At 42.6% G+C, this 71,267-nt stretch overlaps 5 protein-coding genes and 1 long non-coding RNA gene across 10 annotated transcripts in view; 4 read left to right on the forward strand and 2 right to left on the reverse strand.

Moving 5' to 3' along the window:
• LOC106609521 (zinc finger protein 79) overlaps window positions 1-2,089 on the forward strand; it is a 7,084-nt gene extending 4,995 nt beyond the window's left edge. The window contains exon 8 of the mRNA XM_014208438.2: window positions 1-2,089. This exon is cut by the window's left edge and continues 1,095 nt beyond it. The gene's annotated coding sequence lies outside the window, so the exon portion shown is untranslated.
• Window positions 2,090-7,741: 5,652 nt separating this feature from the next.
• LOC106609523 (zinc finger protein 718) lies at window positions 7,742-12,494 on the forward strand. 4 transcript variants are annotated; one of them, XM_045722184.1, is made up of 9 exons: window positions 7,742-8,040; window positions 8,174-8,376; window positions 9,200-9,304; window positions 9,413-9,508; window positions 9,828-9,938; window positions 10,110-10,230; window positions 10,341-10,640; window positions 11,271-11,536; window positions 11,594-12,494. In XM_045722184.1, the coding sequence occupies exons 1-9, from the start codon at window positions 8,007-8,009 to the stop codon at window positions 12,398-12,400; spliced, it is 2,043 nt and encodes a 680-aa protein (XP_045578140.1). In that variant the 5' UTR covers window positions 7,742-8,006; the 3' UTR covers window positions 12,401-12,494. The 4 variants fall into 4 exon arrangements, with proteins under 4 accessions (XP_045578140.1, XP_045578138.1, XP_045578139.1 ...); XM_045722182.1 differs by having other exon boundaries at window positions 11,271-12,494; XM_045722183.1 differs by having other exon boundaries at window positions 8,180-8,376; window positions 11,271-12,494.
• An 896-nt stretch (window positions 12,495-13,390) lies between these two features.
• On the reverse strand, window positions 13,391-44,076 carry LOC106609522 (ras association domain-containing protein 8). Of its 2 annotated transcripts, none has more exons than XM_014208440.2 (5): window positions 43,833-44,076; window positions 26,866-27,040; window positions 24,362-25,299; window positions 17,260-17,389; window positions 13,391-16,972 (listed from the first exon to the last, which is right to left on the reverse strand). In XM_014208440.2, exons 2-5 carry the CDS (start codon window positions 26,975-26,977, stop codon window positions 16,857-16,859), a joined length of 1,296 nt encoding a protein of 431 aa, XP_014063915.1. In that variant the 5' UTR covers window positions 26,978-27,040; window positions 43,833-44,076; the 3' UTR covers window positions 13,391-16,856. The 2 variants fall into 2 exon arrangements, with proteins under 2 accessions (XP_014063915.1, XP_014063914.1); XM_014208439.2 differs by having other exon boundaries at window positions 26,866-27,056.
• An 8,766-nt stretch (window positions 44,077-52,842) lies between these two features.
• Window positions 52,843-65,957, forward strand: LOC123743854 (uncharacterized). Its single transcript, XR_006770720.1, has 3 exons — window positions 52,843-52,905; window positions 65,530-65,638; window positions 65,868-65,957. It is a non-coding gene; the product is annotated as an uncharacterized lncRNA (long non-coding RNA).
• A 56-nt stretch (window positions 65,958-66,013) lies between these two features.
• LOC106609538 (lamin tail domain-containing protein 1) lies at window positions 66,014-67,652 on the forward strand. The gene is made up of 4 exons (XM_045722558.1): window positions 66,014-66,359; window positions 66,545-66,720; window positions 66,849-66,985; window positions 67,346-67,652. The coding sequence occupies exons 1-4, from the start codon at window positions 66,312-66,314 to the stop codon at window positions 67,459-67,461; spliced, it is 477 nt and encodes a 158-aa protein (XP_045578514.1). The 5' UTR covers window positions 66,014-66,311; the 3' UTR covers window positions 67,462-67,652.
• Window positions 67,653-69,011: 1,359 nt separating this feature from the next.
• The window catches only part of LOC106609525 (E3 ubiquitin/ISG15 ligase TRIM25), a 4,419-nt gene continuing 2,163 nt past the window's right edge, over window positions 69,012-71,267 (reverse strand). The window contains exons 3-7 of the mRNA XM_014208444.2: window positions 71,213-71,267; window positions 70,827-70,986; window positions 70,678-70,722; window positions 70,483-70,545; window positions 69,012-70,377 (exon numbers count right to left, since the gene is read on the reverse strand). The exon at window positions 71,213-71,267 is cut by the window's right edge and continues 179 nt beyond it. Coding sequence (XP_014063919.2) covers window positions 69,860-70,377; window positions 70,483-70,545; window positions 70,678-70,722; window positions 70,827-70,986; window positions 71,213-71,267 — 841 coding nt within the window. The 3' untranslated portion in view covers window positions 69,012-69,859. The remainder of the gene's footprint in view (window positions 70,378-70,482; window positions 70,546-70,677; window positions 70,723-70,826; window positions 70,987-71,212) is intronic.

The raw sequence follows: 71,267 nt of genomic DNA on the forward strand, positions 1-71,267 counted from the left end.
TTATCATATCAAAATATGTTTTTCAATAAACTTTAAATCAAGGTTTGTCACATCTAAACATGATATTTGCACTGCAAATAATGATTTTAGAAGTGGAATGATGATGATGATGATGACATTTACCAAATTTAAACTGTTTGACCAACCAGATTCCTTAACACTTGTAAGATATACATATACAAAGTGTCCCGACTACCTCCAGAGGTCTTCAGGAAGATTTGATCACACTCGGTTCACTATGCGTCAATTGAATTTGCTACATGAGTTTATTTCCAAAAAATGCTATATCCACCAATTTTTCACATTGGTGTTTTTTCACCTGAAATTATTGCATGTGGGTACCTTCATGTGTGTGCCAAATGCTAATGTTCTCATATTTTTTGATTCATTGATTTTAGGTGTATATTAAAACTATTGTTTTTATGCAAAACATTATATATCCATTGTTTAGTTGAAATGGAATGTTTGAATACGGTATTTTACTGTGATATGTGGTGGTTGTCTCACCTAGCCATCTTAATAAGGGCGCTTTAACCTCTACGGGATTGGTGTCCCTCAACCAAGACAGTTGTTGCTCAAAATGCGATAATGTGACTAGAATTATGTTGTAAACAACAGCCAACTTTCCGGGACATAGACTTGTCTTATATGGGCAGAAAGATTAAATTCTTGTTACTCTAACAGCAGTGTCCAATTTACAGTAGCTATTACAGCAAAAAAATATCATGCAATTGTTTGAGGATAGTGCACAACAACAAAACACTTATCACGGCAACTGGTTTGATACATTCACCTATGAAGGTAAATAATGTACTTACATTCAGTAATCTTGCTCTGATTTGTCATCCTGAGGGTCCCAGAGATAAAATGTAGCATAGTTTTGTTTGATAAAATACATTTTTATATTCAAATGTAAGAACTGGGTTTTACAGTTTGACCCCACTGCTGTCTCTGGCTCAACACCCACCCCGCCCTGCCATCTAGATGTGAAGTTTAGTGTATTTTCTGTAGGGATGCTAATGATCCATCATTTATGACATTCCTGGGAGTACAATTATTACCATAGCATTTTTGTATGTTCTCTAAAGTTATGTATTTGAAAATGTATACATTGACCAATTCGGCACATTTGGGCAAACTCCTGGCAGACTTCATACAAAATATTGTGTTGTGATTCTTCACTGGATCAGTCAAACTTTGCACACACCGCTGTCATCTGGTGGACAATATCTAAATTACACCTAGAATCATATCTCAATGTATGGCCTTTCTCTTGCATTTCAAAGATGAGAAAATGCATGTTTTTTTGTTTGTATTGTCTTTCACCAGATCTAATGTGTTATATTCTCCTACATTAATTTCACATTTCCACAAACTTCAAAGTCTTTCAAATGGTATCAATAAAATGCATATCCTTGCTTCAGGTCCTGAGCTACAGGCAGTTAGATTTGAGTATGCCATTTTAGGCAGAATTTTTTTTAAAGAGTCCGGATCCTGGAGTGTTTGGTAACCTTATCCACACTATAAGTCATATGTGAAATCCAAATTAACCCTGGCTGAAAGGAATCCTAGACCTGCGTGAGTAGCGGGTCCAGGACCAGAGTGCCAGGTATTGTGACGCAGCAGTGCGAGTCGCGTGGAACATTTTTGCCAGGTGTAAACAAGCTAGCTAGCTCACTAACATGTAGAATGTGCGTCTTGTGTACTAATTGTAAATCGCTCTGGATAAGAGCATATGCTTAAATGACTAAAATGCCAAATGTAAATGTTTTACATACACATCTCATTATGGTATTGATTCATTTTTTAATTATTGATGTCACAAATGTATCATTTGTACAGTTAAAATCGACTACATAGCAGTAATCTAGGCCTACTGCTTATTTATCTGAGATTAAGGCGATATAGTGTTTTGCAAAAATATATATTATTTGTCTCTGAAATGAAACCAAGTGATAGATTTCAAACAAATATATATGTAATTCAACAACCCCATGCCATGATTAGATAGCCTAGTGAAAAAACACCAATGTATTTCATAAGTTCTTTAAACAATAAAAGCTAATTTACCAACATTTCTGAAAATGGATATTGGCCTATAGCGTTTTGAAAATAAAAATGTGAATGTCAAATGTGGGCACAGTCAGACTGTGGCCAAAATCAGGGCAGGATTTACAGTATGTTAGCGCAAGATATAAATGGCGTTTAGGAGTGGGGGAGCTTCGTGCTTTTTCAATTTCAGTCAAGGGGATATTGGTTTAGTATTTGTTTAAACCTAGGCCAGGGGATGGCCATGTAATTGACTAAATGTATAAATTTCTCAGTGTTTTAGAATTAGTTACTTATTAGGCTATATATCGATGTGCGCGATGAAGCCCCTCATCTCTGATTCTCCACTGGGCGCGCAATATCAAGTGCGCCTATAGGCTATTTGTGTGGTCTCAATCAAATTATTCTTAGCCTATAGTCTACGAAGTGCATGTTCAGAGAAGCACAGAGCAAAGTTATATTTCAAACAGTCGCGACGCGTCATTCAAGGCAGGTGAGCCCCACCTGTTTTTGTTGTTGTTGGTGTGTGCCTGTTTTGCATGTTATTTTGGCATTAATACGTGTCACATATCAGTTCGCAAACAATGTAAAAAAAAAAGTATAATCCTTGAGTCGGTGGTGGAAAAAGTACTCAATTGTCATAATTGAGTAAAAGATAACTTAATAGAAAATGATTCAAGTTAAAGTGAAAGTCACCCAGTAAAATACTACTTGAGTAAAATTATTTGGTGTTAAATATACTTAAGTATCAAAAGTAAATGGAATTGCTCAAATGTACTTAAGTATAAAAAGTAAAAGTATAAATCATTTCAAATTCCGTATATTAACCTCTACAGGATCGGTGTTTCCCCCCCTACTGGACGGTTGAGCTAATTTGCGGTAATGGGATTAGCATGATGTTGTAAGTAACAACAACATTTCCCAGGACATAGACATGTCCTATATGGGCAGAAAACTTAAATTCTTGTTACTCTAACTGCACTGGCCAATTTATAGTAGCTATTACAGTGAAAAAAATACCATGCTATTGTTTGCGCCGTGATTGGCTCAGTGTTCTGTCACTCATTGGAACACTACGCCACCACAAAATCTAGAGGTAAAATCTAGCCCCTTGGGTGCTGCTATAGACTTACATTATAATTGCCTATCCAAGAAGGCTCAAGGTCTTTGGCCACAGATACAATTACGTAAAATCACGTTATATCTACCGTAGCATTGATTGGACTGAAATTATTTACAATCCTTGTCATATGAAAATAAATTATAGATAAAACATGTCCGTGCTTATCAGACATGGGACATAAACATTACACAACAAGTTGGACATTTCTAATTCAACAATGAGTGCTAAGGCGACACTGCAGCCCCGGGTTCGATTCCAGGCTGTGTCACAGCTGGCTATGACCGGGAGACCCATGAGGCGGCGTACAATTGGCCCAGCGTCGTCTGGGTTAGGAGAGGGTTTGGCCAGCCGAGATGTCCTTGTGTCATCGTGCTCTAGCGACTCCTTGTGGCGGGCCGGGCACCTGCAAGTTGACTCCGGTCATCAGTCCGACAGTGTTTCCTCCGACACAATGGTGCGGCTGGCTCGGGGGTTAAGCAGTGCTGCTTGGCTCTCGACCGTCGCCCAGTCCGATGGGGAGTTGCAACGATGAGACAAGATCGTAACTACCAATTGGATATAAAAAAAAATTGGGCTAACACCATGGGCCAGAGGAGTTTGAATATATTGGCCATGCTGTCAATCCAGCATGACTTCTGCCGCGTTTCAAAGAACTGGAAATGGTGAACTCGGAAATCTCAGACTTCAGTGAGTTCAAGACAATTGGGAACTCGGATAAAACTAGCTCAGACTGGGAAAATACGGAAAATTCCAAGTCGGGATTTTGTGCCTCTTTCTAGAGCCCACAAGAAGGACTGCCGCGCCACCTTCCTGTTCAAGTGAGCATAGCACAACAAGGTGAGTCCAAAAATGTCTTGTATGCTGCTGCATAATGTAATATGCCAGGGAGATACGTGTACTGTATCTAAGAAAGTAATACTAAGTGTATGTTGTCCATCCATTAATGTCTTAATTGAAATTATGGAATTACGGAAATTACGGATTGCCTCTTATCTGCTCGTCGTTTACTTATGCCATCATTTGTACATCTCAATTGTCAGTAGAAACCACATTGGTAAGCAAGTCAGTCATATCAGCTATGTTTTTTAAAAAGGCAGTAAATGAGACTGAATGAACTGTTTTGTTGCCAGACAAGGCTCTGCTGACACCCAGGTGTAGCAGTGGTAAGAATTCACTATGGTGCGGTTGGGACAGCTTTATGTAGGCCCTAACAGTTTGTGGGCACCGTTTGTCACCGTTATAGTGCAATGAATGTATTGTTTAGTGTTGTGTTGTGTAGTGGTTTTGCTGGCAAGCATATTTTATTTTTTTTTGCCCCACCAACATTTACATGCTCAAATCACCACTGATTTCTAAGATAGCTGCTGGGATGGTGTAAGTAAAACTGGGCTGCATTATACACTGCAATGGATATGCCAAACCTGAAGCCCGGCCGGCTCTGCTATCACTGATCAAAAACGTTTTTATTTGCTGCCTAACCCAATGGTTGTGTTGTGTATAGGTCTACAGTGGCTGTTCAGGAGGAGAGTCTTGTATCTTGAACAATCCTACTGTACTATGCCACGAGGATCGGCAAATTTGTTGAGTCATTGTGTATCTCAGTAACCCAATACAAGATAAGAAGACAAGGATTTGAACCCTGGAAATCAAATAAAATTGTATTTATGTGCTGAATACAACTGGTGTAGACTTTACCATGAAATGCTTGCTTCCCAACAATGCAGAGTTTAAAAATAAAATAGTAACACGAGGAATAAAAGAAAATACACAAGTGGAGTACCAGTACCAGATCAATGTGTAGAAGTACGAGGTATTTGAGGTAGATATGTACATGAAGGCAGGGTAAAGTGACTGTAGCATTGAAGGTCCCCAAGAATGTCTGCAGCATTGAAGGTCCCCAAGAACACAGTGGCCCCCATCATTCTTAAATGGAAGAAGTTTGGAACCACCAAGACTCTTCCTAGAGCTGGCCACCCGGCCAAACTGAGCAATCGGGGGAGAAGGGCCTTGGTCAGGGAGGTGACCAAGAACCCAATGGTCACTCTGACAGAGCTCTAGAGTTCTTCTGTGGAAATGGCAGACCCTTCCAGAAGAGCAACCATCTCTGCAGCACTCCACCAATCAGGCCTTTATGGTAGAGTGGCCAGACGGAAGCCACTCCTCAGTAAAAGGCACATGTGACAGCCTGCTTGGAGTTTGCCAAAAGGAACCTAAAGACTCTCAGACCATGAGAAACAAAATTCTCTGGTCTGATGAAGCCAAGTTTGAAATCTTTGGCTTGAACGGCAAGCATCACGTCTGGAGGAGAACTTGCCCCATCCCTACGCTGAAGCATCATCCTGTGGGGATGTTTTTCAGCGGCAGGGACTGGGAGACTAGTCAGGATCGAGGGAAAGATGAACGGAGCAAAGTAGAGAGCGATCCTTGATGAAAACCTGCTCTAGAGCACTCAGGACAGACTGGGGCGAAGGTTCACCTTCCAACAGGACAATGACCTTAAGCACACAGCCAAGACAATGCAGGAGTGGCTTCGAGGACAGGTCTCTCAATGTCCTTGAGTGGCCCTGCCAGAGCCTGGACTTGAATCTGATCAAACATCTCTGGAGAAACCTGAAAATAGCTGTGCAGCAATGCTCCCCATCCAACCTGACAGAGCTTGAGAGGATCTGCAGAGAAGAATGGGAGAAACTCCCCAAATACAGGTGTCCCAAGCTTGCAGCGGCATACCCAAGAAGACTCGAAGCTGTAATCGGTGCCAAAGGTCCTTCAACAAAGTATTGAGTAAAGGGTCTGAATACTAATGTAAATGTGATATTTAATTAATTTTATTTTTTATAAATTAGCAAACATTTCTACAAACCTGTTTTTGCTTTGTCATTATGGGATATTGTGTGTAGACTGATGAGGAGAAAAAATAATTCAATCAATTATAGAATAAGGCTGTAACTTAACAAAATGTGGAAAAAGTCAAGGGGTCTGAATACTTTCTCCACTATTTTTTTTTTATTCCTCGTGTTACTATTTTATTTTTATTTTAAAACTCTGCATTGTTGGTTAGTAAACATTTCATGGTAAAGTCTACACCAGTTGTATTCAGCACATAAGTACGATTTGATGTCCAGGGTTCAAATCCTTGTCTTCTTATCTTGCATTGGGTTATTGAGATACATAATAACTCAACAAATCTGCCAATCCTCAAGTGGCATAGTACAGTAGGATTGTTCAAGATACAAAATCATGTGTGTACAGACAAGATCGTAGCTTAATCTAATCCTGTCAGTTCCTAATTTCTTTACATTAGGTAATATAATTAATTGAATGAGTCAGCTATGCCTTAATATTATTGCTGCAGGTCAACAAAATGAGTTCTTGCAGTCCAAAAGTTCAAATATTGTCTTTTCATATTTTGAGATGAAATGCGCTACAATAGTAACAAACACAAGAAAGGGCAAACTTTCAACACTGGTCTAAATGTATTAATTAAGCATTTCATATTATAACATCAGCTTATTACAATGTTGCCATAGACGTGGCAAAGTAATTTCTCTCAGATGTTTGTGGGGAAAAGGGAGTAGATAATGTAATTCTCATCCACGACAGCTCCGACATAGAGAGCAATAGCAAGGGTGCATTTTTGTAGGCACAACTCCGCCATGGTCCATTGGACGAAGCTTATGGGAAATTAGTGGAGTTTTTGGAGGGTTTTTGGATAAACGGCAAAAATGTGTTCTGTGGTAAACACAGGCTTGGGAGATCTTATACGTTTTGTTCTATGAGATCATCTTCATCAGCTAAAGTCACTTTTTGTGAATTTTGAAGGACTTACGTAATAAAAAAAAGCACAAAGCACATAATTGCTTCATAATTCATTAAGGTCATGTTAAATGACTGATGTTATCTCATAGAACAAAACGTTCAAGATCTCCTAAGCCTGTGTTCACCTCAGACCTCATTTTTGGCATTTATCCCAAAACCCGATTCTTTCCCCATCCATTTTCCCCATGGGAATGGCTGAACGTATGAGAGTTAACTAATTTCCGGCTTTTAGGACTACAAGCCGGCGAGCTCTATTATCATCCCTATTAATTGATGTTGATGGTTGAGAGACAGCTCCTCTATTGTGTCCCCAGAAAACTGCAGATGACTTTGACCTCCATCTGACAAGGCAAGTAGGCTGGACAAGCCTACAGCACAATGATGAGCGCTCAAATTTTCTTAATAAGATAGCAGGACAGTAACGGCAATTTTGTTTACATTTGAAACAAAAATATGAACCATTAATAATATTTAATTCATTTTAATTACGGAAGTGGAGCTGTCTCTCAGTCAGGGTTTTAACTAGGTGGTATACAGGAATTATTTTGTAGCAGGTTAGGAGAACTTATGCAGCAGGTTAGGAGAATTAGGCTATTTTGGTGGGCAATATTATAAACCCTCAATTAAACTAAATGATATATTGCAATGACTAAATACAAAGAGAATAATCTTTTGTGGTATGCGTCTTTCTTTTTTAAATGAGGACCTTTATTCTGAAGGATTGTTTTTAAACGTCACCCGGAAGTACAGTACTTCGTCGTGGTCAATGATTTGTTTGTTGTTAGTAAAAGCACAGGATGTGCAAATGTTGGCTATCTATAGAAAACGGGTTTAGTTTGCTAGCTAACTAGTATAGTATTAGCTAGCTTGCATAAAGAGATCAACCTTTTTAGCTACGTTGTAAGCCCTCAGTGTATATTCCAGGCTTGGTCACTCCTAACGTTAGAATCAAACTCTTTAGCTAGCTAACAGTAGCTTGTTTCAGTGGCTTTTATTTCTTTTTCTTTGCAAACTAGCTATGGATAACATTATTGATCCAGCATCAGAACAAGGTTAGTTTGTGTTAAATGTAGAAAAATTATGTCCATTCAAATATGTCCTATAGCCTACACATAGCTTGTAATAATATTAACTAGCTGAGTTATGGAATGTATTTGTTTATCTGTTAATTTCTCTTCCCTTCAGGGACAGATCTCCCTCTGTTCTCCTTGCGTCTCCTGGTTCCACCTCTACGCCTGATGTCTGCTTTCATGTGGCAAGTGACTCAACAGCGTAATGTGATGCAGTATGAGAAGCTGGAGGAGTTTGTTACTTTAGTGACAGAGATGGTTCCAGAGCTGCTGAGTTCCAGGCAGAGGACCCAACTCATCCTGGGACTGAGAGCAAGGGTGAGAGAGGTGGAAATGTTGAGGGTTGGGATGGAAAGAGTCTTATAATGGAACAAACTATGGGCAGCCACTAGCTGTAATTACTGTACGTCTGCCCTGCTCTGATTAATCAGGCTGTAATACACAATTAATTGGTACATACAGCCAGCAACTAATGCCTGCAAAATCGTATAAATGTTCATTACAAGCCAGAATGTTGAATAAAATAACATTTAAACTTACTCTACCAGTTGTCTGGCAGATTGTCCTTCAGCATTTGTGACATACATTTCCACAGGAAAGTATTGTTTACTCAACCTTTTAGAGATATGGTTCGGCACCTAGGTAAAATTTGTTTATATTGGATATTTGTTTTTCTCGTCAATAGCTATAGAACCAATATTCTGAATCAGGGGAGGATGGAGAACAATCCACACCTTTTTTTGTGTGTGAATATTTTTCAATATTTCTTTCCCCTACAATTCCACACAAGAAAATTCTCCATCCTCCCGATTCAGAATATACAATTTTCATTGTCATGGCAAGCTTGGAGAGAGGGAAAAAAATCCAGTATATAATTAACTTCACCTTAGTAGGCCCTAGACAATACTTTCCTATGGATATTTTCTCGAGTTTCAAGCATCTGAAGGACAAACCACACAGACAACTGGTAGAGTAAGTTTACATTTAACTTTATTCAACATTCTGGCTTGTAAGGAACACTTACACAATTTTGCAGGCATTCATTTCAGGCTGTATGTACCAATAAATTGTGTATTACAGCCTGATTAATCAGACTACCCTGGCCCTAGTCCTGCTTTTCACATATCCACCTCTGTTCCAGATGGTTTTAGAGTTGTGTCGCAGTGCGGGCACAGCTGACCTCCTGATCATCCAGGCCCATCTGGACATAATCCACACGTTGACACACAACTCCTTACACAAAGAGGTAGTTTAAATTGGCAACACTTTATGAATGAGACACTGGGAAGAACTTTATTTCTGAAAGATGCATTCCTGTACATTTGACTGATGTTTTGTTTGCGCCTAATGACAGAGTCATGGTGATGAATTGGAGGCTTCAGATTCTAACTTTGTGGAGCTAGTCCAAACGCTGCTGGAAGACCCTTCTGAGAGGGAGCATTTCTTCCAGGTGAGGAACTTTCTCTCTAGACTTCTTTATGATCCTTTTGCTTGAATATATTTCTGAAATTGGCTACTAGTTGAACATCTACTTAGATCAACTGCTCCTCCATTGTTCCCACAAGTAAGGGTGGGGGCTGATGACACATCAGACCAACTCCTTGAATGGCCTACTGCTTGTAGTTTGCACCCTTACATGTGTGTACATTACTGTACTTATACTTGGGATATTGTTTCTCAACAGGAAAAGTTCCAAAATAGCTGGAGTGCATCTTTAATGGAGACATTTGGCACTAGACCCATTTCATGCTAAATTGTCTATTTCACAGGAGGTGTTCCCAGTCCACTATGGCCCTCGGTATGACACAGCGCTGCAGACACTGGTGTGGGAGTTCCTCTCCAGACTGGAGGAGCTGCTGCCTGTACCAGACCTCACGCAGGTACTGAGGAAAACATCTCTGTTCTAAAAGATTGACGGAACATGGCGTCATGTGGCTCTACAGATGAATTGAATGGTGTTTTTGGTCATTTCAAAACTTGTCTAAAACCTCAAGTGGCTGGTACAATGTATTTGAATTCTTTATTATCATGTATTGCCCTGCTCCTCTTAGACAACAGCATGGCTCGGTGCTGCCCCCTCTGTCCTGGAGGGATGTGGACAGACTGTCTTTGACCCTGAACAACTGAAGACAGTGCTGCAGCACCATCAGCGTCATGGAAACCTGAACAAGAGTAAGTCTCCATCCAGATAATGGCTATGAAGTAAATAGTCAAATTGGACACCGCTTGTATTTTTTACTTGCCAATGTAGGTGAGTTTAACTGATGTTCTCTCCTACCCAGGTCATGTCTCTAAATACACTGCAGATACCATCCTGTCCACACTGTCCCTCCCTCCAAAAATGAGAGTTGTTATTAACTACGAGCCAGACAACTCTGACAATGTGAGGCCATACTCAGATGACGCTGAATGCATAGATAATGGGGTAGAGGTCTGTGAATATGAAGACCACAATGAAATCCTGGATGAAGGCACTGATAGATGTTTGGAGGATCTAGGACTGTCAACATCAGAGGAACAGGAACAAGAGGGTCTGTCACCTGCAGAGACCTCAGTGTTGGTTACTCCAGTACCCTGTGAAGGTAAGGAAAATAAAAATGTCAAACACTCATCCATTGTTTATGAGTAATAAAGTATATGAATTACAATGTGCAAGTAACTGCCAAAATAATGAAAACACTTGAGTAAATGAGGCATACGAAGTAAGCATGTGCTTCCACACAGGTGTGGTTCTTGACTTAATTAAACAATTAGTCACATCATGCTTAGGGTCATGTATATTTTGCCTATCATAGGATGGCAATGCCCCCATCCACAATGCACGAGTGGTAACTGAATGGTTTGAGCATGATAACGATGTTAACTATGTGCCATGGCCATCAGGCACAGATCTCAACCCAATTGAACACTTATGGGAAATTATGGAGAGGTGCCTGAGGTAGCATTTTCCACCACCATCAACAAAGCACAAAATGATGGAATTTATTGTCGAAGAATGGTGTCGCATCCCTCCAATAGAGTTCCAGACACTTGTAGAATCTATGCCAAGGTGCCCAACTCCCTTTGAAAACATTTTATATTGGTGTTTCCTTTAGTTTGGCAGTTACCTGTGTAAAAATATGAATCTATATATATATATATATATATATATATATATATATATATATATAAGGTGGTTATGTAATCTTATCTCCTGTATTTTCTCCTTACAGAATTGAACTTGGATCATTCTCTCAACGTAATGGTGAATGCTGACGAGCCATCCCAGGTTCTTACCTGCACTCTGCCTCCATTCTCTCACAGTGAAATGGCCAACCTCTGCAAGGACATCAAGACCGACCAAGTAGAAGAGGACAGAAAGCAGGTTGACGAGAAAGAAGAGGTGGTCAGAAAGGGGGACAAAAAGAGGGTGATCAAACAGGTTGACAAGAAAACAAAGGTGGTCAGAAAGGGGGACAAAAAGAGGGTGATCAAACAGGTTGACAAGAAAACAAAGGTGGTCAGAAAGGGGGACAAAAAGAGGGTGATCAAACAGGTTGACAAGAAAAAAGAGGGATCCCCAGCACCCAAAAACAGGACTCATACATGTGAGTGTGGGAAGGTTTTCAAAAAACCATCACTGCTGACGCTACATATGGGAGTTCACACGATGCCATATCATTGTGACCAGTGTCCCAAGCGATATGCTACTCCTGGGGCTCTGAAAAAGCACCAGCTACTTCACACAGAAGAAAGACCATTTGCATGTGAACACTGTGACCGGGGGTACAGGAGTGCTTATGATCTCAAAGTGCACGTACGCATTCACTCTGGGGAGCGCCGTCACATGTGTACTGTCTGTGGTAAGAGGTTTACCCAGCAGTGTGCACTAGTGAGACACACGCGAATGCATGCTGGGGAGAAGAATTATTTATGTAGCATATGTGGTAAGGCATTCCTTACCTCAGGAGAACTGCGGTTACATACACGAACGCACACAGGAGAAAACCCCCACACCTGTAAACATTGTGGAAAGGGTTTCAAAGTATCATGCCATCTTATGGTTCATCTGCGATCTCACACAGGCGAGCGTCCTTACACCTGCACCCAATGCCCCAAATCTTTCACTACCTCGGACTCTCTTAGAACGCACATATATACTCACACTGGGGAGAAACCTCACCAATGCTCAGAGTGTGGGAAAACATTTACTCAAAGGGGTAATATGGTAAATCATATGAGAAGAGTTCATAGACCGGTTAAGATTCTCCAAAAGTACTCCCAACAGAAAGACAGACAAAGTCTCGTAAAAAAAAAAAAATTGAGAACAAAAGAAACTATGTCGGAGTTAATTCCATTGTAAATGCTAGCAGTATACACATGATTTTACAGGTCCTCTTTTGTATATCAGATTATCATACCAAAACATGTTTTTCAATAAACTTCTTCAGATTTTATGTCTACACATGATATTCCAGACTACAAATAACGATAATGATTTTAGAAGCGCGATTATGATTGACATTGACCCAATTTAAAACGATTTACACCTCCAGATTCCAGACACTTGTAAAATATGCAGAAACAATGCATCCCCAACTACCTCCCATGGTGTTTTTTTAAATAAAAAATTAATACAAATATTTCAGCTTTATTTAACCAGGTAGGCAAGTTGAGAACAAGTTCTCATTTACAACTGCGATCTGGCCAAGATAAAGCAGGGAGATCTGAAAACATTCGGCTCAAGAGGTCTTTTTAATTGTGTACACATCTAAAAATGTGGGCACAATCAGAATGTTGAAGAAGATCAGAACTTATGTTAGAGCAAGGTATAAACGGGCTTGATTCAATATGTATTGCAGAAGATTCGCGTTATAGGTCGATTAAAATTGAAAGGCAATGTTACTGTGTTTGCGGAGACTGTGTTCATGGTAAACACTGCATATGTCGACTCAATCGGAAATAACCTTTACATTTGAACACAGATCTTCTGTGATACGGATTGAATCCAGCCATAGTCTATACATTTCTCTCCCAGATCTGCAAAACCAGTGGTCCAGGGTTCAAATCCATCTTTTCTTGTGTGTTGGATTAGTGAGATACACACTATGACTCAACAAATCTGCCAATCCTCAAGTGGCGCATTAGGATTGTTCCAAGACACAAAATCATTTGTGGACAGACAAGATTGTAGCGTCTAATACTCTGTTCCTAATTTCTTTACATTAGGTAATATCATTCATTGAATGAGTCAGCTATGACATAATATTAGTGCTGCAGGACAACACAAGTTCAAATATTGTCTTCATTTGAGTTGAAATCTGCTACAATAGAAATCACCACAAGGACAAACTTTCAACACTGGTCTAAATGTATTAAGCATTTCATATAATAACAGCAGTTTATTACAATGATGTCATGGATGTGGCAAAGTCATTTCTCTCAGATGTTTGTGGGGAAAAGGAAGTAGAACATGTCATTCTCATACATGACAGCTCCGTACGACATGTTGGCAGAATTTCCTTCCAATCATTTACTCTTTGGGCTGGTTTCCCGGACATATCGTCAGCCTTGTCCTAGACTAAAAACTGTGTTCACTGGAGATTCTCTATTAAACGTCTTTCTCAATCCAAAACTAGGTTTAAGGCTGTATTTAATCCGTATCGCTGTAGAGCTGCGCCAGTTTCTAAACCCAGACTTCCGGGAACGCTTGCGAAACAGACCAAGCAACCCAGGCTGGGGTTTGAGAAGTCAATGAGAGAAGTGAAAAATTATGAATTAGTTGTTCTCAATTTAAAGGCACAACCTAGCTTCGAGACAATATCTTAAGAAATTGAACATGTTATTACTCCAACCTCGTGAAAGTGAGAAACTGACACGTTTTCATTTTTGAGCCTTTGATTGGAGGCCTGCACATGCGCAGTACGGTGCGAGACGACCGTTAGACCCGATGACGTGTTTCCAACGTTGCCATGACATCGCCTACAAGTGTGGGCAGGTATTTCTTTTGAAGAAGCAGTTTATGCCTACGTTACTGTCTTTGGCTGCATAATAGAAATGTAAAGGTAATGTTCGTGGAGACCGAATTCATGGTAACCACTGCATATGTCGGCTCAATCAGAAATTATATAAACATTTCAATCGCGTTAGAGCGCTACAGATTTAATCCAGCCCTTCATCTGTGTCTGGAAAACCGTTGATTTCAGACATGTTTACGAAGACGGACCCTTAAAAGACTAGAGAGAACACCATACTCAGTTGGTGCAACATTTAAGAACAGTCCTAATAGATGCATAGAGTAGATTAGATTTCAGTGCAGAGTCATTCCATGTCATTTCAGCGAGCAATGACACCCACCATCTCAGATTGTTCAGAAATAGTTTGTTAGAAACAGGTAAGATTGGCATTCCTAAAACATTATGTTATTGAAATAGAATTGAATGAAAATAATGTTTCAGGAATGCTAATCGTATCTGTTACTCACTACAGAAACGATTTCAGAAAAATCTGAGATGTGGGTGTCGAAATCCTCATGTGCTTTTTGAGGTGAAACGACCCTGCATCTTTGGGACTTTATTGGTAGGTTGTGTCTAATAACCACCAAAAGATAGGGTTTTTAAAACCCTAAAAAGTGCCCCATTTGTTTACAGTTTGCATTTCGGTGTCCTCTGACATATGAGTGAATGCACTGGTCTGGGACCAAGACATGCCACCGTAGAAGACAGACCATGCAGTCAGTAATATACATTGTGATAAACATTATACTTCCATACTTATAACTCCACTATCATCCTAAGCCTCCGGTCATCTCAACAATACAAAAACGTCAATGAAACCAAGCCATCAGTGCATGCACCAAGCTGGCCACAGAGTAGCAGGATAAAACAAAAGTTCATTCATATTATCTACAACTATTGTCTTTGTCAGCATTATGCAATATTTTAAATATTGTAAAATATTCCAATACTATGTAGTGATTATCTACAATTCAGTAAGGCATGCTAGTCTCTGCTGTGTACGTTGTTAAGAGCCATTGTTCTTGTGTTAGTGGGTTACAGTTCGGTTACATTTCGGCGACACAGCTCAACCCTTCATGATCCAAACTAGGACATCAATAATACTGAATGGAACGAGCTTCAGGTCAGTCTGTTGACCTTGACGTGCGTCCACCGGCTTTGCTGTTGGTGGGTTCCCTGGTATCAACTAGTCCACAATCAAACAACAACCTCTTATCTCACACAGTCCTCTCTCCACGAGGCTGAAGAGCCACAGAGTGGAGTTCGATCTATTGACAGATACAGTCCAATAACTCTTTTAACAAATTAAGTACATTCAGGTTGACCGCTACCAATCACATTGTCTAACTTGCTTTGGTTCATGTGAGACATCTTTTTAACTTCATAAAAATGATTAGCCATGTAAGACAATATACAAACCCACAATTATTCAAGAGGTTACAAATGAGAAAAGAAAACCACTCAACACAAACAAGGCATTATCTATAAAAACTGTAAGTGGTAAGTACAAATTCTGTAGGCCCTTCCAAAGTAAAAGTGCAACAGTAAACTTACAGCATAATGAAATATTCCAACGATGAAAGTGAGTAACCACATAAATTGCATAATGTAAAATTTTTGCATGTATAATCAATATGAAATGACCAATATTAAGATCCTAGCGAAATGTTTTCTGAGATGTATTCTGCCACCCAGTGGCAGACCAGATTATACAGCTATTGACATCAGTCACAAAAAAAATCACAATCTGATCAACAATTAGTCACTAGACTGCTGTGTTGACCATAAATGGTGCATCGGATCTCTGGAGTATAGCTGCCATGTCTATAAGTATCTGTTATAACAGCCTTTACTGTTCTTAGTCTTTAAAACAGAAAAATACTTATAATGCAGTCAGATATGGCTCTATTAAACAACAAAGGTCTCACACAAGGTGGCCTATCTGTGTAAAATGTGGTTTTCTGACCCATTCTGTTTCTGTAACAAATGGCCAATAGACTTTTGAGACCTCTGTCTTTGTAAATCATGGTTGTCTGAAGATATTTTCATTTCCTCTATATTCGCCTGATCTCAAAGGGACTTTCTTCAGTCTCAACCCCTACAAACATCTGGATTTCCTCATGGTTGTCCAGGGGCAGCAGTTGACTCTTTAGTTAAGTCATCACATGACTGTGATTGTGCACTTTACTAGTCCATCAGCTTGCTATATGAAGGTAACAGAGTGCTAGGTGGTGTTAATACCATATTTCTCACATCTACTCAGTCCTTGTAGATCTTTGAGAGGAAATAGAGAAGTGCACAGAGGTGAGGCTAAAACGTTCTGTTTGAAATTGGGCTTCTGTACCTCAAGGATGCATGACTGTTTGAAAAGCATAGCAAGGACATGGTCGAGCTCTCCAGCTATCTACCAGTGGCAGAACAGCCAAAACGAGGCAAACATTCTAAATCCTATAGTCTTGACAAAACTGTTGGGGGTCTCTGTGTGTTCTCATGGAAGATAGAGGAAACTCAGCAGAGAGAAGGGGAAGGATGGCATTGTGGGAGGACAGGGTGGAGATCAGAGGAGGCTAAGGGGATGAGCTGCCAGCGCAAATGCTCATTCTAATGGTTGTTTCCATGTGTTTGGTACCATTCCATTTATTCCATTCCAGCCATTACATTGAGCCCTTCCTCCTATAGCTCCTCCCACCAGCCTCCTCTGGTGGAGCTCCAATGGAGATAAGAGATGGATCCTCCAGGGGAGAAGCCGACTCAACTCCAGCAGGTCACTGGTGGTAGGCAGCAGAAGGTAAAGGTCAGGGGTCAGACGTAGATGCCCTCAGGGTTGAGGCCTGAAGACACTGGACTCTGCAGAGCTCGGAGGTCACTGGGGAGGAGGCGGGAGGAGCCCAGCCGTTTCAGCGAGCCTGATTGGAGGTCTGGAGAGAGAGGGGAGGAGGAAAGAAGTCTACGTTAAGTCATCAAGAAGTCTACGTTAAGTATTATTTTTTTATTTTAAATTATACTTTTTACTTTCAGGTTGAGCAGTTACTGTGTGGATTAGACTGTGGCGTGACATTACTAGCCAAATAAGAGCTTTCCAAAAACCTGACAAGGTGTACTAACTTCCACTAGGGGGTAGTGTTGGATAATACAATGTTTGAAATGTCTGAGCCCAGATTGGGCAGAAAATCTGACTATGAAACTTTGTAATGCTTGTGTGTACCCGTGTTATTTTCCTGGTCATTGGGCTGGGCTGGTAGAACGGTGACCTTGGTGCCCGTCTGATGGATGAACTGCTGAAGGTTCACCTGTCTCAGCTCCCTGGTCAGCTGCTCCAACTCCTGCTCTTTCTCCTGCAACAAACAACCACTCAGCTAGTCATTTACTTCCCCTGCAGTTTCTACTGTCAGTTCCACTTCCCTGTATACTCTGTTTGTCCACTGATGGGGGCTCACCTGGCCACTCGCGCATAACAAGCAACTTTATAGATTCATACGATGTTTCAAATATTATATTTTTCTCGTGGAATTTTATTCCTTTACATTTAAGGCTATTTTCAGGTGGAATTGTTGCATTGAGAAGAACCTTTAAAATCAGACAGTTTACGGTTACATACATGTTGCAGGTGGTTAAACCCAATAAAGGAGCAGTCATTCTAGGGCCCAGCTAAGGGTAGAGTTGGTTCTAGGGAAAGAGTAATGTGGAAGTAGATCTGCAGTTCTTTTCAGGCCCCAAAATCATCAGTAGTATATAACTCACCACCCGAATCTTTAAAATAACTGTTTTACCTCACGCCCACACTATGGCTGCATTTAGACAGGCAGCCCAATTCTGAGGTTATTTCCACTAATTGGTCTTTTGACCAATCACAACAGATATTTTCACATCAGCTCTTTTTCAGAGCTGATCTGATTGGTCAAAAGACCAATTAGTGAAAATAAGATCAGTATTGGGCTGCCTGTCTAAATGCAGCCTGTGTGGTGTACTCCACCCTGTAAGTAAACGTTACATCATGAAGACTAATAAGAGGCCTCCAAAATGTTCCTACTAAAAACACAGGGCCGTTTTCAATCAAACACAGTAACTCCAAAAACATTCTTCCCAAGCAGTGAGAAACCATGCTTGAATTAATAAACAGTTATGTTTCATTGTAAACATGGTTTTGTCAAGGACATGAATCCAAACGAATATAAATTCAGCGCCAGACGAATGTAAAATATATATATATATATATACAGTACCAGTCAAAGGTTTGGACACACCTTCTCATTCCAGGGTTTTTCTTTATTTTTACTATTTTCTACGTTGTAGAATAATAGTGAAGACATCAAAACTATGAAATAACACATATGGAATCATGTAGTAACATGATTGCATTTCAATTAACAGGTGTCCCTTGTTAAAAGTTCATTTGTGGTTTTCTTTGAATTAATAATGTGTCAGTTGTGTTGTGACAAGGTAGGGGTGGTACACAGAAAATAGCCCTATTTGGTAAAAGACCAAGTCCATATTACAGCAAGAACAGCTCAAATAAGCAAAGAGAAATGACAGTCCATCATTACTTTAAGACATGAAGTTCAGTCAATCCGGAAAAGTTCAAGAACTTTGAAAGCTTCTTCAAGTGCAGTCGCAAAAACCATCAAGCGCTATGATGAAACTGGCTCTCATGAGGACCACCACAGAAAAGTAAGACCCAGAGTTACCTCTGCTGCAGAGGATTTTTTTTTTTTTTTTTTTCACCTTTATTTAACCAGGTAGGCCAGTTGAGAACAAGTTCTCATTTACAACTGCGACCTGGCCAAGATAAAGCAAAGCAGTGTGACACAAACAACAACACAGTTACAAATGAGAAACAAACGTACAGTCAATAACACAATAGAAAACTCTATATACAGTGTGTGCAATTGTAGTAAGATTAGGGAGGTAAGGCAATAAATAGGCCATAGTGGCGAAATAATTACAATTTAGAAATTAAACACTGGAGTGATAGATGTGCAGAAGATGAATGTGCAAGTAGAAATACTGTGGTGCAAACGAGCAAAAAAATAAATAGCAATATGGGGATGAGGTAGTTGGGTGGGCTATTTACAGATGGGCTACGTACAGGTGCAATGATCGGTAAGCTGCTCTGACAGCTGATGCTTAAAGCTAGTGAGGGAGATAGGAGTCTCCAGCTTCAGTGATTTTTGCAATTCGTTCCAGTCATTGGCAGCAGAGAACTGGAAGGAAAGGCGGCCAAAGCAGGAGTTGGCTTTGGGGGTGAACAGTGAAATATACCTGCTGGAGCACGTGCTATGGGTGGGTGCTGCCATGGTGACCATTGAGCTGAGATAAGGCGGGCTTTATCTAGCAAAGACTTATAGATGACCTGGAGCCAGTGAGTTCGGCGACAAATTTGAAGCGAGGGGCAGCCAACGAGAGCATACAGGTCGCAGTGATGGGTAGTATATGGGGCTTTGGTGACAAAACGGATGGCACTGTGATAGACCGCATCCAATTTGCTGAGTAGAGTGTTGGAGGCTATTTTGTAAATGACATCGCCGAAGTCAAGGATCGGTCATTTTTACGAGAGTATGTTTGGAAGCATGAGTGAAGGATGCTTTGTTGCGAAATAGGAAGGCGATTCTAGATTTAATTTTGGATTGGAGATGCTTTTTGTGAGGCTGGAAGGGGAGTTTACAGTCTAACCAGACACCTAGGTATTTGTAGTTGTCCACATATTCTAACACGGAACCCAAATCGGCTGCGCGCGTGCGCCATCGTGCATAAATGTATTTTGTCCACCCACACCAAACGTGATCATGACACACAGATTGAAATATCAAAACAAACTCTGAACCAATTACATTAATTTGGGGACAGGTCAAAAAGCATTAAACATTTATGGCAATTTAGCTAGCTAGCTCGCACTTGCTAGCTAATTTGTCCCATTTAGCTAGCTTGCTGTTGCTAGCTAATTTGTCCTGGGATATAAACATTGAGTTGTTATTTTACCTGAAATGCACAAGGTCCTCTACTCCGACAATTAATCCACACATAAAATGGTCAACCGAATCGTTTCTAGTCATCTCTCCTCCTTCCAGGCTTTTTCTTCTCTGGACTTTATATTGCGATTGGCAACTATCATAAATTAGGTGCATTACCGCCACTGACCTCGTTCGTCTTTCAGTCACCCACGTAGGTATAACCAATGAGGAGATAGCACGTGGGTATCTGCTTCTATAAACCAATGAGGAGATGGGAGAGGCGGGACTTGCAGCACAATTTGCATCACAAATAGAACTGACTTGTATTTTATCCCTTGGCAACGCAGACGCTCGTTGGCGCGCGCGAGCAGTGTGGGTGCAATAATTGAATAATATAGATCTTTAAATTTATTTTGCAACGCTCGAGTACGCGACGTAAGCGGTGTAGTCATGGTATAAGTCAGAACTGTCCAGAGTAGTGATGCTAGACGGGCGGGCGGGCGCGGGCAGCGATCGGTTGAAGAGCATGCACTTAGTTTTGCTTAAGAGCAGTTGGAGGCCACGGAAGGAGTGTTGTATGGCATTGAAGCTCGTCTGGAGGTTTGTTAACACAGTGTCCAAAGAAAGGCCAGAAGTATACAGAATGGTGTCGTCTGCGTAGAGGTGGATCAGAGAATCACCAGCAACAAGAGCGACATCATTGATGCATACAGAGCAAAGAGTCGGCCCGAGAATTGAACCATGTGGTACTCACATAGAGACTGCCAGAGGTCCGGACAACAGGCCCTCCGATTTGACACACTGAACTCTATCAGAGAAATAGTTGGTGAACCAGGCGAGGCAGTCATTTGAGAAACCAAGGCTGTTGAGTCTGCCGATAAGAATGCAGTGATTGACAGAGTCGAAAGACTTGGCCAGGTCAATGAATACGGCTGCACAGTATTGTCTTTTATCGATGGCGGCTATGATATCGTTTAGGACCTTGAGCGTGGCTGAGGTGCACCCATGACCAGCTCGGAAACCAGACTGCATAGTGGAAAAGGTACGGTGGGATTCGAAATGGTCGGTGACCTGTTTGTTAACTTGGCTTTCGAAGACTTTAGAAAGGCAGGGTAGGATAGATATAGGTCTGTGACAGTTTGGGTCAAGAGTGTCACCCCCTTTGAAGAGGGGGATGACCGCGGCAGCTTTCCAATCTTTAGGGATCTCAGACAATACGAAAGAGAGGTTGAACAGGCTAGTAATAGGGGTTGCAACAATTGCGGTGGATAATTTTAGAAAGAGAGGGTCTAGATTGTTTAGCCCAGCTGATTTGTAGGGATCCAGATTTTGCAGCTCTTTCAGAACATCAGCCATCTGGATTTGGGTGAAGGAGAAATGGGGGAGGCTTGGGCAAGTTGCTGTGGGGGGGTGCAGAGCTGTTGACCGGGGTAGGGGTAGCCAGGTGGAAAGCATGGCCAGCCGTAGAAAAATGCTTATTGAAATTCTCGATTATCGTAGATTTATCAGAGGTGACAGTGTTTCCTAGCCTCAGTGCAGTGGGCAGCTGGGAGGAGGTGCTCTTATTCTCCATGGACTTTACAGTGTCCCAAAACTTTTTGGAGTTAGTGCTACAGGATGCAAATTTCTGTTTGAAAAAGGTAGCCTTTGCTTTCCTAACTGCCTGTGTATATTGGTTCCTAACTTCCCTGAAAAGTAGCATATTGCGGGAGCTATTCAATGCTAATGCAGTATGCCACAGGATGTTTTTGTGCTGGTCAAAGGCAGTCAGGTCTGGAGTGAACCGAGGGCTATATCTGTTCTTAGTTTTTTTTTTTATTGAATGGGGCATGCTTATTTAAGATGGTGAGGAATGCACTTTTAAAGAATAACCAGGCATCCTCTACTGACGGAATGAGGTCAATATCCTTCCAGGATACCCAGACCAGGTCGATTAGAAAGGCCTGCTCGCTAAAGTGTTCTAGGGAGCATTTGACAGTGATGAGGGGTGGTCATTTGACCACAGACCCATTACGGACGCAGGCAATGAGGCAGTGTTCGCTGAGATCCTGGTTGAAGACAGCAGAGGTGTATTTAGAGGGCAGGTTGGTCAGGATGATATCTATGAGGGTGCCCGTGTTTACGGATTTAGGGTTGTACCTGGTAGGTTCCTTGATAATTTGTGTGAGATTGAGGGCATCTAGTTTAGATTGTAGGACGTCCAGGGTGTTAAGCATATCCCAGTTTAGGTCACCTAACAGTACAAATTCTGAAGATAAATGGGGGACAATTAATTCACATATGGCGTATAGGGCACAGCTGGGGGCTGAGAGGGGTCTATAACAAGTGGCAACAGTGAGAGACTTATTTCTGGAAAGGTGGATTTTTAAAAGTAGAAGCTCGAACTGTTTGGGCACAGACCTGGATAGCATGACAGAACCCTGCAGGCTAACTCCACCCCCTTTGGCAGTTCTATCTTGGCGGAAAATGTAGTTGGGGATGGAATTTGGGGAATTTTTGGTGGCCTACCTAAGCCAGGATTCAGACACGGCTAGGACATCCGGGTTGTGCTAAAGCAGTGAATAAAACAAAACTTGGGAGGAGGCTTCGGACGTTAACATGCATGAAACCAAGGCTTTTACGGTTACAGAAGTCAACAAATGATAGTGCCTGGGGAATAGGAGTGGAACTAGGGGCTACAGGGCCTGGGTTAACCTCTACATCACCAGAGGAACAGAGGAGGAGTGGGATAAGGGTACGGCTAAAGGAACTGGTCATCTAGTGCGTTGGGGAAAGAGAATAAAAGGAGAAGATTTCTGGGCGTGGTAGAATAGATGCAAGGCATAATGTACAGACAAGGGTATGGTAGGATGTGAGTACAGTGGAGGTAAACCTAGGTGTTGAGTGACGATGAGAGAGGTTTCGTCTCTGGAGGGACAAGTTAAGCCAGGTGAGTTCATTTTGAGTGGGACTGAAGGCTCTACAGTGAAATAAAACAGTAAAAAAGGATAAGTTCATTAGACTTAACTGCATCTCAGATTGCAGCCCAAATAAATGCTTCACAGAGTTTAACTAACAGACATCTCAACATCAACTGTTCAGAGGAGACTGCATGAATCAGGCCTTCATGGTCGAATTGCTGCAAAGAAACCACTTCTAAAGGACACCAATAAGAACAAGAGACTTGTTTGGGCCAAGAAACACGAGCAATGGACATTAGATCAATGGACATCTGTCCTTTGGACTGATGAGTCCAAATTTGAGATTTTTGGTTCCAACCGCTGTGTCTTTGTGAGATGCAGAGTAGGTGAATGGATGATCTCCACATGTGTGGTTCCCACTGTGAACCATGGAGGAGGAGTGATGATGTGGGGGTACTTTGCTGGTGACACTGTCTGTGATTTTATTTAGAATTCAAGGCACACTTAACCAGCATGGCTACCAAAGCATTCTGCAGCTATACGCCATCCCATCTGGTTTGCGCTTAGTGAAACTATAATTTGTTTTTCAACAGAACAATGACCCAACACACCTCCAGTCTGTGTAAGGGCTATTTGACCAAGAAGGAGAGTAATGGTGCTGCATCAGATTACCTGGCCTCCACAATCACCCAACCTCAACCCAATTGAAATGGTTTGGGATGAGTTGGATCGCAGAGTGAAGGAAAAGCAGCCAACAAGTGCTCAGCATATGTCGGAACTCCTTCAAGACTGTTGGAAAAGCATTCCAGGTGAAGCTGGTTGAGAGGATGCCAAGAGTGTGCAAAGCTTTCATCAAGGGAAAGGGTGGCTACTTTGAAGAATATAAAATATGTTTTAATTTGTTTAACACATTTTTGGTTACTACATGATTCCATATGTGTTATTTCATAGTTTTGATGTCTTCACTATTATTCTACAATGTACAAAATAGTACAAATAAAGAAAAACCCTTGAATGAGTAGCTGTGTCCAAACTTTTGACTGGTACTGTATATGTTCCAGATATTATGCAGCCCTGTAAAATGGGCTTACGTGTCTTACTTCATTATAATTTTTTCTGCAAAGGTATCACAGTATAATCACCGTCATCCATTTTACATAAGGTGTTTGTATGTCTTCCAATCAATGATAAATGTTGTTTTCAACCCTATTTTACAAAAGGTGTTTGTTTATGTACATCATGTTTTGTTTTCAAAACCATTATGAATCAATGGTAATTTTTAGTATGGCACTTCTCTCTCTACTGCTTCTGAACATGTTTCATCCCTTAGGTCTTCATCAGCGAAAGCACATAGGATGGTAGATTGCAGTGTGCAGTCTCCAGCACCTTCCTAAAACGCTGAATTTGTGTATGTACAATCACTGTTTTCCTATACATTTTTCCTTCTACCAAAGCTGACCTGTAGTTTCTTGCTGGACTGTCCCAGTGAGCGGTCCACAGCCCTGCAGCTGCTCTCCAGCTGCACTCTGTGTTGAACCTGCTGCTCCAGCTCTGCCCTGACCTTCCCCAGCTGGGCCCGGGTCTCCTCCTCGTCCACCTGCCTGCTCTGCTCAGTCTCCTGCTCCAGGCCAGCCTCCATGCCCTGGATACGGGTCAGGTACTCCCCCAGCCGGGCTTCGCACTCCCGCACCCGTCCAATCAGCTCCTGGAGCTGCTCCCTCAGCTGCCGCTCGCTCTCCTGCTCGATCTGCAGCTCGTTCAGCCAGAACTCCTCCTCGGACATCTCCACCTCGTTCCTCCGCAGCTGCTGCTCCAGACGTGCCAGCTCCTCCTCCAGCACGCCGACGTCCTCCTGACCCTCAACGCACATGCCAATATCACCGCTCTCCCAGCCGTGTAGCTCTACCTCACAGCCCTGCAGCCGGCTCTCCAGTAGCTGGAGCTTGTCCTTCTGCAGCTGGACCAGGCGCACCAGCTCCCGGGCTGGACTGAGGGGCACAGACACCACCCCCCTGCCCTGGTTCAGTGCTCTCTGTTGCTGCTTGGCCTCGGCATCTCTGCCCTTCCCAAAAATATCCCTCAAGCCCTTGGCCCCAGCCGTGAAGGTGAGGGACTTACGCTTGGGCTCCCGACGCTTGAGCGAGCGGTCATTGGCCGACGGGTGCAGCTTGGCCAGAGGAGGCAGGCTCTGGCGGTAGAGGCCGCGCTCGGGCACACGGGATGAGCCGTCGGAGTTGGGACGTTCGCTGAGGGAAGGGCCGGTGCGCTGGAGAACCAGCTGCACGTCGCTGGCATACTGGCCCCACATGTTGAGGGACACCACAGGGTTTTCATGCGGGGCCAAGTGACGTTCCGTCTCCCGCCATCTCTCGATCAACGTGTACCTGCCAGTACGCCCTGCAAAAAGAGTGAAATAATGATTTGATCAGATTAATTAATTGGAGCATTACTAAGTAATTGGGCTTAGATAACCAGTAGTCACACGGCAACGTTGTTTGCTATTTCTTGCCACATACCAGCCGGTGACCAGTTACATACAGACCAGTAGCTAGACTACACTCTGCAGTAGCAGCAGATTACAGACATCATCTACCATTGACTTTGTCATTGTTATTCCCTCCTGCATTCAGAAACACAGCCCCAACCCTAATCTGAACTCTGTACCTCCGCTAAGAATAGGGAAACTCTATGGAAGAACCATTCACAATTACCCCACTTGCTTTCAGACCCAGTTTATTGGGTGGGCACTGTGCAGAGTTTTCAGAGTAATGGGTTGTTTTTTCTAGGAAGAACCCAACAGGGATTTCTCTATTCAAATATAGGAGCAGTTGTTCAGTTCCCATTCATGCTAGGATTGGAGTAAGGCTCAATAAAATTCCTTGACCCAAATCTGTGTGTGTGTGTGTTCTGCTACAGTTAAGAGCACAAGCCACAGTCTTTCCCCTCTCAACAGCAGAACCCCTATGAAAGGAACACAGTCACTACAGTTGAATCTGGCTGAAGGCCTTTCACATCAAAGTACCCTGGGCCAGACAAAAGACTGAACACATACAAAAGAGGACCATAACTCCTGTACTGTTGATGAAAAGTCACAGCATTTAGCTGTTAGTCCTACAATCATGCACTTACTGTGCATGGATCACAATCGAATAGCATGTACAAATCCAATGGATTCATTTAACCCTTACATTTAACCCTTGCCAGTATGAACTGAAAACAGTATGAAATGACAGCAGTATGAAATGAAAACAGTATGAGCTGACAGCAGGGTATTGTCGGGCTGAGCCATACTCATGGCTGTACAGAACATCTCCATAATGCAAAAGAGGTGAACCTTTAAAAGTGGCTCCATGCTGGTTCTACAGCTATTTCTCCCTAGAAGCGGTGGGAACAGACAGCTTCTTTCAATCTTATTTTGTTGCCTCTACATGTGGGCTGAGGTAATAGCTTCTCATACATAAATGCGGTATCATTATGGGAACACAATCCAGTCATCATGTAGTTCTCCTCAGCAAGCATCTCAATGACATCTATGAATCATCCCACCACAGCTCATCTTGATTCTCTCAATCTCTGTTCACTCCCAGTCAACTCTCATCTTAATTCTCACAATCTCTGTTCACTCCCAGTCAACACTCATTTTGATTCTCACAATCTCTGTTTACTCCCAGGTCAACGCTCATCTTGATTCTCTGTTCACTCCCAGTCAACTCTAATCTTGGTGCACTCCACCATCTTTAGCATCTCTCAGAAACGGACTGTCAAATATGCTGCATGCACTGTGGATGCGTGTCCTGCAAAAGGATCCATTCTCACACGGAGTGTGGTAAGGCTTAAAGGGGTACAGTAGTTCACTTTAGTTTAATCTTACTTTCAATTTATCCCTTGAACTATCACTTTAATAAAAAAGAAAATTTTGGGGGGGGGGGGGATTGGACAATATTGCAGGATGGATTGACTCACCAATGGCCTGGGCCAGGGCAATGACCACCTCCTGGCACGTGGTGAGCTCTGTGACGCCACATACGATCCGCTGCACTCCATCCACCCACACTTTCAGCTCCATGGCTCTCATTGAGGGGGTGTCGTCATTCCTCCTCCACACAAAGGGGGCGCTACACAGGATCTCTCCAGCAGTCTATAGAACAGAGAGACTGTCAAATGCTGGGTTTACTATATTGCTCTGTGAGTTTACTGTATTCCAAAATGCACACACACAAACACTGAAATACAGAGACTCACAAACAATGCTAAATTATCCATCTTGCTCAGTAGGCCTAGCTTAAAAATGTACACATCAGAGGTTCTGGGAAATTGCAACTTTCTTGTGACTACCAGTGAGATGAGACAGCAAAGAAGATGCCAGTTCATTGATGCGAATTAAACCACTCAACATCGCCCGTATCGCTATCAAAACGGGGGGGGGCAGAAACCTTGCTCTCGTGTCTTATTGCTTTGTCATATTCCTCTCCCATTACTGCTACAGTCAACATTGGCAGCCATAGAGTTCCATAGAATCAGAGCATTGCATTTCCAAGCTGATGCAGGTTACATGGATAGAAAAAGGCTTATAAATGAAAACTGCACACTCTCAACAATTAGAAATCTGTTGCTGCACTACATGCACTTAAAAGCTACTTTAGGAGTCCCTCTGTAGCTACTACCAAGGACGAAGGAGAAACTTCAGCAGAAGTTCAGTTACAGTTTCTGGTTTTGAGGTACACATTTAATCATTGGAATAATCGGTTTAATGCAGTGTCTGACAGTCTGTCTCGAAGGCCCTATCTGACGATGGCGGTTCTATTTGGTAATGCCTACGGGAAAGCTTTCTCTGGTCGCTTGCATGAGGAACCCTTTAAACTGCTGACACAATCACCTTAGCTGAAAGGCAATCATTACAGACCTGGCAAGGCATCGGGCAGACGCAACAGTGCAGATCTGAACCGCCAGCCTCCCGGGCCAGGGAAACACAGATGCCCGGAGTTTAAGCGTAATTTTTTATCCCTCTCACGGAACGGCCCTCCGTTTTCCTGTTTCGTCCCATTATCCACTTTCTGATCCTTAACTCCCTAATGACACGTGAGGCGGCAACAGCTCCCTTGCCTCTTTAAGCATCTTCATCACACCTGCTGCCAACCTCACAACAATTCCCTGTCACGTTCCCTCTGGTTCGACACCATCCTGCCGCGGGTATCCCTCCGAGACGCCTCTGGTTACTGAGGCCTTCCCTGACTGAGCTAGCTGTTCAGGGGCACCACGCTATGTATACAGGCCTTTGGACTCCCGGAGGCAGTGTTGTGTTGCACTGGGAACTGGCAGAGTGATTTGTAACTATAGACAGTTACTGCAGAATCTCCAGGCCAGAGCCGCCTGGTAACTGGCTGTAAATAGGGCCATTCCCATGCTGCACACAGCCCAGGGGTAGGAGAGAGAGGTGCAGGCTGCCAGGTGTTAAGTGTTCACATGGAAATTGTATTTTGGGTGGCAGAGGAGGTAAGGATATGGGATTATATGATACAATGTAGAAGTATGGTGTTTTTCCAATCTAATAAATTCCATTCCTCAAGCATTTGATAAGATCATAAAAATACCCTTTGTGGAATACTGAGAAATATGGATTGGGGTATAGAATCTTTAACCACAGGACCTCTGAAGGCAGGGGCTGGGTGTCAGACTGAGGAGCTCCCTGTGAGATTCTCTCTCCATCCTCAACATCTGTCACGTGTTAAGTATAACTGAAACCACCCTTCTTCGACTGAGAGCCTCGATGGAAAAAGAAGCTTGACTACTAAGGATGAAATTATTTCACAAGGGTGAAATTGTGGTGTACATATTGGGCGGGGGAAGTAGACGGGGGTCCGGGGTGTCCTCCCAAAAATGCAAAACAAAGAGCAAATGTATCCAACAAATGTGTAGTCACAAGCTTGATGTAGTCATTGTGTGCTATGAATATGGGAACAAATACATCACTTTCTACTACTTTAACACACAAGTGAATTTGTCGCAATACTTTTGCTCCCCTAAAATGGGACTACGTACAAAAAGTGCTGTAATTTCTAAACGGTTCACCCGATATGGATTAAAATACTCTCAAATTAAAGCTGACAGTCTGCACATATGGAATTCCATAAGTGTTATTTCATAGTTTTGATGTCTTCACTATTATTCTACAATGTAGAAAATAGTACAAATAAACCCTTGAATGAGTAGGTGTCCAAACTTTTGACTGGTGCTGTATATTTTTTTATATGCTCTGATTCTATAGGATTGGCTGGCTGCCAATATTGACTGTTGCAGTAATGGGAGAGGAATATGACAAAGAAATTAGATACTAGAGCAGAGTTTCTCAGACTCGGTCCTGGGGCCCCATCTGGGTGCATATTTTGGTCTCCTTTGGCAGCACCCGTACACAGGGACTACAAAATGTATGAATTTGCATTTAGATCATAGTTATTTCTTCAATGCTAAAGTATTTGTTTGGGGTGAATATCAACAGTCATGGTTCTTTGGTGAATCATGTATAAATGTCATCTGACTCAGAAAACTCTTCAAAGTGGCTTTGTAGAAAACATCTGTCTTTCATCAGAATATTGATGTAACTTTGGATGCCTAATGCCTTAATAGATGTTATTGAACAATGTGAAATACATAATCAATTATCATCAACGTATCAAAATACGCTGTAATGATGACACAACATTGCTAATCAACTACAGTACTATACTGTTACTGTCTTAATGCCAATTGACACTCAATCATAGTTCTGACCCGAGTTGAACAAACAAAGACTACATACACACAATATTGTGTGTTCCTAATTACCAAGAGGACATGGTATGGACACATCTATGAGAATATTTGTGCTGAAGTTATTCGCCCCTCCATCGTAAGATTATCACTTAGTACTGGGTATTAGGCAACCTGATGCAAGCACTGCCTCAGAATTGGCAGTGGAGAAACTTGAGCCCTTGAGCGTCATTTAGCCTACTTACAGTGTTTGAATACTACACAGACTAATTAGTATAGCTACATGCATAAAACATTTGATAGTGTGTTTACCTTAATACCTCAATTCTGGTGGTACCACTACCAAATTCACTTTCAGTCAGGAGTGGGAAATCTGGACTTTTCTTCAGTACAGACCTACCTTGACCATAACTAAATCATGGCGCCAGTCTAAAGGGCAAGAGATTGTGAAGCACGATGAGCACATGGCTGAAGCCTGCTTTCCCTGACAGCTGAGGGGCTACTGTATCTACAGTTTACCCAGGAAGGGTGGCCGTCTGGCCTGGCCTCCACTGAAAACCTGGAGCTAAACTTAGGGTTCCCTTTAGCCTGGCCCTCTATTCAACATGCATTCTCTCCGTGCCTTGAAGACGGGGGGAGGGGAAGGACTCTACTGCACAGTAAGATCACAGAAGAGTGAAAGGTCGGCAGTTTTGCAAAGATTCGCAGGAGAGAAAACGTGAGAATAGAAGTGGCTGTGGTTGAGCCACATAATAAATTGTTATTTGATATCATGATGTTGCCTGTTATTAAGTTTAGTTATTTATTTAGTAAATAGGAAATCCAAATACTATACTAATCCATTAAAAGTACAGTTGATAAAATAAACAGATATTATTCCAGATTTTCCACTGGTAAAACCAAAGAGGAACCTGAGTGATAGACCAATGCACTACGGCGAGAACTTTAAAGCGTCCAAGGATGTGTTCACAGACGGGGGGGTTGTTCTAACAAGTGGTACACAAACAAAGAAGCATGCTGACGAGGGGACCGCCCACATTGGAAGCGCTGGCATGACTGGATGCAAACAATATCTCGCCATGGCAACTAGCCCCTGGATTTGTAAGGCCCCAACAACGCTGACCGGATTGGTTGGCTCAGCCCTGCGAAAGAACAAACACTCACTGGCAATTAGGAAATAATCCATGTTTTTCTGTCACTTCACATTTTTTCTACAATATGGTCAGAGTGGAGTGGACTAGACTATGGATAAGCATAAACTCTCTTTATCAAAGCTAGAGGTAACAGAGTTCCTCTGTGCAGGTTTTGTCTGGTTAAAATGAGTTTTTTAAACAATACAGGAGGGGAAAAGTGGTGCAGCGGATGACATTGAACATAATGACATCATTCAGCATTTTTACTCCATGTCAGCAATTGATGACCGTCACAGTTACATACTCATCACGCACACACACACACACACACACACACACACACACACACACACACACACACACACACACACACACACACACACACACACACACACACACACACACACACACACACACACACACACACACTTGCAGAATCATAGACAAAAACACAGCCACAGCAACGGACAATAAAAACAAAGCTACATTTTCTGGGCTGGCTTGGTGGGGTCTTGGTGTGAGTCTGATCCCCTAGAGGATATAGTTTGTAAGGGGCCGAACAGAGCCCTCTTGAAGCTAGAATCCGCAGTTGAAACAAAGTGTCACACCGCCTCGGTTTTGGTAAAAAGCTGAGGGATGGGCCTGGACGAATGTAACCACCCTCAAATTCATAGGGTTATGGATGCAAGGACTGACCACCCATGTTATAAACATTATAGTTTTAACCATGTTGAGGCTATACAGTGTTTGTTTACATTGGAGCAAAAAAGTGTATATCTTTGGTTATGATGGGGTAGGACAATTGAACTAAGCTCATGAGGCACTTCTAAGTTATATTCTTCAGGGATCAATGGGTGTCTTCAGAAAGATTTCATATCCCTTGACTTATTCCACATTTTGTTCTTACAGCCGGAATTTAAAATGGATAGATATAGATAATAGATTTTTTTCTCACCCATCTAAACACAGTTTCCTATAATGACAAAGTAAAAACATGTTTTCAGAAATGTTTGCAAATGTATTGACTATGAAATAAAGAAATATAAAATTTACACAAGTATCAATACATGTTAGAATCACCGTTAGAAGTGATTACAGCAGTGAATCTTTCTGAGGAAGTCTATAAGAGCATTGCACACCTGGATTGTACAACATTTGCAATTTTGTTATCCTGACAAACTCCCTTGTCCTTAACGATTACAAGCAACCCATAACATGATGCAGCCACCACTATGCTTGAAAATATGGAAAGTGGTTGTATTGGATTTACCCCAAACATAACACTTTGTATTCAGGACATAAAGTTAATTGCAGTATTACATTTACTGCCTTTTTTCCAAACAGGATGCATGTTTTGGAATATTTCCTTCTTTTCAATGTCAATTAAGTTAGTATTGTGGACAGTGGCATGTATTCATGAATGCCAAGGGAAGCCAGGATTCCCCCCAAAAATGTACCTATAAAAAAACAAATGAATTTATCTTTTGCCTCTCTGTGTTTCATAATTTTTCTACAATTCGCAAGAGTCTAAATGCATCTCACCAGAGAAAGGATCCGAGCGAGCGAAACAGCGCCCCTCTGCCTGTGTAGGCCATCTGTCTGATGCTGTCTGGTCAAAAATAGTATGACATTGTTGCCGCCGTAGCGTTGAATGCAAGGGAAGCCAGCGAGCATTTGGCCTCCCTTGATAGAAGAAAAGTATAAAATAATAGCCAATCAGCGTTGCGCTAAACTGAGTGAGCTCAAATATGAATGGTCCTGGCGCACCAAAAAAAAAAAGAGTGTGAAGGGAAGCCAGTTTGGATTTGACTTCACGCCTACACTCTTAGAAAAGAAAGGTGTTATCTAGAACCAAAAAGCATTCTTCGGCTGTCCCCATAGGAGAACCCTTTGAAGAGCCCCTTTTGGGTCCAGGTATAACCATTTTTGTTCCAGGTAGAACCCTTTTGGGTTCCACATAGAACCTTTTCCACAGAGGGTGGAAAAGGGTTCTATGTGGAGGAGTGCATCACATCGAGAGAAATTCGTGATTGACAGAAACAACTTGAATTGTTGCATCTTGTGTCGTTTTCCTGAATTAGTCATGGATGGAGGTAGGAATTTGGACTTGTGGTTTTACTTAATTCTCCATAATGGCCAATAATGGCGATTCTGATCCAACCATAAATGTATACATTGTGCCCCTGGACTGAGAGGATGGAAGTTCAATATGTAGATAGATGTAGAAGGCTAATGTTAACTAGCTAACATTGCCCATGAAAGGAAGTTAGGCTGGCGAGCAATCATTTTAGCAAGGTAGCCTAGGACAACAAAAAATAAAAGCATGTACTGTATGACAGAGGGTGAGGGTAGGCTGAGTCAACATGTTTTTTCTGCTCGCATGCTCGCACAAACACACAAAACAAAATCTGAACCATGGACAACCACATCAGATGTTGATTGGACTAAATATTTTTTTGTGTATTAGACTAAGCATAGGTGATTTGATGATGTTGAAATGTTGAAGTTGATGGTGCTGGAATATTGATGGTGCTGGAATAGTGGAGGCAGCTCCTGTTTTCTTTGCTACTTGCGGTAACACTCCATGGTTGTAAATCAATAGTTGTTAAGTAGTCTGAAAATTTCAGAAACAATTTGCTTGACCATGCTGTAGTTCATGCAACTGTTTTTTACATGCAATTTGCTTTGTGGACTTCACCGGACAGAGGTTGCTCCCTGGTTTTGTGATGAAACAAAAGTGTGGTTTAATTTATTCTACCACTGTGTCTTCTTATTGTCCCGGCCTTAGGCCTATATATCACGGCAGCAATGCATATGAACTAACAGGTTATAAAGCAAACAACGCAATTATCACAACACATAGGTTGCAATATGGCATTTTGTTCTGGCTTGGCTTCCCAGTGATTTTACCCACACACCGCTATCGACTGCGGAGTAACTACAATGTTGTTGATCCATCCTCCGTTTTCTCTGATCACACTCATTAAACTCTGTAGCTGTTTTAAAGTAACCATTGGCCTCATGGTGAAATCCCTGAGTGGTTTCCTTCCTCTCCAGCAACTGAGTTAGGAAGGACGCCTGTATCTTTGTAGTGGCTGAGTGTATTGATACACCATCCAAAGTGTAATTAATAACTTCACCATTATGTGTAGGCCAGTGACACAAAATCTCAATTTAATACATTTTAAACTCAGGGTGTAACACAACAAAATGTGGAAAAAGTCAAGGGGTGTGAATACTTTCTGAAGGCACTGTATATCTTTAATGTAGAAGTCCAAAAAATGGATGTAGCAAGTAAGGATTCTAGATGTCATTTACCAGCTCTCCATTGCAGAGAGTTTATCAGCCTAATTGTGCTGACATTTTTTGCCTGTATTTTATACTAATTGTTGGTATGGTGACGATGCCTTCATGCTTCTGAAACCAAGCCAAGGGAACTCTGTCCTTTGAAACAGCTAATAGAAATGTCAAAGTGGGTGGCTAGTCTTTCAAGTGTGAAAAACTGGAAATGTCAAGATTATACCTCAATTTTACCCTTGGATAAAGTGACATTTCATTTTGAAGCAAAGATGGTTTGGAATTAAAACGTGTAAAATGTCTGACTCATTCCACCAGAGCGAGAGGAAGGCCTAAACAGACGATTGATGTTAGGGTGCTGTACTGGAAATAAAATGGATAGTATTGTTGATTGGCAGTCGGCATCGTCAGTCATTTGTCAAATATCTCCATCCCCAACCGTTGCATTCTTCCCAAGACATGCCATATTCAACAGGTGAGATTTTCCCAGGTAAGCCCCTCAGCAGGAGGACCACAGACTTGTCCCACTCTCTGCCAGTCTAAAATTACATTTAATTTCACTTAATCTGACGCCAGTTTTACTGAGTACAGACGGATCCCCGGGCAGCCAAAATCACTTCATTTCCTGGTGACATACTGTAGGTTGGAATAATGAACCAGGCAGAGATGAACTACTATTGACCCAGTTCGGAGGCTGGGAAGCTAGCTGCAGATAGCAGGCATGGCATCGCAAACAACATGGCATTGGCAGAGGAGTTCCTAGGATGGGCTCGCCTGGAATTATATCACTGACATTTCCCAAAATGTCCCGAAAACTGGGTGTTTACAACACCTGTTACAACACCTTTTAACCACGTGACTGACATTTCTTACTTACAATACCTGAAACTTGAGCCTAGACTTACCTTTCCAGCAGCATATGCAGCTAATTTTGTTTTTAACTTATATAACAGGGAGCTTCACCAAACAGCCAGTTTTGGTCTCTCTCGTGCCCTTTAAGACCGATGGAGGAAGGAAGAAAGGAATTCAGCTCCTTTGGACCGAATCAGCTAGTCTGATCAGTAGTTCCAAATGCCTCACTGTCATCAGATTTTAAAGAGGTTCAGTTTATAATGAAGGCAGGCAAGGACGTTAAGTGAGCCTTCACATATGGTCAACTAATGTTAAAGCTGATGCTTAGTTTTAAAATTCATAGCGAGCCAATATGAGAAAAAAAAGGAAACGATATGCACTTTGCCACACAGAGAGCTGTCAGTTTTGTTAGAATCAGGGGAGATTATTATTAGTAGTAGATTGGTAGCCTTACACTCAGTTAAGAGAAGTTCATTTAAAGTCACCCAGTGAGGTTAATGAGGAAAAAATTTACTGCGCCGTTGTGGTGACTCACTGGGCACAGCGAGAGTCTATTTCCTGATCTCATTCAGCTGGAAATGACTGAGCAAATGCTGCTCCAAGAACAATTCTAGCCCTTAGCTGTTCATCTATAGTTGGAAAAGATTAACTTTCAAATCAATTGGGTTATATAGGCTTCAACAGTTTCCAAATATAAAATGACCTTCCCTAGTAGGCCTTTGCTTGACAGATCACAGGATGCTTGAATGAGCTCACTCAGATGTTGCGTAGTTGGACTGACAGGGTGGTACTGGCTAGTCTTGCTTGGCCAGATTTACTAGATGACTTTACCTGAAGATTGGAAGATTTTGCCTTTTGTTTTGGAAGGGTTCAGTACATGCTTAGAACATTGCGCTTTGGAAGGGTTGAGTACAAAGAAGAGACACATGGTAGAGCTCCACGTGACCAAGTGTGGCTGTCCAGATCTCTAACTCTGTCTGCTCTGAAGGGGGGGGGGGGGTACAGGATTAGTGCCTCATGGAATAATTGAAGGGAAAGACTGCAGCTTCTATTGAATCTCAATTTCAGCAGACCAGGGGTAGTTCAACAGGACACGATATGAAGTATCTTCAAGTTAAAACACAAAATGTGCCTTCTACTGATGCTGCTACTTATACAACAGTCTGGTGGTCTACTGTAGTCGGCAGACATTATCAAAACCATATCTTCCACTACTGATGACAATACCAGCGTAAAAACAAAATCGTTTTTTTAATCCGCATGTTTGGTTCATAACGTTTTTTTTTTTTAATAAATGCACAGCCGCCTTTTCCAGTTCTAAGGCCAACCTTAACCAAGAGGAATAGTCAACTAAGACACATGGCTAAATCAGCTCACTCTGTTGGTCACATGCTTAAATCCCATCACTCAGGATGGCGCTCCTAATCATCTTCCACTGCATCGCTCCTAGTGAGAAAATGTGGAGACTCAAAGGTTGAACATAAGCAGCTTGGGGAGAGCAATAAGCTGTTAACCCTGTAAGAAGAGGAGCTTATGTTGACAACAGGGGAAGGAGAAAGCCAAGTAGTAGTAAACAAGCCACAGCATGCAATCTGTCATGTGTTTTCACAAGTTCATCTGAGTTCTCAATAGTCCTTTTAGTAACGGTTGTAACAAGGCGCTCAATATTTAAACGGAATGTACAAAACATTAGGAACACCTGCTCTTTCCATTACATAGACTGACCAGGTGAATCCAGGTAAAAGCTATGATCCCTTATAGATGTCACTTGTTAAATGTATTTATATTTTATTTCACCTTTATTTAACCAGGTAGGCTAGTTGAGAACAAGTTCTCATTTACATCTGCGACCTGGCCAAGATAAAGCAAAGCAGTGCGACACAAACAACAACACAGAGTTACACATGGAATAAACAAGCGTACAGTCAATAACACAATATAAAAAAAGAAAGTCTATATACAGTGTGTGCAAATGGCGTGAGGAGGTAAGGCAATAAATAGGCCATAGTAGCGAAGTAATTACAATTTAGCAAATTAACACTGGAGTGATAGATTTGCAGATGATGATGTGCAAGTAGAAATACTGGTGTGCAAAAGAGCAGAAAAGTAAATAAAAACAATATGGGGATGAGGTAGGTAGATTGGATGGGCTATTTACAGATGGGCTATGTACAGCTGCAGGGATCGATTAGCTGCTCAGATAGCTGATGTTTAAGTTAGTGAGAGAAATAGAAGTCTCCAGCTTCAGCAATTTTTGCAATTCATTCCAGTCATCGGCAGCAGAGAACTGGAAGGCGGCCAAAGGAGGTGTTGGCTTTGGGGATGACCAGTGAGATATACCACTTCAATCCATGTAGATGAAGGAGGAGAAAGGTTAAAGAAGGATTTTTAAGCCTTGAGACAATTGAGACATGGATTGTGTATGTGTACCATTCAGAGGGTGAATGGGCAAGGTGCACCGGTTTGAGTGAGTCAAGAACTGCAACGCTGCTGGGTTTTTCACACACAACAGTTTCCTGTGTGTATCAAGAATGGTCCACCACCCATCGGACATCCAGCCAACTTGACACAACTGTGGGAAGCATTGGAGTCAACACGGGCCACCATCCCTGTGGCACGCATTCAACACTTTTGCGAGCCATCGGAAAGCTTCCCTGGTCTTTGTGGTTGAATCTGTGTTTGAAATTCACTGCATGACTGAGGGACCTTACAGATACTTGTTAGCCTAGATTCACAATTTGAATCAGCTATGTAGTGCTAGGTCAAAAAACAAAACGTGCACCCAGAGGGCTCCAGGACTGAGTTTGGGAAACACTGTCCTAGGCCACTATTGTGAGCATATTGTATAAGGAGGATTTCATGAGGGAGTTCAAGTAGGCTAGCAATTTGTGCTACTGTAAAACAGCATCTAGATCAGAGATTCCATGCATGGGTGAGAGGCAGGGGTTCACAATTCCTGTCCGGCTCGAGGACCACAGTATATGTCAGCTTTTCCACCTTGGCCTTTCACAGGCTAATTAAGACCTGGTGTGTAGACCCTCAAGACACACTAGTTGAAATAATAACTAGCTTAGCTAATAATTTGTTGCTATATGGAGTGTGTACCCTTTGTTTTACCTTTAAAAAATTTTATTTCATCCAAAAACAATGAGACCTAAACATGTGCAACCTTCCAACACTCCCCCAGCTATACTCGACAGAGAGGAGTTTTAGCCCATGTGCAATTTTCACTTTAAAATGTATGCCAAACAAAAACAAATGACTGCAAAGTTAAACGAAACAAAGAATTCTATGCACAAGGATTACTTTTAACAATTTCCACTGAAGATTTTACAAAAACACATTTACTTGAAGAACAGTGCAGTTGCAATGTTTGGCAACAGAATGACGGCACAGACAGGACAAACAGTCATTCTGTTACCAAACTTTGCATCTGCACTGTACTTCAAGTAAATGGGTTTTTGTCACATTTTCCGTGTATGTTGTTAAAAAGTAGTCCTCATTTCCTTGGTTTATTTTAGGGATGAACTTTAATTCCAACTGTGGGTCCTGGCAGGCAACCTGTAATTACAGCCTAGTGTATATACTCTAGCAATGAAATAAGATCCACGATTCTGGAGAAACATGCTCAGTCTCCCCACAGGGGGAAGAGGAGGTCTAGAGTGGGGGGAGTAAAGGTCTAATCCTGGGGGTCTCTCTTGATGTCTGAAGCTGCCTGAAAACAACTGTTTCTGCTCCACCCACTGTACAACCCTGGTAACCCCTCAAAGATGTTGGACCCTCTGACAATTTACATTTGTTTTAGTTAAAACACACACTATAAAAAGTACTTCATCCCCAAAACTGGTCTGCTCTTTTAGGTTTAGCAAAGGACGTTTTCTGGTGTCGTTTCATTCCAGCTGTACTGTATGCCTCCGTTCACCTCTTCCCAGCATTTTATTGGCAAGCAAATCCACCCGTATAATCCCAACAATGCCTCATTTCCTGTGATGCCACTCATCAGGTATGTCACCGTTAACAGGGATTCCATAAAACCTGTGTTTGTGTTGTTCACCGGCTGTGCTACAAGCATGAATACAGTCTCACAGTCCTTTACCTCACAGATTAGTATCAATCCTGAAAGAGCTTTGAACTGTTACACAATGTAAATTCACATCTAACACAGCCCCATACATGGACAGTGTATTGATGTAAGGAGATAGGTGCAGAAAAGTGCATGGAAGTTTGTCAGTGACAGTACAAACACGTGTTGGCATTTACAGTAGTCTGCTTGACTTCAGTGGGTTGTCTGTGTTTGATTGCACATTGTCATACCATGTAAATCATCCAGTAGCTGGTTGTTCACTTGTGAAGGGCAAAATAACCAAACCAAAATATATTGGACTGTTTTAAACCATAAGAGCACACAGCCACAATTTGAAAAGATGTGAGTGTTTGCTTCTTCTGAAACTTCTTTTACAACTTGTTGTTCCACTTTCAGTGGTTCTTTATTTTACGATAAGCCTATTATTTCCATTGCTTTAATAGGAAATTACCGGTATGTATATTCAAATGAACCCCAAAGAAACAAACAATGAATTGGTTATTGCATTGTGTGATTACCATTGTACCCTGTAACTTTTCAGTAAATACCTGGTAACTTATGTACCATGAAATAAAGTGCTAATCTAAATGTCCTTGGCAAGAAGCTCAATAGGGACTCAGACTCCAACTTGTTAGACAAACAGTCAGCAGAAAACAGAACTGCCACATCAAACAAAGAAATGAGACGGAAGGTTCAATTCAAACAAGCAGAATTTATGCTTTGGCCTGAAAAAAATATAATAAAATCACCACTGTCACATAAAATAGGTAAATGGTGAAATATTGCTGGTAAAATTCTTCATAAGTATTCATACCCCTTGACTTATTCCATAATTTTATGTGATACAGCCTGAATTCAAAATGGATAAAATAAATGTTTCCCCTCACCCATCTACATACAATATTCCATGATGACAAAGTGAAAACATATTTTTAGAAATGTTTGCAAATGTATTGAAAATGAAATACAGGAATATCTCGTTTACAGAAGTATTCACACCCCTGAGTCAATACACGTTAGAATCACTATAGACTCACAGCTGTAGTTGCTGTCATTCTGGGTAAGTCTCTAAGTGCCCGATTGCGACTTAGGAAATTATGCCTTTCTTACGCACGCCTTTCATACGCACTTCTTAGTAGTTGGTTTTCAGACTTACCTTATGAAGGTGCATAATGGGCTTTGCTGGCGTGGTTCCCTTGCGCGTGCTAAATAAATGTAATTGAACCGCTGAAAATCCTCCCACTTGCTAGCCAACAGATTTTCTCGTGGATTTTTCATTCAATAGGGTTTTCAATATATTTATCTTAAGCCATACATTTAAATACGGTGTACCATTAAATTTGAATTTTTTTCGGCAGACTCAATAAAATATATCTATAAAATAGGTTCAGAATATTAGGGGTCAATGAAAGAAAGGCATCGACAGTGCCTTCAGAAAGTATTCATACCCCTTGACTTATTCCACATTTTGTTGTGTTACAGACTGAGCTCAAAATTGATTAAATTGTTGTTGTTTTTCTCACCCATCTACACACAATTCCCCATAATGACAAAGTGAAAACAAGTTTTTAGACATTTTTGCAAAAGCATTGAAAATGAAATACAGAACATTTACGTAAGTATTCACACCAGATTCAATATTCAATAGTCTTTCTCTAAGAGCATTGCACACCTCGATTGTACAATATTCTTCAAGTTCTGTCAAGCTGGTTGTTGATCATTGCTAGACCGCAATTTTCAAGTCTTGCCATAGATTTTTAAGCGGATTTATGTCATATCTGTAACTAGGCCACTCAGGAACATTGAATGTCATCTTAATAAACAACCAGTGTGTATTGATACACCATCCAAAGTTCAATGAATAACTTCACCATGCTCAAAGGGATATTTAATGTCTGCTTTTTATTATTACCCCTCTACCCCTCTAAGATTGGAAAGCAGCTGCGGTCATCCCCCTCTTCAAAGGGGGGGACACTCTTGACCCAAACTGCTACAGACCTATATCTATCCTACCCTGCCTTTCTAAGGTCTTCGAAAGCCAAGTCAACAAACAGATTACCGACCATTTCGAATCCCACCGCACCTTCTTCGCTATGCAATCTGGTTTCAGAGCTGGTCATGGGTGCACCTCAGCCACGCTCAAGGTCCTAAACTATCTTAACCGCCATCGATAAGAAACAATACTGTGCAGCCGTATTCATTGACCTGGCCAAGGCTTTCGACTCTGTCAATCACCACATCCTCCTCGGCAGACTCAACAGTCTTGGTTTCTCAAATGATTGCCTCACCTGGTTCACCAACTACTTCTCTGATAGAGTTCAGTGTGTCAAATCGGAGGGCCTGTTGTCCGGACCTCTGGCAGTCTATGGGGGTGCCACAGGGTTCAATTCTTGGGCCGACTCTCTTCTCTGTATGCATCAGTGATGCCGCTCTTGCTGCTGGTGAGCCTCTGATCCACCTATACGCAGACGACACCATTCTGTATACTTCTGGCCCTTCTTTGGACACTGTGTTAACAACCCTCCAGACGAGCTTCAATGCCATACAACTCTCCTTCCGTGGCCTCCAACTGCTCTTAAATACAAGTAAAACTAAATGCATGCTCTTCAACTGATCGCTGCCTGCACCTGCCCGCCCGCCCGTCCAGCATCACTACTCTGGATGGTTCTGACTTAGAATATGTGGACAACTATAAATACCTAGGTGTCTGGTTAGACTGTAAACTCTCCTTCCAGACTCACATCAAACATCTCCAATCCAAAGTTAAATCTAGAATTGGCTTCCTATTTCGCAACAAAGCATCCTTCAATCAATCTGACAAACATACCCTCGTAAAACTGACCATCCTACCGATCCTCGACTTCGGCGATGTCATTTACAAAATAGCCTCCAATACCCTACTTAATAAATTGGATGCAGTCTATCACAGTGCCATCCGTTTTGTCACCAAAGCCCCATATACTACCCACCACTGCGACCTGTACGCTCTCGTTGGCTGGCCCTCGCTTCATACTCGTCGCCAAACCCACTGGCTCCAGGTCATCTACAAGACCCTGCTAGGTAAAGTCCCCCCTTATCTCAGCTCGCTGGTCACCATAGCAGCACCCACCTGTAGCACGCGCTCCAGCAGGTATATCTCACTGGTCACCCCCAAAGCCAATTCCTCCTTCGGCCGCCTCTCCTTCTAGTTCTCTGCTGCCAATGACTGGAGCGTACTACAAAAATCTCTGAAACTGGAAACACTTATCTACCTCACTAGCTTTAAGCACCAGCTGTCAGAGCAGCTCACAGATTACTGCACCTGTACATAGCCCATCTATAATTTAGCCCAAACAACTACCTCTTCCCCTACTGTATTTATTTATTTCGCTCCTTTGCACCCCATTATTTCTATTTCTACTTTGCACTTTCTTCCATGGCAAATCTACCAATGTTTTACTTGCTATATTGTATGTACTTCGCCACCATGGCCTTTTTTTGCCTTTACCTCCCTTATCTCACCTCATTTGCTCACATTGTATATAGACTTATTTTTCTACTGTATTATTGACTGTATGTAACTCTGTGTTGTTGAATGTGTCAAACTGCTTTGCTTTATCTTGGCCAGGTCGCAATTGTAAATGAGAACTTGTTCTCAACTTGCCTACCTGGTTAAATAAAGGTAAAAAAATATATATGTTAAATACCATTAGGTACTCTTTGTGAGGCATTGGAAAACCTCCCTGGTCTTTGTGGTTGAATCTGTGTTTGAAATTCACTGCTCGACTGAGGGTCCTTACAGATAATTGTATGTGTGGGGTACAGAGATGAGGGTAATCATTCAAAAATCATGATAACCACTATTAATCGCACACAGAGTGAGTCCATGCAACTTATAATGTGAATTGTTAAGCACATTTTTACTGCTGACATTTCAGCTTTTCATTTTTTATTCATTTGTAAAAATGTCTAAAAACATAATTCCCCTGACATTATGGGGTATTGCGCATAGGCCAGTGACACACAATCTCAATTTAATCAATTTTAAATTCAGGCTTTAACAACAAAATGTGGACAAGTCAAGGGGTGTGAATACTTTGTGAAGACACTGTAGATTCTTTCCAACATAGATGGTTCCAGAATTGGGAGAGAGCATGAATGTTATGGCACAGTACTGTAATTTAAACAAAGCCTTGTACATGAACATGATGACAGGTTTGATTGAATCCAACCCCTTGTGTCACACAGAACTTTCACATGGGCTGGAGCATTACACAAGAGTGCTAGTTGTTGGATACATTTATTAAAAAAAAGAATTGCTCAGCAATGTTTAATGTATATATATATATATATATATATATATATATATATATATATATATATATATATCATTTTCAGGTCCTGTTCACATGTTGAAGCGAGTTACAGTAGTGACCGCACGCGGTATTCTGCAACCAGTTCAGATAGTCCAGATATTTGTTTAGGTCACATAGCCTACTCAAGGGGGCCCTACATCCATAGGCTATTCAATTAGGGAAAATTCCCCTAATCCCATCTGGCAAAAATGTTTATGTGATCAGACTTTTTTTTTTTGGAACTCTAACTTAATATTTGAGGCCACCCAAACTGTATGTGGGTGTCTATTTCTCTTGGTGGAAATAACATAGATTAATTAATTTAGAGAGAATGAAAATGCATTGGCTATACCACAGGCAATTTTACATTTGCAGCTATAGGCACCATCATACTTGAGTTATGGTGGGCTCTTTTTTCGCTCTTAACGCTGTACTGCGAAGTGGCCTTCGCATTGACTGCGCCTATTGCAAAAATCCATTTACCTCTTTCCAGCCGCAGTCCTCTAAAAGTGTATGAAAAACTCCCCTCTTTCTCTGGTCCCACTCTGAATTCGCTCAGGCATTCAATCGGGTGATAGATAATTGTTCTCTGCAGTTTATTTTATCGCATAATCCAAAGGTTTATATATTGTGCAAATAGGCTACATAATTAAAGTTCGCACTCTGCATATCCACGCGTGTTTACTGCAATCTGTTGTAGGACATCTGATTCCAGCTCCTTTTTTGTGTAATGATGGCAACTGTAAGGGGACTTCTGGGTAAATTCACTTCTGGGTAAATTCCTTCAGCCTTCACAATAAAGGTTCCTCATATAACATTTAAAAAACGTTTACAATATTAAGCTATCTTCTCACCAGTCACCTAGTAGTTAAGCTTAAGTGGAGGAAATAAAGGTAGACTACACTTGCTGATACAGCTGTCTGCTTTAGATAGGGCTTCTGGGTAGATCCCTACTTTCATGGACGCACAATTCATTTGTTGCACAGTTCAATATGTTTTTGCAATACAACAAAATACAAATTACATTTTAATATGATAATGTAGCAATTAAATTGAGATTAAACTGCGACATGGACTCAAACTTAGGTCCCAGTATAGCTCTAAGGGTACGTAGCCTACAGTGGTGGCTGGTGGCACTAAAAATGGGGAGGACGGCTCTTTGTAATGGCTGGAACAGAATAAATGGAATGGTCTCAAACACATCAAACACCTGGCTTCTGTGTTCTCTTTGTCCGTTCACTCCATTCCATTCATTATTATAAGTCGTCCTCCCCTCATCAGCCTCCTCTGGTAGCCTACCCTTAGAACTAGAGGGACCTGAGTTTGAGTCCAGGGCGCAGGCTAGGATCGTTACACTACCCCACTTCTTTGGGATGTGCACAGAATGTATCAAAGTAAGCCTTAATTAAAAACATGGATTTCCTATAATTTACTAAGCAGTTTCACTGGGGACTTTTATTTTGATGGCAGTTATCGGAATAAGAAGTTATATTATTGCCACTTGTTGGTTATTGTTGCTAGGATTACAGATCTCTCATTGCACAAGCTTGTAAATTACATTGTAATGTAGATGGAACACTGCAAGGCATTGTGGACAGGTTTAAAGCCACACATACCAATTGGATCCGCAGATCCACTTCTCCTCAGGTTCTGAGCACTTTACAGTCAGCAATCTGTAGGAATGTGCTGTGTTTATCAGTAAACTCATTAACTGTCTCATCTGCATCACCCTAAAATTGTTATTCCCTGATGATGTAAAATGATCTACAACCCTACCAATGTTCTGCTTTTGAGGACACCCGCCTTTAGCTAATAGGCCTTTGTGATTCTCTGCAACCATTTGTGTTAAAATAAAAAGCTAGCAGGAGGTGTGTGTGTGTGTGTGTGGGGGGGGGGGGTGTTCAAAGCCTAAAATGAAACAAATGATATACATAAGACAATTTGGAGGTACCTAGAAGGCACAACCATATATGCCTTCTTTAAGAACAACATTTGTCTCTCTCTCTTTCTGTAAACAGACCAGCCTTCAATCTCCAGTCTACCATCACTGCTCAGGATGGAAGCACTAGAATTGCTCCAGTAATCAACAACTCACTGTAGGAGATTCCCTTAACATTAACTCTCTCTCTCTGTCTGTCTCTCGCTCTCTCACTCTCTCAGTCTCTCTCTGTCTCTCTCTGCAGTGTGTTGCATGAGTTGGTCCATTTTACTTACCCCCAGTGTGCAGAGAGACCCAGAACCCATCTCGTGCTACATCCAGTACCACTGCAATATGAAGATAAATATAAAGACAAACAAAACAAAGACAAATACATATTTCATTATAAGTGCATATGCATAAAGAATTATAATGCATGGGTGCACTAATAGCTTGTATTGTATTGTGCATTATATTGAATTTTGCATATGCATGAGCTTATAATGCATTATAAAGAGAGCACTGATAGGAGGTGCTACCATGCATACAGTATAAGTAAATGTGGCTAAATGGTTTTGAATTTGTTGCAGAGGATAACACTACTGATATATAAAGTCCATTAAACCACATAGCACTACATTATACCTTTTAGTGGCTGAGTAGTTTCATCCATACGGGTGACGAAAGGAAGATTCTGATAAGTTTGTATCTTGTGTTGTATTCTCCCTCCTTACAGACGTCATACAGAAAGTTAAAGATTCACATAAAGCCCAGCTGAAGGAGAAGTCTGAATTTGTGTTTGAAGGCATGTCAGTGGATTAAACGGCATTTACACAGAGCTACACATCACACCGGGAGAGAGTGAAGGGGTTAATAAAGAGCATGAGATTCTGCAAATTGAGGATACATACAGAAGAAAAATATCATCAGACACTTCACTCAACTGCAAAGACATCTTAAAACTCAAACCTGGTCAAAGACAAGAGAATAAGAAACCCACCAGAGCTGTAATGACGAAGGGCATTGCTGGCATCAGAAAAACTGTATATGTTCAGAAGTTCATCCTTGACTGGGTAAAAGGTCAAGCCAATCAGGAAGTCGATTTCATCTTTGTGCTCGCAGGAAGTTGATTTCATCTTTGTGCTCGCTTTCAGAGAGCTGAATTTGATTAAAGATGACCAGTAGTCTTCAAGAGCTAAACAACACACAGAAATTCCATGGCTATAACATAATGTTCATCTTTGATGGTCTGGATAAAAGCAGACTTCCTTTACATTTTCATCAGAACAAGAAGTTGAGTGATTTAACTGAGAAATCTTCAGTGAATGTGTTGCTAACAAACCTCCTCAAGGGGAATCCACTTCTCAAAACTCTCATCTGGATAACTTCACGGCCAGCAGCAGCCAGTTAAATCCCCCGTCAGTACATCGACAAGGTGACGGATGTACGAGAGTTCACTGACAAACAGAAAGAAGAATGCTTCAGGAAGAGAGCCTCCACATCATGTGTCACATGCCAGTCTTATGCATGCCATGGTTCTAGAGCAAATGCTGGACATGAGAGTGGAGAGATTACAACTCTGATTGAGATGTACAATCACCTCCTGCTCATTCAGACAAACCTGAAAAGCAAGAAGTAAATTATCTAGACATAATCATAGAACCAAACAAATAAATAACTGTTAAACTGGCCCAGCTGGTCAAGGGCAATATCCAGTTCTATATGAAAGACCTGGAAGAATGTGGCATGATGTCAGTGATGCTTCAGTGTATTCTGGGTTTTGCACAGAGTAGTATTTAAAGAATACTTTTTGTTTCATCAGAGGAAGGTGTATTGCTATGTTCATCTAAGCTTTCAGGAGCGCATTGCATCTCTGTATGTTTCCCACTGCTGTGTGAGCAAGAACACTAAGGTGCTTGAGTTTTTCCTGGAAAATGTGTCCATGGAGCTCCGTTTGTTCATGAGTTGCTGAAGATTATAGTAGATATAACCTTGAAAAGTGAGAATGGATATCTGGAATCCAACCACAAACGGTTGCAGTGGCGTGTATTATTGCAAAACATTTACCAAAAAAAAATATGTATCTTTTTATCTTTAGTGTCTTTCAGCTCTCTGTGTTTCATAATTTTCCTACAATTCGCAAGAGGCTGAATGTATCTCACGGGAGAAAGCATCAGAGGAAGCGACACAGCACCCCTTTGTCTTTGTATGTGTAGGCATTCTATCTGATGCTGTCTGGTAAGAAAGAGTATGACATTGTTTCCGCCCGTAGCATTTTCCGCCAGCGAGCGCTTGGCCTCCCTTGATGAAAAATAAAATAATATTAGCCAATCAGTGTTGAGCTAAACTGTTAATGGTCCTGGAGCACCAAAAAAAGTGTCAAGGGAAGCCAGTTTGAATTTGGCTTCACTCCCATCACATCACATCGAGAGAAATACGTCATTGACAGAAACAACTTGAAATGTAGCATTTCGTTGTGGTGTTGTTGTCCTCCGGTGGCTAGCTAGCTAGCTAAATTTGGCCCTTTCTAAATTAGCAATAGTTGGAGATAGGGATTTGGACTTGTAGTTTTACTGGCCAATGATTATAACTGTGATTTTGATCCAACCATTAATTCATACATTGTGCCCCTGGACTGAGAGGATGGAAGTCCAATATGTAGCTAGATGTAGAAGGCTAATGTTAACTAGCTAACTTTGCCCATGAAAGGAAGTTAGGCTAGCGAGCAAGCATTTTAGCCAGGTAGCCTAAGAAAAGAGCTTTCAGGTACACACTGCTCAGCACTGCCCAATGCTGTGCTGATGTCAAAGGTGCATGCTGGATGAGTTTGACATGAGAAAATATAACATATCTGTTTGGGGGAGTGAGAGACTGATCCCTGCTGTGAGGAAACTTAGAAAGGCAATGTAAGTACAATAATAACAAAATGGCAAACTCACACATACCACATAACTATAAATAATTTTACAATTTTAGACCTTAGGGGCTTTGGTGTGTTATTTTTTTAATTCACTTTGACACTTTGATGCATCAATACGGTGCAAGACAACAGCATTGGGGACAAACATATGACACTCTGTATGAATTATATTTTCTTTGCTTCTATAGATTGTTTAGACTTAGTCTTTCAGTTGAGAGCTGTGAATCACTGGCCATCATACTCAAATCAGCAGACTCACTTCTAAAAGAGCTGGACCTGAGGAGAGTTAGGGTGAGGGCAGACTGGGTTCTCTTAGCTGGACTGAAGCAATCACACCGTAAACTAGAGACATTGAGGTCAGTACTTTTGGAATTTGGAGTGGTCTCGCAATTATGACTCAGTGGCCTTGTGGTTAGAGCATCCGCCCTCAGATTGGAAGGTTGTGAGTTTGATGCCTGGCTGAGTCATACCAAAGACTGTAAAAATGGGACCTGACGTGTCTCTGCTCGGCATTAATGAGATAGATTCATGGTAAGGCCCTGTGATAGACTAGTGTCCTGTCCAGGGGGTGTGCTTCTACATAAAGCTGCCTCACGTTCTAGAAACAGGAGATAAGCTCCTGCCATATGAGCTGGTCTGGCTTGCATAAGGTTACTTACTTACTTCACATTATGATAGCCTTTAGATCTCTTAATTTTTTGACAGTTTGTTGGGGTCAAAATGTCTCCTGTTTTGTTCTAATAATTATTTGAATTGGTACTCACACACCTACAGTCACATGCATACAATGAGTGTACAAAACATTAGGAACACTTGCTCTTTCCATGACATAGACTGACCAGGTGAATCCAGGTGTAAGCTATGATCCCTTATTGATGTTGCTTGTTAAATCCACTTCAATCAGTGTAGATGAAGGGGAGGAGACAGGTTAAAGAAGGATTTTTAAGCCTTGAGACATGGATTGTGTGTCTGCCATTCAAAAGTTTTTAAGTGTCATTGAACAGGGTATGGTAGTAGGTGCCGGGCACAGCGGTTTGTGTCAAGAACAGCAACGCTGCTGGGTTTTTCACGCAGTTTCCCATGTGTATCAAGATTGGTCCACCATAGGGAGTGGGCTGGATGAGGGGGGGTGCAACTCAATATTAGGAAGATGTTCTTAATGTTTTGTACACTCAGTGTATGACTACAACAGATGACCCAAGACATGGACTTATCTCAACAGACGACCACTTTCGAGGTCTGAATACATTTCACGAAATGAATATGATTTCAGAATGTAATGTCCCTTCAATTGTTCTATCTCTAATAATAGACACATCAACATTGGATTTCACTCATTGTATTAAATGTAACATTTAGGTTTTATCCATAGGATCAGATGGTTGATTAGCACAAGTTGGCAGGTAAAAGATGGCACCAATGGCAGTAGGGGTGTGGGTCAGCATACAGTATGTAGGCTGCTGTAAATCAAATCTTAAACCCTCTATTGTTGCCTGGTCTTATGGACTTCAAGCTGCCCCATGGCAACGACAAACAAGCCCTTGACAAAGAAACTCCTGCAGCATGGAAACCCAGAGAGAGAGGTCCAGAAAACAAGGCGCACATTAACGTTACATTACAAAGTGCCTGGAAATATGTCACACATACTGGTGAGTTTGACCTTTTCAAACGCCTTACAGAAACATGACTCTTTTTGTCAAGCCTTTCTAAGAGAGAGAAAGGTTAGGTTCTTGTTCAGTCACACTGTTCATATAAAGGGAGATGGACATGTAAGCACAAAAACTTAAACCGTTTTGAATATTTCATCTCTGAAAATTATGAAATTATATTATACCCGAAATTATGTTCTTTATATAGACTTCAATGTTTACATGGGTGGATAATTTTGGTCTATTTTCAGTATTCATTTCAGTTTCATTAGGAGCAATCTGTGGTGTATCAGGGGAGGAGGAAAATATCCATCTATCTTGTCCTCCACTCCAGAGTGGTTATTAGAGTCTTGGTCAGAGCAGGAGGGCTCTTCTACTCATTACAGTACACAGTACATTGACTCTTAAGGTAGGGTCAGGGTGATACCAAAACATGACTTTATGTTGTGTACTGTAGTATTGTGTTTAGTGTTCTGTTTAGAGGCTAAGTTAGCCTGATCCACCACTCTGACCGCTGCGCTGAACTTTCCTTTCACTTCATGTAAGTTTGCGAGATCAGGATGGTCGCAGGAGGCTAACCCTACTGTAAGTAGCCACTACACATTGTTGTGACACTGTCATAAGAATGACCATATACCTGACAGTACATGAAATGACAAGCAATGACACTGAAGGGATTACCTCTGAAGCATCATGGCAGTTTCTTAAGAGTGTTCGTAAGGAACACTAGGAACCAGCTGGATTGCATCTGCAAAGAGGGACCTTTTGGCTTGCACCTTAGGAATCCATCAGTCCAGCAACCACAGTTGTAGCTATAGCAATGTGCCCTTAACTGGGAAATATATTTAATCCTGGCTCTATCACTGATCCTAAAGCCTGATAAAAGATGATCAACACAACATGACAGTGTTAGATTTGAAGGAGAGTGTATTTTCACTGTAAACTCTGAGACTGGTAACTAGATTGAGGGATGTAGAAAGAAATTCTCATTCTAGAGTAGTATGAGCATTAATCATGAGCACTGCATGTGGTGCTGATCAGGCAGAATCCCTAATCACTTCTCTCGCTACCCTCATTTCCGCTCATCCAGCCCACTCCCTATACATGCGTAAGCAGAGAAAGAGAGGGTGTGGGAGTATGCTGTGGTGATTAAGAGCACTTGGAGGAAATCAATATATTACACAGGACAATACATATATAAAAAATTTTAAAAATTGGGGGAATAACATTTACTTTTTTAATAAATGTTTTTACATTTTATTTTTTTAAACGAACAACAACTTGCAGACACACACAAGCATTGACTCCATCTCAATCTGCCCACACCCCCATCCCTAGTTCTTGCGTTATTGTTTGCCACTTGGCCTTAGATTGTACCAATCTGTTTTTCTCAGTCATTACATATTGTTTCAAGCAAGATGTTTATTAAGGACACCCCATCAAGGTTGTTCAGGTATTCGCAATGACCTGTGTTTAGTTCCGATAGGTTAGGAGGGATTTGACCTCACCCTCTGAACCTACAGGAATTAAAAGGCTCCATGTTCTGACCTTCATGCCTAACCAGATGAAGCCTCTAGGATCTTTGACAGATGTTTGTCTACAGCTTTCAGAATTTAGTCAATGTTACAAAATAACAGACTACTCAAGACTTAAATACCTCTGCTCAATTACCTGGACATTTTAAATTATGCCATTTTATTCATCACATACTTCGTAAAAAACTATTGTAGACTAACAGTGAAATGCTTACTTGCAGTTTCTTCCCAACAATGCAGAGAGAAAGAAAATAGCTAAATAATAGAAATGTAATAACACGTAATAGTAAAAGTAATAATAAATACACAATGAGTAACAATAACTTGTCTATATACACAAGGTACCATTACGGAGTCGATCTGCAGGGGTAAGTGCATTGGCTACGATGTCATTATGGTACAAAGTCCATGATCAGCTCTTTCATTCAGAAACTAGGCTCGGATTTGGATTACGACATTGGATGATGTTTTATCCTGTTTGCCATTATGGAAGATCCCAATGGCAATATGCAATGCCATCTGTTTGCTATTACAGTATTGTTGCACGTTAATACTGTGGGTGGATTTAGTATTTCATTAGATTATTTTTGTGGATTTAGTATCTACTGTTGGTTGACACAAGGACAGACGTGGTATATAACAGTTCACTAAAGCCAGATACAGACATGGAGTAACTCTAAAGCAAATCCACAGTGCCATAAATTGTACCATGTATATTTTTGCGATTTATATACATGGTACACCACAAGTGATAAACAAAAAAAAATAAGATATTAAAGTTGTGGCTTGTAAGACTCCCTGAGAATTCTGTATGATATATGAAATTACTTTAAGCTTGATTTGTGACTGAAATGTCCTGCCTTTGTGACTCCCATTTTGGAGGAGAGACAGATGAGATAGCGTGTGTAAGTCAAACGTTATTTTATCAACTATTCTGTATAGGATAGCTTGCTTTGTACGATAGTTTCAATATCGTTCTGTGTGTGTGTTTTTGCGGTGTGTGTGTGTTTTTGTGATGTGTGTATGTGTGTGTGTGTGTGTGTGTGTGTGTGTGTGTGTGTGTGTGTGTGTGTGTGTGTGTGTGTGTGTGTGTGTGTGTGTGTGTGTGTGTGTGTGTGTGTGTGAATCACTGTGCTCGGAAAAGAGCTGGACTGAAAAGGAGGGATGTGGGGAGGACACACTGATTCATAGTATAATCGATAAGAACTCCTCTCTTTCTCTCAAACCCCTGGTGCAATTTTCTCCCAAATAGTTTCAATCTGTGGTCAAGCCCGCCGGGAAGAAACGGTGACCTCAACAAGATGATATGGTGTTTAAAAACACTTTCAAACCCCCTCTCAAAAGGTTCTCGACAAAGAACAAAAACCTTCGCATACTTAGTGGTTGCCATGGCACGGCCTCACAATGTTTTTTACATCATAGAGGGTGTTACTACATTCCATACATTCTTAAGAGATCAGAGGGATATTTTGGCGTGTAATATGGGCTCCACCTCATGAAGCTGATGTATGGAACCACTATCCACAATGCTGGGGTGAGTTCTGCATAGTACAGGCCTCAATGGCTTCATTATCTTCCAGAGTCCTTCTCTGCGTGAATGTACTTCCGTGGATGATGATTCCCTCTATTGCAGTACACCACTAACAATGAGATGCAGTGAGGGGGATTAGGAAAAGAGACAAGACACTGCAAATTGACTCTGCAATCCTTGGCTTTAAATCGCTGGTTGCCTTTCAAAAGATCCCAAAAATACAAGTTTCATTATGTCTGAGTAGAATAACAACTACAAAGCAGCGGGTGGAAAAAGTAACCAACTGCCATACTTGAGTAAAAGTTAACATAACTTAATAGAAAATGACCCAGTAAAATACTACTTGAGTAAAAGTCTATAAGTATTTGGTTTTAAATATACTTAAAGCAGGGGCGAAAATCTGATATCAACTTTGGAGGGGACAATTACATTAAATTTTCTCAAGAGCAATTCCTGAGGGGGACACCAAAAGTAGTGCTGTAACACATAGCCTACGTTGTAATATGGTAAATGTATATTGAGGAACCAAAGAAATAAGGTGTTTGCCGTACTCCTAACTACCGGTACCCAAAACTACACAACTAATCACAACAGCAATACCATTGCCTTTAACAAATCTTAGTTCAGTCACCAGTTTAAGTTGAGAGTGGGGGTATCCATGGCATTTTCCAATTATGTTCCTATTTTACAAGTCCAAAAAATTGAGAACCTTTCATAATGTTGCCAAACAAAGACTCAACAAACTTACCTGAGACTCCCTGTCTCTGCCAGTCTGTCCCTGCATATCTGTCCCCAACTCTGCTGTCTGTGTGCCATCTGTTGCCTGCTCTGCCTAATGACATCATTGTGAAACATTTCCATTAGAATTTAATTTCTTTCTTATGAACATTTTATCAACTAGTCTTTGAGATATTAGGCTACTAGGGTTCTTACTATGCGTTTGATGTCCGTCTTTTATTTTTCTGCCATTTTTCTACCTGGCTGGCTGGCTGGCTACACACACAGTGTGTAGGTTATTTACAGTAGGAGATGGGCTTCTATCATCTTCAATCATTCTATTTGGGCTTCGATCTAAAAGGTAGCTAGCAAATGTGAAACGGATTAAAATGACAAGAGTTGACAGCTGTATGAGTTCACCATTTACACAACATATGCTGCAACCTTTTGTAATTTTAATCGTTTGTTTCATATTGGCTGGCTTCTAACAATAGCTGAATTTGCAAAGCTAGCGAACACCAATTCAGTGGTGTTTGCTATAATCTTTGCTACCCGGGTTAAATAAAGGTGAAATAAAATAAATAAATAAAAGTTCACTTGCGACAATTTAGCTTTTGCAACGAGACCATTAAATATATTTAAGACAATGGTAGAAGAGAGTGTAGTTCTGTTCAGTTTGGATTTCAGTTTATCGCTAACCTTATCACAGGGACTTTGAAGCACTAACTTACATCATCTGCATGCTGACTCCATCTTTGACGACGCCACATAAATGGAATAGTTACTAGCTAGCCTAATAGTTAATATTTGCGCGCTAGCTCTGCATATTCAGCTAGTGTGTGTGCGCGATTGACTGGATTAACCTCACGTCAGTTACGTGCATTGAGTGCCTTTCAGACAGTGGATACGACCTCTCTGTTACGGAGCAAGCTAAGGAACTGGCAGTGGATCAAACCATTGTGAGGCAAAGGGTGGGGGGGGTTGCAATCTTTTGAAACTTAAAAACGCGCTATTAAGTGTCTATAATCAGCACAATTGCTTTCATTGCGTATTATGAATATTATTTAAATTACATAGTTATGTTTCAGTGATATATTGGGGGGGACAAATCATATTTTTCCCAGGATGGGGGGGTCGTGTCCCCCCCGTCCCCCCTGGGATTTCCGCCCCTGACTTAAAGTGTCACGTCCTGGCCAGTATATAAGGTTAATTGTTTTGTAGTTTGGTCAGGGCGTGGCAGGGGGTATTTGTTTTCTGTGGTTCGGGGTGGTGTGTTTTGTGTAAAGGGTGTTTGATTTAGTAATTCCGGGTTTTGGTTTATGTTTAGTAATTCTATGGTTAGTCTAGGTTGTGTGTTTCTATGTTTGGTTGATTGGGGTTGGGACTCTCAGTTGAAGGCAGGTGTTGTCTATCTGCCTTTGATTGAGAGTTCCATATATTAGGGTGTGTTTGTATGTGTGATTTGTGGGTGATTATTCTGTGTATAGCCTTGTGCCTTACCAGACTGTTTATTTGTCGAGTGTTCGTGTTTTTTGTGTTTTGTATGTTCGTTTTGAAAATAATTAAAAATCAAGATGAGCATTCACGTACCTGCTGCATTTTGGTCCTCATTCACCGACAACAACCGTGACAGAATCACCCACCACCAAAGGACCAAGCAGCAGAGGAAGGAGCAGACGGAGTTCGAGTTGGACTGGCGGGAGAAGTGGACTTGGGAGGAAGTTCTGGACGGGGCCGGACCCTGGCATCAGGCTGGGGATTATCGACGCCCGCAGGGGGGAAATTGAGGCAGCCAAGGCAGAGAGGCGGTGGTACGAGGCCAAGTACGCGCTGAAGGAGAAGCACGAGAGGCACCCCCAAGAAAATTTTGGGGGGGCACACGGGTAGTTTGGCTAGGCGTAAGAAGAGCCGGAAGCCAGCTACTCGTGGTTATATGGAGGAGCGTATGGGGTGGAGAGCGCTATGTTTCGCTGAGGAGCGCACTATCTCACCCATACGCACGCACAGTCCGGTGCGCGTTATTCCAGCCCCTCGCAGGTGCCGTGCTAGAGCGGGCATCCAGCCTGGTAGGAGGATGCCTGCGCAGCGCATCTGGTCGCCGGTACGCCTCCGAGGACCAGGCTACCCAACTCCCGCTCTACGCACGGCTACCATCAGGCCCCTGCACAGCCCAGTCTGCCCTGTACGAGCACCCCGCTCGTACAGGGCTACTAGTTCCATCCAGCCAAGGCGGGTTGTGCAGGAGGTAAGATCTAGACCGGCTGTGCGCCTCCATAGCCCTGGGTTTCCAGCTCCTGTCTCTCGTGCGGACCCGGAAGTGCGTCAACCCAGTCCGACTCGTCCTGTTCCCGCTCCCCCGCACTAGCCTGGAGGTGCGTGTACATAATCTGGTAATCCCAGTACCAGCACCACGCACCAGGCTACAAGTGCGTCAACCCAGCCTCGCCAGTCAACAGTCATCGTCAGAGCTGCCCGCCAGTCAACAGTCATCGTCAGAGCTGCCCGCCAGTCAACAGTCATCGTCAGAGCTGCCCGCCAGTCAACAGTCATCGTCAGAGCTGCCCGCCAGTCAACAGTCATCGTCAGAGCTGCCCGCCAGTCAACAGTCATCGTCAGAGCTGCCCGCCAGTCAACAGTCATCGTCAGAGCTGCCCGCCAGTCAACAGTCATCGTCAGAGCTGCCCGCCAGTCAACAGTCATCGTCAGAGCTGCCCGCCAGTCAACAGTCATCGTCAGAGCTGCCCGCCAGTCAACAGTCATCGTCAGAGCTGCCCGCCAGTCAACAGTCATCGTCAGAGCTGCCCGCCAGTCAACAGTCATCGTCAGAGCTGCCCGCCAGTCAACAGTCATCGTCAGAGCTGCCCGCCAGTCAACAGTCATCGTCAGAGCTGCCCGCCAGTCAACAGTCATCGTCAGAGCTGCCCGCCAGTCAACAGTCATCGTCAGAGCTGCCCGCCAGTCAACAGTCGCCAGAGAGGTCAGACTGCGCTGAACTGCCGGAGTGGCCAGACTGCGCTGAACTGCCGGAGTGGCCAGACTGCGCTGAACTGCCGGAGTGGCCAGACTGCGCTGAACTGCCGGAGTGGCCAGACTGCGCTGAACTGCCGGAGTGGCCAGACTGCGCTGAACTGCCGGAGTGGCCAGACTGCGCTGAACTGCCGGAGTGGCCAGACTGCGCTGAACTGCCGGAGTGGCCAGACTGCGCTGAACTGCCGGAGTGGCCAGACTGCGCTGAACTGCCGGAGTGGCCAGACTGCGCTGAACTGCCGGAGTGGCCAGACTGCGCTGAACTGCCGGAGTGGCCAGACTGCGCTGAACTGCCGGAGTGGCCAGACTGCGCTGAACTGCCGGAGTGGCCAGACTGCGCTGAACTGCCGGAGTGGCCAGACTGCGCTGAACTGCCGGAGTGGCCAGACTGCGCTGAACTGCCGGAGTGGCCAGACTGCGCTGAACTGCCGGAGTGGCCAGACTGCGCTGAACTGCCGGAGTGGCCAGACTGCGCTGAACTGCCGGAGTGGCCAGACTGCGCTGAACTGCCGGAGTGGCCAGACTGCGCTGAACTGCCGGAGTGGCCAGACTGCGCTGAACTGCCGGAGTGGCCAGACTGCGCCTGAACTGCCGGAGTGGCCAGACTGCGCTGAACTGCCGGAGTGGCCAGACTGCGCTGAACTGCCGGAGTGGCCAGACTGCCCTGAACTGCCCCGAAGTGCCAGACTGCCCAGACTGTCCCGAATTGCCAGACTGCCCAGACTGTCCCGAATTGCCAGACTGCCCAGACTGTCCCGAATTGCCAGACTGCCCAGACTGTCCCGAATTGCCAGACTGCCCAGACTGTCCCGAATTGCCAGACTGCCCAGACTGTCCCGAATTGCCAGACTGCCCAGACTGTCCCGAATTGCCAGACTGCCCAGACTGTCCCGAATTGCCAGACTGCCCAGACTGTCCCGAATTGCCAGACTGCCCAGACTGTCCCGAATTGCCAGACTGCCCAGACTGTCCCGAATTGCCAGACTGCCCAGACTGTCCCGAATTGCCAGACTGCCCAGACTGTCCCGAATTGCCAGACTGCCCAGACTGTCCCGAATTGCCAGACTGCCCAGACTGTCCCGAATTGCCAGACTGCCCAGACTGTCCCGAATTGCCAGACTGCCCAGACTGTCCCGAATTGCCAGACTGCCCAGACTGTCCCGAATTGCCAGACTGCCCAGACTGTCCCGAATTGCCAGACTGCCCAGACTGTCCCGAATTGCCAGACTGCCCCGACTGTCCCGAATTGCCAGACTGCCCCGACTGCCCCCGGGGAAGCCAGAGTGGCCCGACAGCCTGGAACGGCCGGAGCCAGAGCCACCTCCAGAAATAGGTGGGTTGGGGAGGGGGTGTAGCACAGTGCCGTCGTTGACGGCAGCCACCCTCCCTTCCCTCCCTTTAGAAAAGGGGACTTTTTGTTGGTGTTGCTTGGGGTTATTTTTTGTTAAGGTGCTTCTGGGGTAGCACCTTTAAGGGGGGGGGTACTGTCACGTCCTGGCCAGTATATAAGGTTAATTGTTTTGTAGTTTGGTCAGGGCGTGGCAGGGGGTATTTGTTTTCTGTGGTTCGGGGTGGTGTGTTTTGTGTAAAGGGTGTTTGATTTAGTAATTCCGGGTTTTGGTTTATGTTTAGTAATTCTATGGTTAGTCTAGGTTGTGTGTTTCTATGTTTGGTTGATTGGGGTTGGGACTCTCAGTTGAAGGCAGGTGTTGTCTATCTGCCTTTGATTGAGAGTTCCATATATTAGGGTGTGTTTGTATGTGTGATTTGTGGGTGATTATTCTGTGTATAGCCTTGTGCCTTACCAGACTGTTTATTTGTCGAGTGTTCGTGTTTTTTGTGTTTTGTATGTTCGTTTTGAAAATAATTAAAAATCAAGATGAGCATTCACGTACCTGCTGCATTTTGGTCCTCATTCACCGACAACAACCGTGACATAAAGTATCAAAAGTAAGTGTAATTGCGAAAATATACTTAAGTATCAAAAGTAAAAGTAGAAACCATTTCAAATTCCTTATATTTCGCAAACTTGACGGCAGCATTTTCTGTTTTTTTTATTTATTTACGGATAGCTAGGGGCACACTCCAACACTCAGATATCATTTACAAACAAAGCATGTGTGTTTAGTGAGTCTGTCAGATCAGAGGCAGTAGGGATGACCAGGGATGTTCTCTTGAGAAGTGCGTGAATTGGACAATTTTTCTGTCCTGCTAACCATTCAAAATGTATCAAGTACTTTTGGGTGTCAGGGGAAGTGTATAGAGTAAAAAGTACATTATTTTCTTTTGGAATGTAGTGCACTAAAAGTATAAGGTGTAAAAAATATAAATAGTAAAGTACAGATACCCACAAAAACTACTTATGTAGTACTTTAAAAAAGGTTTATTTAAGTATTTTACACCTAAGCAGTGCTCCACCCAAGCAAACTAGATACCCACTAGATACTTGATTGAAAGCATCTGGTGCTTATTTAATGAAGACATCTTCAGGGAGTGCCAGATATGACAGGTTGTTGACCTCAGAGATGTGAAGTAATGCTTCAACATAATGGTTGTGTTTACATCACTTCTCGCATAGTCAAGTCAAGCACATGGACATGGAATGCTTTCAGTCATGCAATGGATGTAGGCTACTGCACAACGTTAACTAGCCAAACACTGTAAACAAAGACTGCTCCTCACGTTCCAAAAGTTCTTAGAACATCCAAATTAGAGCATCAAATGAACACATTCATTATGGTATCAGTAACAAAACAAAAGGCTTAACATACAAATGAGAGTTGACTTTAAAGTATAACTTGTGCATGTTATCAAAGGGTTGGTGTTATAGGTATGTAGCTACTAGGAAAGTGCCTGCAAGAGCATTTCATTTTATTTACCTTACCTAACTAGGCAAGTCCGTTAAGAACAAATTCTTATTTACAATGACGGCCTAGGAACAGTGGGTTAACTACCTTGTTCAGGGGCAGAACGACATATGTTTACCTTGTCAGCTCGGGGATTCGATCTTGCAACCTTTCAGTTAATAGTCCAACACTCTAACCACTAGGCTACCTGCAGCCCCAATGGGGATGTGACTGAATAAAGTTAAAGGGTCTGAGTGTGCTCATGCAGTTGGGTTGAGGTAACGTTGTCGGCTAATTGTATTAGATTACATCAGTCAATACAGATCAATCCATTTAGAGCTCTGTGGAATAATTACAGGGGTTAGACATTTACCTCAAGGAAAATATGTCTGTAGCCTCAATAATGTATCACTTTCTGAGGAAACAAGATAACACCTTATTTGATTGGAAGAGTGATAGGTGCTGATATAGTATATAGCCCACACTAAAGTTTAACAAAATGAGTTGTATGTTGTTTTGCTTTGTAAAACGGTTGAAGCACAGATGCTGATGTTCGCTGGCAGTGTTTATTATTGTTGCAACATTGCCCTCTGTAGGAAATATTTAGGAATTCCTGATATTTAGGAATGCCTGACTAGAAAAAGATGATTGTGTCAGTGCTGCATATTACATTTCTATGTCCAGATTTCCAAACTAAAAGGGAGCTGTATGACTGTTTCTGTTGATGCTCCAGCTTGGTCTTTTGAAGTGACATTTTAACAAATAAATAAAGCGAAGCCAGTTCAGAAAGAAAACCCGAGTGTGGGGGCATCAAATCAAATCAAACTTTGTCACATGCGCAGAAATGAACAAGTGTAGACCTTACCGTGAAATGCTTACTTACAAGTCCCTAATCAACAGTGCAATTCAGGAAGAGTTAAGAAAATATTTACCAAATAAACTAAAGTAACAATTTTTTTTAAGAATAAGTAGTAACATAACATAGCAATAATGAGGCTATATACAAGGGGTACCAAGTCAGTGTGCAGGGGTAAGGTTAGTTGAGGTAATTTGTTTACAGGGGTGAAGTGACTATGCATAGATAATAAACAGCGAGTAGCAGCAGTGTACAAAACAAATGGTGGCCATTTGATTAATTGTTCAGCAGTCTTATGGCTTGGGGTTAGACGCTGTTAAGGAGCCTTTTGGTCCTAGATTCGGCGCTCCAGTACCGCTTGCCGTGCGGTAGCTGAGAAAACAGTCTATTACTTGGGTGACTGGAGTCTCTGACAATTTAATAGTCTTTCCTCTGACACCGCCTATTACAGTTGAAGTTTACATACACTTAGATTGGAGTCATTAAAACTCATTTTTCAACCACTCCACAAAGTTCTTGTTAACAAACTATAGTTTTGGCCGGTCAGTTGTGTCATCCACAAAGTAGATGTCCTAAGTCATTTTTCCAACAATTGTTTACAGACATTATTTCACTGTATCACAATTCCAATGGGTCAGAAGTTTACATACACTAAATTGACTGAGCCTTTAAACAACTTGGAAAATTCCAGAAAACAATGTCATTGCTATAGAAGCTTCTGATAGGCTAATTGACACGAGTCAATTGGAGGTGTACCTGTGGATGCATTTCAAGGCCTACCGTCAAACTCATTGCCTCTTTGCTTGACATCATGGGAAAATCAAAAGAAAATCAGCCAAGACCGCAGAAAAAAACATTATAGACCTCCACAAGTCTGGTTCATTCTTGGGAGCAATTTCCAAATGCCTGAAGGTACCATGTTCATCTGTACAAACAATAGTACGCAAGTATAAACACCATGGGACCATGTAGTCGTCATACTGCTCAGGACGGAGACGCGTTCTGTCTCCTAGAGATGAACGTACTTTGGTGCGAAAAGTGCAAATCAATCCCAGAACAACAGCAAAGGACCTTGTGAAGATGCTGGAGGAAACAGGTATAAAAGTATCTATATCCACAGTAAAATGAGTCCTATATCGACATAACCTGAAAGGCCGCAAAGCAAGGAAGAAGCCATTGCTCCAAAACCGCCATAAAAAAAGCCAGACTACGGTTTGCAACTGCACATGGGGACAAAGATCGTACATTTTGGAGAAATGTCCTCTGGTCTGATGAAACAAATAGAACCGTTTGGCCATAATGACCATTGTTATGTTTGGAGGAAAAGGGGGGAGGCTTGCAAGCCAAAGAACACCATCCCAACCATGAAGCACAGGGGTGGAAGCATCATGTTGTGGGGGTGCCTTTCTGCAGGAGGGGCTGGTGCACTTCACAAAATAGATGGCATCATGAGGTTGGAAAATTATGTGGATATATTGAAGCAACATCTCAAGACATCAGTCAGGAAGTTAAAATTTGGTCGCAAATGGGTCTTCCAAATGGACAAATACCCCAAGCATGCTTCCAAAGTTGTGGCAAAATGGCTTAAGGACAACAAAGTCAAGGTATTGGAGTGGCCATCACAAAGCCCTGACCTCAATCCTATAGAAAATTTGTGGGCAAAACTAAAAAAGCGTGTGCGAGCAAGGAGGCCTACAAACCTGACTCAGTTACACCAGCTCTGTCAGGAGGAATGGGCCAAAATTCACCCAACTTATTGTGGGAATCTTGTGGAAGGCTACCCAAAACGTTTGACCCAAGTTAAACAATTTAAAGGCAATGCTACCAAATACTAATTGAGTGTATGTAAACTTCTGACCCACTGGGAATGTGATGAAAGAAATAAAAGCTGAAATAAATCACTCTCTACTATTATTCTGACATTTCACATTCTTAAAATAAAGTGGTGATCCTAACTGACCTAAGACAGGGAATCTTTACTGGGACTAAATGTCAGGAATTGTGAAAAAACTGAGTTTAAATGTATTTAGCTAAGGTGTTTGTAAACTTCCGACTTCAACTGTATATAGGTCCTGGATGGCAGGAAGCTTGGCCCCAGTGATGTACTGGGCCGTATGCATTACCCTCTGTAGCGCCTTAAGGTCAGATGCCGAGAAGTTGCCATACCGGGCGGTGATGCAACCGGTCAGGATGCTCTCGATGGTGCAGCTGTAGAATTTTTTGAGGATCTGGGGACCCATGCCAAATCTTTTCAGTCTCCTGAGGGGGAAAACATTTTGTCTTGCCCTCTTCACAACTGTCTTGGTATGTTTGGACAATGATAGTTCGTTGGTGACGTGGACACCAAGGAACTTGAAACTCTCGACCCGCTCCTGTCTCATCGTTGTCGGTGATCAGGCCTACCACTGTTGTGACGTCAGCAAACTTAATGATGGTGTTGGAGTCGTGTTTGGCCACGCAGTCGTGGGTGAACAGGGAGTACAGGAGGGGACTGAGCACGTACCACTGAGGGGCACCTGTTTTGAGGATCAGCGTGGCGGATGTGTTGTTACCTGCCCTTACCACCTGAGGGTGGCCCGTCAGGAAGTCCAGGATCCTGTTGCAGAGGGAGGTGTTTAGTCCCAGGGTCCTTAGCTTAGTGATGAGCTTTGAGGGCACTATGGCGTTGAACACTGCGCTGTAGTTAATGAACAGCATTCTCACATAAGTGTTCCTTTTGTCCAGGTGGGAAAGGCAGTGTGGAGTGCGATTGAGATTGCGTCATCTGTGGATCTGTTGGGGCGGTATGCGAACTGGAGTGGGTCTAGTGCAGTGGTTCCCAAACTTTCTATATTCCCGTACCCCTTCAAGCATTCAACCTCCAGCTGCGTAGCCCCTCTAGCACCAGGGTCAGCACACTCTCAAATGTAGTTTTTTGGCATTATTGTAAGCCTGCCACACACACACTACGCGATACATGTATTAAACATAAGAATGAGAGTGAGTCTTTGTCACAACCCGGGTCGTGGGAAGTGACAAAGAGCTCTTATAGAACCAGGGCACAAATAATAATATTCAATAATTTTGCTATTTATTTAACCATCGTACATATAAAACCTTATTTGTTAATCGAAAATTGTGAATAACTCACCACAGGTTAATGAGAAGGTTATGCTGGAAAGGATGCACGTAACTCTGCAATGTTGGGTTGTATTGGAGAGAGTCTCAGTCTTAAATCATTTTCCACACACAGTCTGTGCCTGTATTTAGTTTTCATGCTAGTGAGGACCGATAATCCACTCACATACGTAGGTACGTGGTTGCAAAGGGCATCAGTGTCTTAACAGCGTGATTTGCCAAGGCAGGATACTCTGAGCTCAGCCCAATCCAGAAATCTGGCAGTGGCTTCTGATTAAATTCAATTTTCTCAGAACCGCTTGTTGCAATTGCGATGAGGCTCTCTTGTTCAGATATCAGAAAGTACTTGCGCACCCAACTCACTCAGGTGCTTCCCTATATCACATTTGATATTGTCTGTAAGCTTGAGTTCATTTGCACACAAAAGAAACATACAATGATGGAAAGACCTGTGTGTTGTCCTTGTTAATGCAGACAGAGAAGAGCTCCAACTTCTTAATCATAGCCTCATTGAATATAGTTGCGGAGAATCCCTGTAATCCTAGAGATTCAGATCATTCAGGCGACAAAAAACATCACCCAGATAGGCCAGTTGTGTGAGAAACTCGTTATCATGCAAGCGGTACGACAAGTGAAAATGATGGTCAGTAAAGAAAACTTTATGCTTGTCTCACAAATAAAAAAACGTGTCAATATTTTGCCCCTTGATAACCAGCGCACATCTGTATATTGTAAAAGCGTTACATGGTCGCTGCCCATATCATTGCATAGTGTAGAAAATACATGAGAGTTCAGGGGCCTTGCTTTAACAAAGTTAACTATTTTCACTGTAGTGTCCAAAACGTCTTTCAAGCTGTCAGGCATTCCCTTGGCAGCAAGAGCCTCTCAGTGGATGCTGCAGTGTACCCAAGTGGCGTCGGGAGCAACTGCTTGCACGCGCATTACCACTCCACCATGTCTCCCTGTCATGGCTTTTGCACCATCAGTACAGATACCAACACATCTTGACCACCAAAGTCCATTTGATGTCACAATAGCTGTCCAGTACTTTAAAAAAAAATCCTCTCCTTTTGTCCTGGTTTCCAGAAGAGGATGTCTTCCTTAATTGACCCCCCATAAACGTAACAGACATATACCAGGAGCTGTGCCAGGCCAGCCAGCTGTAACGCATAGAATTTCCTGGTTTGAATGCGAAGCAGTAATTGTTTCAAAACATCTCCTGCCATGACACTGATGCGTTGTGAAACAGTGTTGTTTGATGAAGGCATTGTCTGTATTGTTTTTTGGGGCTTTTCCCCCCAGCATTGTCCCAGCCATATCCACGGCAGCATGAAGAATTAAGTCCTCCACAATAGTATGGGGCTTGCCTGTCCTAGCCACTCGGTAGCTCACCATATAAGACACTTCTAGCCCCTTCTTATTAATGGTATCTGTTGCGTTTATACATGTCTTACTACTTGAAAACCGTCTTAATTCTTGCTCAAAAAACTCCTGTGACTTATTTTTCAAATTGGCATGTTTTCTTTCTAAATATCTGTGTAAGAGTGAAGGTTTCATTGAGTTGTGAGATAGTACTTTGGCACATATAACACACTGTAGCTGAGGAAAGGCACTACTCACAATATAAGTGAACCCCAAATCAATGTAGTTCTCATCTTATTTGCACCTCTTCGATGGTCCGAAGTCCCTGTCTGTTGTTCGGTGCTTTCCCGGGTAAGGGGGCAGTGGCTCTTTGGCTGCATCAGATTCACAACTGTCAGTGTCCATGCTAGCTGGGCTAACAACAAATATTGAATTACTGATGCTAACATTGGATGTGCTCGTGGAAGCAGAACAACTTGAGTCGTCGACAGGTGTAGAACTGCTGGTAGTAGCAGCACTACCAGTAGAGCTGGTATGTGTCTCTATGGACGCAGGCCTTACTTTCTTTTTACCATTTATCCATCGAGCAAACAGAATGAGCAGCAGCTACGTTTGGCTACACACGGACCGTTAGTGGAATTCCCGCCAGAGAGTAACGGTTAATGTGATTGTATGTTACTTATTTGACTTGACGCACCACAGATATCTGGCACTCCCTGATTAAGGAAGTGGTGGAGGAGAGCATTCCCTGCAGGACACAGGAAAGGAAGAGGCCGTCCACAGCCAGGCAACACAGGCATGAATACTCCAGGTATGACCCTTGAACACAATCAGTTTGGGAGTAGGAAAGGGTCATGTCATGCCAAGGTGACTGTGGTGCTGGCTTACTGTGATGATGATGATTAAGATGGTGATGGAGATGATGATGATGATAATGATGGAAATGGTAATGATGGAGATGATGATGGTGATGATATGATGATGGAGGTGATGATGATGATGGAAACGATAGTGATGATGACTGCGGTGCTGTGCCATAGTGCCTCAGGCAGTGTGCGGATCACAGATGTCCAGCTGCAGGGTCTGTTAATGAGGCTGGGGAACTCCTCCCAGAGAGAGCAGGACATTGGGGGGGGAATGTCCCATTGCAGAGTTCCGCTTCCCTCCCAGAACACTCCTACAGCCAGCTAGCTCTGTTACGGTAGGCCTGTGATGAAAACACAGGCATTAATCCTTTGGGGAACATTGGTGTAGGTTGTCATAGTGTGTCATCTTTTGTTTACAAAAAAAGCCTCATTTAATTTTCAGTTGAACAACTTAATCAATCCTTCTAGGAGGTGGCTTATGCTTTCACAGAGGTTGTGTAAAGTTTTGAACGTGATTTGTACTGTACACATGATTTGCACTGTACTGTAAGGTTTGGTTTGAAGCCTCTGGAAGGAAGACACAGAGCCCAGGGGACTTCCTTTGGGTTGGAGCGCATCATGTTGGGACCAGAGTGCACCAGAGTCCTATGCAAAGACAATGGCCAAGTGAGAACACTGAGGGGTGAAGGATGATTGATAGACTGATAGTATATAATTGATCCCTTTATCACATAATTAACCTAAACAATACATTTCCTACAAGTCTCTCTATATGTTAGTACTTGTATGTTAGCATTGAATGTGCTGTATACATAACATGTGATGATCTGCATACTCTGTTGGGTGGCTAGGCCATAGCATGGTACACACCTGCACGCTGTACTGGGGTAAAGCCACACCAGGCCTGGGCTGAGCATCATGAAAAAGTGGAGAGCTGCAGAGAGGACACTTTGTCCTGTGAAGAGGCAAGCATCCCTGCTACAGAGATCAAATGCCCTGACAAAAAAACCTTTCTTCTGATTAAAAGGTCATTTGAGTATTCAAATGAAACATTCAAGTCATGCTCTGTTGAGGTACCATTAGAACGAGAATTGATTGAAGCATCACATAAAGTGATACTATTTCTTTAATGCTAGTGGTTTGATTTTCCTACAGGAAGAAGCATGTGTTTAGGGTGTGCCACAGTCCGTGGACCCAGAACCCTTCATCCATAACCCATCCTTCCTGCTCCCCCTGTGCTCTGCTAGACTTCCGGGTCCAGCCCCAGAGCAACCCTGCAAGGCCACTCACCGGTACAGACCTCCATAGTTAAAGTCAGAACTCTTACTCCGTCATTGAATTTAATTCCTTTTTTTTCTGATTCCTTAATTGAATTTAGAATGCATGACACATTGAACTTGAGAGAGAAGTTTTTGCTGCTGACACTGAACAATGTAACCGGTAATTTTGTGGATAGAGAAACTTTAGATGATTCAGTAGGGGACAACTCAAAGTCAGTGTTAGTAACATTCCACTGGGCACAGATATCAATTCAATGTTTATTTAACTGAAATTACGTGGAAACAATGTTTATTTACCCAGTGTGTGCCGAGTGGGATGACCATTACTCAGAGTACAGTAAACATATGGTTTCTGTGTGTGTTGTGTGTCAGCCCTGTGTAGGAGGAATGATGTTCCTTGGCCCTCAGCCCCCCTGCGCCTCCCCCCTCCAGCAGTACCGCACTGCAGCTACACTCCACAACAGGGTTCTCACTGCTTAGATGCATGAAAGTCAAAGAGGTAGCTACTGCTGCACAGGCACATGACTGTCCAGGGACTACGGACATGAGACTGAAACCACCTTGGGCAAGCAGCAGAAACAGAGCCCCACTCTAATCTTCATCTGTCCTCCTACAGTTTCATTATATCTATTTTACAGAAGATCCTCTGTACTGTCAGCTTTGGCATCTATTGGTTGCCTGTTTAAATACATTGTACATGGTTAAATGGTCACAAATGTCAACATTACTCAATTGGATAAAATAAAAAAAACATATAAAAAAATTCAAAAATTAAATAGGCAGGTTGCAAGTTGGGATGTATTTTATTTTCCTCCAGGTCAAAGAGGTGTAAGAAATTAAAATATATTATTATTAGTAAAAAGTCTTACTAAAACCTGTCCTTTATCGAAAAGCATTCCATGTCATTTAAAAAAGAGAGTCAATTGACAAGGTCAAGGTGCTTCTACATCTGCATTGCTTGCTGTTTGGGGTTTTAGGCTGGGTTTCTGTATAGCACTTTGTGACATCTGCTGATGTAAAAAGGGCTTTATAAATACATTTGATTAATTGATTGAACCAAACCAAGACAAAAACACAGGGGATGGAACAGGGCGGAGGGGAAGGAACAGGGCCGAGGGGAAGGAACAGGGCCGAGGGGAAGGAACAGGGCCGAGGGGAAGGAACAGGGCCGAGGGGAAGGAACAGGGCCGAGGGGAAGGAACAGGGCCGAGGGGAAGGAACAGGGCGGAGGGGAAGGAACAGGGCCGAGGGGAAGGAACAGGGCCACGGGGAAGGAACAGGGCCGAGGGGAAGGAACAGGGCCGAGGGGAAGGAACAGGGCCGAGGGGAAGGAACAGGGCCGAGGGGAAGGAACAGGGTCGAGGGGAAGGAACAGGGCCGAGGGGGACCGAGGGGGTAGGAACAGGGTCGAGGGGAAGGAACAGGGTCGAGGGGAAGGAACAGGGCGGAGGGGAAGGAACAGGGCGGAGGGGAAGGAACAGGGCCGAGGGGAAGGAACAGGGCCGAGGGGAAGGAACAGGGCCGAGGGGAAGGAACAGGGCCGAGGGGAAGGAACAGGGCCGAGGGGAAGGAACAGGGCCGAGGGGAAGGAACAGGGCCGAGGGGAAGGAACAGGGCCGAGGGGAAGGAACAGGGCCGAGGGGAAGGAACAGGGCCGAGGGGAAGGAACAGGGCCGAGGGGAAGGAACAGGGCCGAGGGGAAGGAACAGGGCCGAGGGGAAGGAACAGGGCCGAGGGGAAGGAACAGGGTCGAGGGGAAGGAACAGGGTCGAGGGGAAGGAACAGGGTCGAGGGGAAGGAACAGGGTCGAGGGGAAGGAACAGGGTCGAGGGGATGGAACAGGGTCGAGGGGAAGGAACAGGGTGAAGGGGAAGCACTACAACAGTGTAAGTGGATCTAGAGCTGGTCCCCACCACATCAATCATCCAAATTCCATCTCCTGGTTTTTCCTCACGTAACAAAACAACTCTAACCCCCCTCTCAGGAACTTTAGTTTTGTTCTTTATTTTATCAAGTTAGAAAGAATACTACAAACAAAAATGATTTATTTAATTTATTATTGTAATCATTAAAACAATGGCCCCACCCCTCCCCATTAGTAAAGCTGGAATCAAACATTGTAGATAAAGATCGGCTTCGCAGCGGGACTCCTAAATGAAGTGTCAACTCCCTTCATCCAGGTCACGATTTTAAACAAATCAACTTTCTCCAACTTTCCCAAGTGATCGGTCTTATATTTCCTTCCTATTTGTCACTGTCACCATCCAGGACCTCTATACCAGGCGGTGTCAGAGGAATGCCCTAAACATTTTCAAAGACTCCAGCCACCCATGTCATAGACTGTTCTCTCTGCTTCCACACAACAAGAGCTACAGGAGTGCCAAGTCTGGGACCAAAGGGCACCTGAACAGCTTCTACCCTGAAGCCACAAGACTGCTGAACAATTAATCAAATGGCTACCCGGACTATTTTCATTGACCCCCTTGTGCATAGAGCACTAGCTCTATACACTCACTGGACTCTACCCACACACATACTACACTGACACTCACACTCACACACACACACACACACACACACATTCACACTCTTCGCATACACTGCTGCTACAGTTTATTATCTATCTTGATTGTCTAGTCACTTTTACCCCTACCTACATGTACATATTACCTCGATTACCTCGTACCCCTGCACATTGAGTCAGTACGGGTACTCCTTGTATATAGCCTCGTTATTTTATTGTGTTACTGTTTCCTTAATTCTTTTTCCTACTTTTTAACTACATATTGTTGGGAAAGGAAGCACAGTAAAGCCTACACCTGTTGTATTCGGCTCATTTGAGAAATACAATTTGATTTGATATATACTTGATTCTATGACGTTCAGTCAACACAGAGCCACAGATGATCCACAACCAGGACCAACCCAAAACCCAGCACAGAGGTCCTCAGTGAATGTGGTCTGGACTCTGTGGAGGAGGGTCATTGTATCCGAGACGCTGTAGAAGGCCAGAGTCCCTGCCCTGCTGTCCAGATACACTCCTACTCTGCTGGAGCAGGGGACTGGGATATCAGTCCTATTCTTATTGTGCCAATAGGAACAACTCGAGTTACGACACACCAAACTCCAGGACTGATCATTGGAACCAAAGCAACATTCCAATCCGCCCTTCCTGCTGATGCTTCTGTAGGTGATGGCTACCTCACATTCCCCCCTCCTATCCACCTCACAGTAGCAGGTTCCAGACAGATCCTCTTTACACAACACCTGGTAGTGGTCTGTGAATCTGTCTGGATGGTCAGAATAAGACAGAGCCTTGTCACTCCATGACACTTCTCTATTGCACTCAGACAGACACAGGTGTTGATACGCCGAGTTGGGATCCAACGTGAGATGGCAGTAGTCTAAGAAAGTGAAAAAATTAAATGAAGGTGAAATATGCATTCGGGATAAGGTCTGTGTGTTTTTGTGTGTGTGTGTGTGTATGTGTGTGTGACAGTATTACTTACTCTCCAAGAACTCCACTCTGGTTTTGGGCTCATGATGAAAATGTACTTCAGCAGCAGCCGTTACTATATAGAGTAGGGAGGTACATTGATTAATTCATGTTTAAGTAAGAAGCATTCAATACAAATATATACAAAATTAAACCAAGATGAAATATTCACTCATTGTGTGTGTGTGTGTGTGTGTGTATTACTCACATTCCGGTCTTGGGCTGAGGACATAGACTTCGGAGACAGCCGTTACTATACAATATAGGAAGACAAATGGATGTACTCATTTATAATCAAGAAGTATTTAACAGAAAGTTAACCAAATATTTTATCTTCACTATATCTGTAACACTTACCTTTTCCAGGTATCTGGACCATTTCCTCCTTCAATATATCCTCCAGTCGCGCCATCATTCCAGAGATGGAGCTCTTCACTTCCTCAAAGGAGAAGTGTTGGTTGGCAGTGATACAGGGTAAGAGCTCAGATCCAGGAGCCACACAAAGAGACTGGAAAGTCTACAGCGAGAGAGAGGAAGAATAGACAATAAGAAAATATGCAGAATTCTGGAGCTCAGAGGTTATATGTTGTGTAGAAGTAAGGAATCCTGGGTCATGTTCGATTGGCACAAACGGGGAACATATTATGAAACAAAAATAAACATTCTTATTGAACAAGCTCAGGTAGTTTCGTGCCTAGCTCTGAACACCACCCTGCCACTGTGGATAAAATGAGTGATGTCACCTTGAGGAAATGAATGTTATCCTCTGTTTGTGCGAGCTGCTCCAGCTCCTTGTCT

Source organism: Salmo salar, chromosome ssa07 (assembly GCF_905237065.1).
Source record: "Salmo salar chromosome ssa07, Ssal_v3.1, whole genome shotgun sequence".
NCBI lineage: Eukaryota > Metazoa > Chordata > Actinopteri > Salmoniformes > Salmonidae > Salmo > Salmo salar.

Bases quoted from the DNA above. Each gene is read 5' to 3' on its own strand.
- LOC106609523 (XM_045722182.1), top strand. From the start codon at position 8,007: ATGGATAACATTATTGATCCAGCATCAGAACAAG. The intron at 9,305-9,412 runs GTAGTTTAAATT...GCCTAATGACAG, and splicing joins ACAACTCCTTACACAAAGAG to AGTCATGGTGATGAATTGGA. The intron at 9,939-10,109 runs GTACTGAGGAAA...TGCTCCTCTTAG, and splicing joins CTGTACCAGACCTCACGCAG to ACAACAGCATGGCTCGGTGC.
- LOC106609538 (XM_045722558.1), top strand. From the start codon at position 66,312: ATGTTGGGACCAGAGTGCACCAGAGTCCTATGCAAAGACAATGGCCAA. The intron at 66,360-66,544 runs GTGAGAACACTG...TTGGGTGGCTAG, and splicing joins TATGCAAAGACAATGGCCAA to GCCATAGCATGGTACACACC. The intron at 66,986-67,345 runs GTACAGACCTCC...GTTGTGTGTCAG, and splicing joins CCCTGCAAGGCCACTCACCG to CCCTGTGTAGGAGGAATGAT.
- LOC106609522 (XM_014208440.2), bottom strand. From the start codon at position 26,977: ATGAGAGCCATGGAGCTGAAAGTGTGGGTGGATGGAGTGCAGCGGATC. The intron at 25,300-26,865 runs GTGAGTCAATCC...CTCTTTTTGCAG, and splicing joins TGCCCTGGCCCAGGCCATTG to GGCGTACTGGCAGGTACACG. The intron at 17,390-24,361 runs GTCAGCTTTGGT...TGTTTGTTGCAG, and splicing joins AGTCCAGCAAGAAACTACAG to GAGAAAGAGCAGGAGTTGGA.